Below are 56,473 nucleotides of genomic sequence, written 5' to 3' on the forward strand. Positions count from 1 at the left end.
CTACACAGCAGAACTGGGATCCACCTACTTCCTCCCTAATCTTCCTCTAGAATAGCTTGGATTCCAAGACAACCTAACCACTGAATTGTCAATCCTAACTTCCCCCTTTAGAATCCATTTCTTCTTAGGATAATTGATGGTAAGAATATCCCCTTTGTTCAATAAAAGCCTTGGCTACAAGGCTTTGAATTTGTCCTAGAGTCTCAGTAGGAAGTGACATCAGCACACATTACTACCACCATCAAAAAAATCTCTGAAAATATGAATGATCTGTTTTAATAGCTCCACACACAGACCAGCATCATCTGGACTGAATTGCATCTGGCCAGTTCAGTTCCCTCTTCATGCGAGATGACGTCTGAGCTGCGTGTGGTTTTCACCAACATCAAGCCTTAGTTCCTGGTGACTTATGAACAACTTCTCAGATAACAGAAGCAACAAAAACGACACACACACACACACACACACACACACACACACACACACACATTCACTCCTGCAGAAAGAGTAGCAGATCATAGGCATAGTGCAGTTTACATTCAAATAGAGAAATATGACACTCTCTACAAAGGTACCCTGCTTTGACTCATCTCTCTCTGTGTGTCTCTCTCACACACATTTCAATTATTTTTTAAATATATATATTGTTTATTGATTCCAGAGAGGAAGGGAGAGAGATAGAAACATCAATGATAAGAGAGAATTATTGAGTGGCTGCCTCCTGCACACCCTGCACTAGGGATCAGGCCCACAACCCAGGCATGTGCTCTGACTAGGAATCAAACTGTGACCTCCTGGTTCACAGGTCCATGTCCAACCACTGAGCCATGCTGTCCAGGCTCACTTCAATTATTATTACACAGACTGTTTTACATCTAGAGGCGCTCCTCTTCCAGTTTCACACATTTGCTTAATATATGCATTGCCAAATGATCCCTGCTGCTGGCTTCCCCAGAACAGAGGCCTCAGGTTATGTTCAGGTCTTCACTTCCGACGGGGTTTCCACCAGTGTGATTAAGATTTTCAAAACATTGAAAGCAAATTTTAGCTAGGGCACCAAGTTACAATAAATATGTCTTCTATTTTGACAGATCAGCACCAGTCACTAGTAAAAATATCAAGATTTTACTGGCCCTAAAAAGAAGGACAAATCTCAGTTCCTAGTCACTTATGAACAAGATGTTATAAAGATAAATGCATTTAGTTTAAGAATACTCCTTTATTCCTTGATTATATCCTTACTACCTCTTTTTTTTTCTGCTAATAAATTATTCTTTCATTAATTCATGATAAACTCATATGTTGTTTTTTAAATTCCTCGTTTGGCAAAATAAAAGTTTAAAACCATAAGTCAGACACCTAGAGCTGTTTTGTGGGTTTGCTGTTGTTGTTTGCTATGGGCTGCTTTTGTTCCCCCAACATTTGTATGTTGAAGTCCTAACCACCAATACCACAGAATGTGACTGTGTTTGGAGAGAGGGTCTTTAAATAGGTAATTAAGTTAAAATGCGGTCATGAGCCTGGACCCTAACCCAATATGACTGGTGTCCTTATAAGAAGGGGAATTAGGGCACAGACACACACAGAGGGAAGACCATGTGAAGACACAGGGAGAAGATGGCCAAGGAGAGAGGCCTCCTAAGAAACCAAGCCCGCCCTAACTGGTTTGGTTCAATGGATAGAGCGTCGGCCTGCAGTCTGAAGGGTCCTGGGTTTGATACTGGTTTAAGGCACGTGCCCGGGTTGTGGGATTGATCCCCAGTGGGGTCCGTGCAGGAGGCAGCCAATCGGTGATTCTCTCTGATCATTGTTGTTTCTATCTCTCTCTTCCTCTCCCTTCCTCTCTGAAATCAATAAAAATATATTTAAAAAAAAGAAACCAACCCTGCTGACAGTTTGATCCTGAACCGCTAGCCTCCAGAATTGTGAGAAAGTCAATTTCTGTTGTTGAAGACACCCAGTCTCTGGTGCTTTGTATGGCAGCCCTAGCAAACTGACATACTGTTGTTTGTATCGTTTTTGTAATTTTTCTCTTCCATGAAATCCCAACATTTTAGGAATCTCATCTCAGTTTAACATGGGTTCATTTTGTCTTGCAAATGGTAAGCAGTTTGGCCTTGGAAAGGGGTGTCAATACTTCTTTCGTATCTCCTAGCACAGAGTAAACATTTAATATTTGTTGAAAGCTTGTGATTTAAAAAAAAAAATTACCCAAAAGATCACAGGGGAAATTAATTACTTAAGAAAATGCTTCAACACACACCCAGCAGACACCCAGCTACCTTACCATCAATAGTAAACCCAAATTTGAAAACCAAGATTAATTTGACAGAATTTGCTTCACAAGGACCATTCGCCAGGAAACACTTCCTCTCTCTCTTTTTTTCATTCTTCCTTTCACCCTTGTGACTATCATTGTCCCACTCCAGGGGATTTTTCCGTCAGACTCCTTCATGAGGTGAAGTTACTTCACAGATAATTTCTAGGAAGCACCTGTCTTCCTTGCCACCCAGGCAAGGAATCCCATTTGCAACCAAGTCCTGGTCAAGGGCATGAAAACCTACGTCCTCTCTGTGCCTGTAAAACCCACTTCCTGGTTTCAGTGCCTGTTTTTGAAACACCTGTGAGTGTACGGAGAGACCGATTCCCCAATTTCTCCAGCTCAGACCGGAGCGCCTCTCTCTGGGCACCATGAGCCTCACCCACAGAGTTTCATCATCCCACGCTGTTGATGGTGATGAAGGGCTGCACAATCCTGAGTTTCCCAGCAGGGTTCCAAATACAGTGTCCTCCACGCTCATCATTATTACTAGTTCATAGGTTTAAAACAGAAAGAGTAAGTAAGCTCTGCCGGCAGTTGAGCATCAGCCTATGAACCAGGAGGTCACGGTTCTATTCCCAGTGAGGGCACATGCCTGAGTTGCGGGCTCAATCTCCAATAGGGGGTGTGCAGGAGGCAGCCAATCAATGATTCTCTCTCATCACTGATGTTTCTATCTCTCTCTTCCTTTCCCTTCCTCTCTGAAATCAATAAAAATATATTTAAAAAAATAAGAAAACAGCCCTAACTGGTTTGGCTCAGTCGATAGAGCGTCAACCTGCGGACTGAAGGGTCCCAGGTTCGATTCTGGTCAAGGGCATGTACATTGGTTGCGGGCACATCCCCATTGGGGTGTGTGCAGGAGGCAGCTGATGGATGTTTCTCTCTCATCGATGTTTCTAACTCTCTATCCCTCTCCCTTCCTCTCTGTAAAAAAGCAATAAAATATATTTTTTAAAAAATTAGAAAACAGAAACAATAATTCTTAGCGGATGTGTTGAGTTCCAGCTTGGTTGCAAATGGGATTCCTTGATTAGGTGGCGTTAGTACCAATGACATCTCACATTGACCTGAATAGCCTTCATCTTTGCCTAAACCTTTTCTTCACTGAGGGTATCCAGTACCTTGCTATAGAATATTGAATTTTAAACAGGGTGTGACCTACTTTTGGGCAGAACAACAACAAAGAATAGTCTAGTCATTTTTTTAAAAGAAGGATAAAATGCAACTTACCATCTTAACCAGGAAAATGGCCTTTCACATCAAGTGTGACAACGGGGAAAGGGTCTGAAAGGAGGTTCTCAAATCCTGGTCCCGTGGAGGCAGGTCTCCTAACAGAAAACCTTTGTGTAACTCAGCGCCAGCACTTCGCACTTGTGAACATCACAATATGCTCTGTGGGGAGTGTTAATGGGTACATCTGCTTGCCTCCCAGCACAGCTGAATAACATCTGAAAACATGTTTCCCCTTTCAGAACAATCCCCAGTAAATGCCTGTTGACAAGCAGGGTTTAGTTACCAGGTGCCTTCACCTTGCCACGTAAACTAACACGAAAAAATAGAATCCTTAAACAGCCACTAAAATGCAAGGACGTTATTTACTTTGGAGCCATAAAGTGCCCTGGCATTTTTTTTCTCCAATTTCTGTTCATGTGCACTCACTCTGAACCATGACCACTTCTTTTAATACAAAACGTGGTCTTCTGTGGGCTGCCTTCCTCATGATTTCCTGCAGGGAGAGAGCCAGCACACAGCCCATTGCCGCAAATACAACCTGAAGATGTCGATTTACTGCTTGTGCAGAAGCAAGACTACAGGCTGTAAAAAGCTACCTCCGTGCACCATGGCAGCTCAGAGCGTGGGAGGATTTACCTGCTGTGTCATTGCAAAGAGCAGCAATATCAGCAACTTCCACATTCAGTATAGGTTGTTTATTTGTTTGCTGACTCATGTTGAGCAGATAAATGCATTCACTCAGCCCTTCTGATTGCCAGAATGAATTCAGATGTTTTGCCCTGTTCCCCACCCTTAGTTCAGCAGCATCTCCCAAAATATATGCTTCTTGATTCAGCCGAGTTATGAGATGGATATCTTCCCCCCTCTCTTGCTTTAGGCCAGATGTTTAAGATACCTTTGCCATAGTGACATCAACTGGAAAAAGTGGGAACTGGAACCTCTAAGCATCACAGAGACCCCCAAACTCATATTTTTCGACATTACTTACAAGTACTGCGCAAATAATCCTTGGATAAGTACCAAAACAGTCATCCCAGCTGCATTTGAAAAGGGAGCTTTCGAATTGCTATATAAGTAATAAAAACAATTTTTATTATTATAAAAATAACCAAGAGAACTAAGAGATCTAATTAGTCCATATTTTTTGACTCGTACTTGGAAAACATCCTGGCACAATAATGATATGAGTGATTCTTCACTTGTCATTCACATTAAAAAAAGTAATGGATTTCAAAATAAATTTACAGTATTATAAAATTAATGGGCAATTCATATTACTACTTATGGATAAGCTTTATTGGAATAGTCATTCATTTATTAGGCAGATATATATTTTAAAATCAGATACATAAGGCATCAACAATGGAAGTTGGACTACAAATATGCATGAACCATGGGTGTTTTCTGTCTCCTGGGAATTTACAATACTACTAAACCTTTTACATACATTTGGATAAAACCTATGAAATATAGACTGTGTTCATGGCCGTAAAGAATGCGACAAGATGCCCTAACCGGTTTTGCTCAGTGGTTAGAGCGTCGGCCTGCAGACTCAAGGGTCCCAGGTTCGATTCCGGCCAAGGGCATGTGCCTTGGTTGCAGGCACATACCCAGTAGGGTGTGTGCAGGAGGCAGCTGATCGATGTTTCTCTCATCGATGTTTCTAACTCTCTATCCCTCTCCCTTCCTCTCTGTAAAAAATCAATAAAATATATTAAAAAAAAAAAAAAGAATGCGACAAGAATTTAAAGAGAGAAAATCAGTTGGCATTTTAATTGGAATTCAAAGAATAAGTAAGATTTTTAAAAAATAATACAAATAAGCAATACTTTACTGTTTTTTTTTTATTCCTACAGGTAATCTTAAGCTTTGTTCTGGAACTAGGCTTGATTTTTGAGCTTAGCTAGTCTTCTTTGAACTCAATACCTCATCCTCATGAATGACAAGATTTTCCTCTCTGTCTGGTAGGAGCATAACTATTCCTGGCCCCGTGTGAGCTCCAAGCATTTCTCCTCCTGCTCCTGGCAGGTGGGTCTTTCTTGTCTCTGCTGAGCACTTCCAGGGCCCCCCTCAGGTCTCCCAGACTCTCTGTGCAGCCCTCTTCTTTCTGTGACTGCCCTGCAAACGCTGGCTGCCTCAGCTCCCCAGTCCTCGCCCCCTAAATCCCTTTGTCCCATTCTGCATGCTGGAGTCTCAGACCACACAGGGAGCTGGGACATCGCAGGCTCCCTCCTTGGCTTCCCCCTCTTAGGGTCCCAGGCCTGTGCTACCTGATGTCCAATATCCAAAATATGTCGTTACTTTTTTTTCTTCTTGTTTTACATTTGTTTAAGGAGGGAAAATATATCCCGTCCCTGTCTTAGCCTGTTCTGGCTGCCTTAGCAAAATATCACTGATTTCTCACAGTTCTGGAGGCAGGAAGCCCAAGATCAGGGTTGAGGTGGCAGCATGGTCAGGCGGAGGCCTTCCAGGTTGCGTGCTTCTAGGGGGTTCACATGGTGGAAGGGGCGAGAGAGCTCTCTCAGGCCTCCTTTCTAAGGACCATAATCTCATTCATGAGAGAGAAACCCTCAAGACCTAATCACCTCTCTAAGGCCCCACTTCCTAATACCATCACACTGGGCATTAGGATTTCAATGTATGAATTTGGAGGGGAGGGGTGAACACGCACATGCAGACCATAGCACCCCCTTCCTCCCACTTGACCATAAGTAGCAGTGTGACTACAGCAATATATTTTTATTATGGAGAATTTAGAATATACAAATTTGTGTGTGTGGGGGGGGGGGGGGTTGTTTTTGTTTTTGACAGAATTTTTTTAATGGAGTCTTATTATAGACTAGTGGCCCTTTGCACGCAATAGGCCTTCCTTCCCCTGGCTGCCGGCACGCGGGACCCAGGGCTTTGGTCCGGCCGCAGCAGCAAGGCTTGGCTTCTCCACTCCAGCTGCTCCCAGCCCCTCCTCTTTTTTTTTTTCCATCTCCTTGAGTGGAGCCCAGGCCTCCAGCCCCTCCTTGAGCAGAGCCCAGGGCAGGATGGAGGCCTGGGTTGCCCCCAGGGACTTAGGCCCCCAGCCCCTCCCTGAGCGGAGCCCAGGGCCGGCGGAAAGCTTGGCTTCCTCTGTCGCTGGGAGCAACCCAAGCCTCCTGCTCGCTCCAGCTCCGTGGCTGCCGCCATCTTCAGTTGTCTTCAGTCTTCGCTCTGTGCCTGTGCATGCAAATTAACCGCCATCTTTGTTGGGTTAATTTGCATAGTCGCTCTGATTGGCTGGTGGGTGTAGCAGAGTGACGGAGTGATGGTTAATTTGCATGTTTCTCTGTTATTAGTGTAGATTTACTAGTAGCCCTGCACACGAATCCATGTGCCAGTAGCTAGCCAGTAGCTCGCTGCCAACCTCCAGTAGCTATCTGCCTGCTGCCCGGCCCTCCTCTAGCTCCCACCCCCCCACCACCCTCCCACCCCCCACCCATAGCTTGCTGCCCTGCTCCCTCCTGCTGATCCATGATCCGGTCGTTTCGCAGTTGGTCATAACACTTCATGGCATAACGACCATTGGCATATTACATCTTTATTATATAGGATAAATAATAATACATTAAGTCAATAGTTTAAACTTGCACATAACACAGCAAATGTATATAAAAAAACATTAATGCTTGGCGTTTCATTACATCTAAAATATTAGCATGCCATAGCCAAGGCTGCTTTTTAAAATAGAACATGATTAATGTTCTCAATTAAAGGCACACGCTGGCTGTTTTCATCCTCTCTCCTCTTTTCTGTTTTCTCTCTTTACTTGCCTATCCAACATAGTCCTTCCTTTATACTGGGCTCCTTCTGCGTTTAATGCTATGTCATGGACCCTTCTACACCCGATATCTATTTAAAGAACCCCCTCAACTTATCAGTCTTAACTGAGATCTGTCTTTACATGGAGTACATTGCCAGAACTTTAGAGTCCTATACACCTGGCAGCTACGGGAAATTAGAAGACACACCCTGGGGGTACACGTAGCTCCCTTGGGGACACCCTGGACAGGACTGGTGCTTTTACGGAACCCCTTCATCTGGGATAACAAAGTCCTGTGACTTAGTGTAGCAAGTGGACTCTGGACTCAGTTTCAGCCTCTTTGCTACTGCACAGCTGCAGTCCTGATATACGGTTTTGTTTGCAATTCTTAGAGTGGATATTAACTCATTTCCTCATAATATTGGTATCATAGGACTAGGAGTCTGCAGATGAGTGTCAGTCCGTGAACTGTTTTGTGATCTGTCTCCACAAGGACACAAGGACAGATACTGAAGCAATTATAGCAATTTGACAGAGAAATTTTATGTCTGCGGAACCTACTAATTTTTTAAAAGTGGGTATTTTTTATCTTTCTTCATTTCATTTCTCTAGTAATTCAACTTTAACTCTATTGTAATTTACATAGCCACGTGGCCCCACTTGAAGTGTCCATTTAAACAAGTGTTGGCAAATGGTCCGCCTGTGTAACACAGAGCAAAATGTAGGATACGCTCATCAACTCTCACATTTTTCTTGTGCTCCGCCTTGGTTTTTGCTGAGTGGTACTTCCACCGTGGATTCTGCATTTGTTTATTCAGTCACCTGTTGAAAGACATTTGTTTACATTTGGGGCCATCACGAATAAAACTACTATAAGTATTAGTGTTCAGGTCTTGCAGTGGATTTATGTTTTATTTCTCTTAGGTCAATGCCTAGGATTAGAACTGCTAGGTTGTGACAAAAACATGTTAAACTACTTCAAAGTAGTGTGCTATTTTACATTTTCACCAACTATTTGCCTGATGTTCATTTGTCACCACCAACACTTGGCGTGGTGAGACTTTTAGCTTTCAGCAGTTATAATGGGTAGTGATACTGAATTGTGATTTTATTTCCTGATGACTAATAATGCTGAAGATTTTATATGCTCATTGGCTATTTTTATATATTTTTGGAAGTGTCTGTTCAAATCTTTTGGCCATGTTATTGCATTTTCTTGTTAAGAAAAGGGTTCCATATATATTTTGTCTATTTACCTCCCATTTGCCCTCTCTTTCACTTCCACCCGATGCCCCTGCCACAATTACACTATTGTGTACATCCATGAGTTTTTTTCTTGTATTTTTAAAGAACTTTGCAAAACATATGCATTGCAAGTATTTTTTCCAAAACCACTTTAAAGTTTCAAAAAACAAAGGTTTTTAAAAATGCTATAGTGTATTTTACTGCTATCTCTGGACTTAGCTTTTTTGTCTTATCTAAAAAAAAAACTTTGCTACCCGACACTCATGAAAATGTTCTTGTTTTACTTCTGTAAGTTTTTTTTTATATATATATTTTTTATTGATTAAGATATTACATGTGTCCTTGTCCCCATGTTACCCTCTACCCCCCCCACCCCCGCGCTCATGCCCTCACCCCCCCATTGTCCGTGTCCATTGGTTAGGCCTATATGCTTGCATATAAGTCCTTTGGTTGATCTTTCCCCCTTACCCCCACCCTCCCCTACCTTCCCTCCAAGGCCCGACAGTCCAATCAATGCCTCTCCGTCTCTGGATCAGTCCTTGTTCATCAGTTTATGTTGTTCATTATATTCCACAAATGAGTGAGATCCTGTGGTATTTATCCGCTCTCCAGTTCCATCCATGCTGTGGCAAATGGTAAGAGTTCCTTTTTCTTCTTCCTCTTCTTAAAGAATACCTTTCAGCATTTCATATAATGCTGGTTTGGTGGTGATGAACTCCTTTAGCTTTTTCTTATCCATGAAGCTCTTTATCTGACCTTCTATTCTGAATGATAGCTTTGCTGGATAAAGTAATCTTGGTTGTAGGTTCTTGCTATTCATCACTTTGAATATTTCTTGCCACTCTCTTCTGGCCTGCATGGTTTCTGTTGAGAAATCAGCTGACAGTCATATGGGTACTCCCTTGTAGGTAACTGACTGTCTTTCTCTTGCTGCTTTTAAGATTCTCTCTTTATCTTTTGCTCTTGGCATTTTAATTATGATGTGTCTTGGTGTGGTCCTCTTTGGATTCCTTTTGTTTGGGGTTCTCTGCGCTTCCTGGACTTGTAAGTCCATTTCTTTCACCAGGTAGGGGAAGTTTTCTGTCATTATTTCTTTAAAAAGGTTTTCAATATCTTGCCCTCTCTCTCCTTCTGGTACCCCTAAAATTCTGATGTTGGTACGCTTGAAGTTGTCCCAGAGGTTCCTTACACTATCTTCATATTTTTTGAATCTCTTTTCTTTTTTCTTTTTCGGTTGGGTATTTTTTGTTTCTTTGTATTTCAAATCTTTGACTTGATTCTTGGGATCCTCTTGTCTGCTGTTGGATCTCTGTAAATTATTCTTTATTTCAGTCAGTGTATGCTTAATTTCTAGTTGGTCCTTTTTCATGTCCTCCATGGTCTCACTATACTTATTGAGGGATTCATTAAATTTATCGGCGGTTTCCATAAAATTCTTGAAAAACCTTATAAACGTGGCCTTGAACTCTATATCCAGTCGTTTGCTTTCCTCCATTTCTGCCATTTGTGACCTGTTTCTTTGTCTCCGCATTTTGGCTGCTTCCCTGTGTTGATAGAGTGGCCCTGCGCTCCAGGTGTCCTGTAGGGCCCAGTGGCTCAGCCTCCCCAGTTACCTGAGGTGGACACTCTTGGTGCACTCTTGGTACCTTGGTTGTTGTAGGATCACTGGGAGGAATTGACCTCCAGGCCAATTGGCTGTGAGAATCAGCTGTGTCTGAAGTGGGAGAACTTCTGTGCTGAAGACACCCTTCTGGGGCAAGACTTGCTTCAGTGGGGCTTTGGTGCTCACTGAGTCTGCTCCCTGAGTGTGTCCCTTATGGATCTGAGGAGTTGCAATCTGGATGGTCCCCCTCTGACCACTGGGTACAGTGGCTCCTGGATTTAAGGAGGTGCTAATTCAGCCTCTGCCTGAGGCCACACAGCAGGAGCCATGAAGAGGCTCAGCTGTGAAGCAATGCAAGCCGCTGCGGGGCCTTGGGCCTTCTCTTGGAAGTTCCAGGTCTGCCTGGCTCGGCTGCAGTTAGGTACATTCACATGATAAAGCCTCTGCCACAGCCTGGGTGGGGCGGGGTCTCAGGGAGTCAAAGGGCGGAGAAAGCAGCTATGGTGATTCTCCTAAGGAGTCGCGCGTCTCAGTGTCCCGGTAACGGCTGCAAGCACCTCTGAGGGAAAGCCGCACTCAAGTTTGCCTGCTGCCCGACAGTCCAGCTTCTCCCCGTATGAGTCCTGGGTCCCCAGAGACTTCCTGGAACCAGAGTTTAGAGCAGTCGGGAGCTTGTGATTCAAAAAAAACAGCGGCATCCTCAGGTGCCACCCCCTTTCCGCGCGCACACGAGCCGCCGTACCTCTGCACTCAGCCTCCGCAGCTCCTCTGGCTCTCAGTGTGCTTTTCTTTCCTTCTAGTTGTAGAATTTACACTCAGCCAGCCCCCCTGTAGTTCTGGATGATGTCTGCTCTGTCCTTTGCGGTATTTTTCAATTGTTGTGGGAGGCGGCAATTTCCCGGTGTTTATCTATGCCGCCATCTTAGTTTCCTTCTGTAAGTTTTAGAGTTTTTCCTTTTTAAGTTGATGATCCATTTTTTTATCCATCTTATTTTTATACTAGAGGCCCGGTGCACAAAAATTTGTGCACGGGGGGGAGGGAGGTCCCTCAGCCCGGTCTGTGCCCTCTCGCAGTCTGGGACCCCTCGGGAGATAACGACCTGCTGGCTTAGGCCTGCTCCCGGGTGGCAGAGGGCAGGCCCAATCCCTAGGTGCAGCCCCTGGTCGGGCTCAGAGCAGGGCCGATTGGGGACTTGGGGCGCCGCCCCCTGTCATGCACAGAGCAGGGCAGATAGGGAGGTTGTGATGCCACCCTCAGTCACGCTCAGGGTAGGGCTGATTGGGGGGTTGGGGCACCGTCCCCTGTCACACTCAAGGCAGGGTCGATGGGGAGGTTGCGGCGCCACCCCCTGTCACGCACAGAGCAGGGCCAATCAGGGGGTTGGGGCACTTCCCCGTCACTCACAGAGCAGGACCCATCAGGGGGTTGGGGCGCCGCCCTCTGTCACGCACAGAGCAGGGCCCATCAGGGGGTTGGGGCGCCGCCCTCTATCACCCACAGAGCAGGGCTGATCAGGGGGTTGGGGCGCCGCCACTCTCACACTCAGGGCAGGACCGATGCGGAGGTTATGGCTCTACCCCATCACACACAGAGCAGGGCCCGTGGGGGGGGGGGGGTTGGGGCGCCGCATCCTGTCACACACAGAGCCGCAGGGCGATCAGGGGGTTGGGGAGCTCCCCCCTATCAGGCACAGAGCAGGGCTGATCACAGGGTTGGGGCGCCTTCCCCTGTCACGAACAGAGCAGGGTGGATAGGGAGGTTGTGGCCCCGCCCCCTGTCACGCACAGAGCCGCAGGGAGATCAGGGGGTTTGGGCGCTGCCCCGTCACGCTGATCCCAGTGCCGGGAGGCCTCGCAGCTCCGCTGATCCCGGTGCTGGGAGGCATATTCCCTTTTACTATATAGGATAGAGGCCTGGTGCACGGGTGGGTACCGGCTGGTTTGCCCTGAAGGGGGTCCTGGATCAGGGTGGGGGTCCCCACTGGGGTGCCTGGCCAGCCTGGGTGAGGGGATGATGGCTGTTTGCAGCTGGTCACACCCCCTTCAGGGTGGGGGTCCCCACTGGGGTGCCTGGCCAGTCTGGGTGAGGGGCTGAGGGCTGTTTTCAGGCTGGGGGTGACTGAAGCTCCCAACCACTCCTTTTTTTCTTTTTTATTCTGGACCAGCTTTAGCTTTGAGGCTTGGCTCCAGCTCTTAGGCCTCAGCTGCTGAAAGTAGGTTTCTGGCCTTTGCTTACAATGTTGCGATCCTGCTAGCTGAAGCCCGGACTAAAGCAGGTTTCTGGGGTTTTGTTTAGCTTCTATATTTGTTACATAGTTGCTTAGAGTTGCAGCTCAGAGGCCTGCAGCGGCAGGCAGGGAACACTGGAGTCCTCTGTCACTGAAGCAAGCAAGCCTCATGTTAGTTTCAAGCTGCCTGGCTGCCGGCCGCCATCTTGGCTGGCCGTTAATTTGCATATTGCCCTGATTAGCCAATGGGAAGGGTAGCGGTCGTACGCTAATTACCATGATTCTCTTTTATTAGATAGGATGTCATATGAGGTTAAGGATTGAGGTTCATTTTTCTCCATAAATATATCCAGTTGTTCTAACATTTAAGACTATCCTTTAGCCCTGGCCAGTTTGGCGCGGTGGATAGAGCGTCAGCCTGCAGACTGAAGCGTCTCGGGTTTGATTCTGGTCAAGGGCACGTGCCTGGGTTGCGGGCTTGGTCCCCAGTGGGGGCCATGCAGAAGGCACCCAATCAGTGACTCTCTCATCACTGATGTTTCTATCTCTTCCTCCCTCTCCCTTCCTCTCTTAAATCAATAAAGAAATTTATTTTTTTTTTAAAAGACTATCCTTTAAACTATTGAATTGTCTACCTTTATTTCAATACCACATCTTAGTTACTTTAGCTTTAAATAGCAAAGCTTTATATAGTGTAAATTCTCTAATTTTTCTTTTCCAAATTGTTTTGGCTATTCTGGGTCACTTGAATTTACACATAAATTTGACACATAAATTTTGTTTACAAGAAAGACTGCCAGAATTTTTACTTGAATTCCATTATTTATACATCAACTTAGGGATAATTAACATTTATAAAAATGAGTCTTCCAATTTGCAATTATGGGATATCTCCATCCACTTAGATTTTCTTTCATTTCTTACCAATTTCTGTGGTTTTTATTGTACAAGTCTTGTACAAATTTTGTTTGTCCCTAAGTATTTCATGTTTTCTAATTCTACTGTGATAGCTTTTACATTTCAATTACCAATTATATGTTGCTAGCATGTAGAAATAAAACTGAATTGTGTCTATTGACCATGGACCTTACCTTACTCACTTATCAATTCTAGTAGTTTATCTATTTTTTAGGATTTTCAATGTTTGTCTCCTGCAAAGAGTTTAATTTCTTACAGTATGCATACTTTTTCTACTTATTTCATAGGTTGGATCTTCAGTACAGTATTAAAAAGATATCTTGTTGCCTTCACCAAATCTTAGGAGAAAAACAAACCATTATGTACAATGTTAACTGTAGGTTTTTCAGATACTCCCTGTCAAGGTCCCTTCTAATTCTGGTTTGCTCAGTTTTTATCATAAATGGATACTGAATTTTATTTTACACATTTTCTGCACCTATTCAGATGAATGACCATGTCTCCCCACCCCATGTTGTTAATTTGGTGAATTACATTTTTTTTTAAATTCTAGTGATTCATATTTAAAAACAAATTTGTGGTAAAATACACATAACATACAATTACCATTTTAGCCATGCTTATGTGTACCTACCCATTCGTATCATTAAGTACATTTATTACTGTGCAACCAATCTCCACAACCTTTTCATCTTCCATAATTGAAACTCTGTATCCATTAAACAACTCCCCATTTCCTTCTGCCCCTTCTAATTCAATTTTTTTAAAATATATATTTTTATTGACTTCAGAGAGGAGGACAGAGGAATAGATAGAAACATCAATGATGAGAGAGAATCATTGATCAGCTGCCTCCTGCAGAGCCCTACTAGGTAGGGATTGAGCCCGCAACCGGAGCATGTGCCCTTGACCAGAATTGAACCCAGGACTCTTCAGTCCGCAGACTGACACTCTCCACTGAGCCAACCCAGTTAGGGCTCATTTTTTTTTTATTTTACGAAAATTTCAGTCTGTGACCATTTGGAAATAAAAAGGTTGTCCTTCACCTCAGAAAGTTTTATATGCCATATTCTAAGTCAGGCAGCTTACTAGTAATAAAAAGAAAACATCTTTTTATTTTAAATCTTTATTGTTGAAAATATTACATATGTCCCCTTTTTCCCATTGACCCCTTATAGCCCACCCCACCCCCCTGCCCAGGCCTTCATCACACTATTGTCTGTGTTTATGGGTTATGCATACAAGTTCTTTGGTAAAAGAAAGCATTTTAAACATGTTCTTGACTTACAAATTCAGGTTTAAAGTCCCACCAAAAATATATATATTTATATATATTATCAGTGTTTGGGGAGAACAAATATACATCACTTCAAACCAGGTAAAATTAGACTGTGTTTTTAAAGCAACTTATTATTTCACTCAGACTGATTTCTTTTTCAGGTATGCCAAAGTTTGACGACTGCTTGACCATAATCAAGAGCACAAGCCATTTGCTCCTGTCCTCTTTGATTCCTCTACACTTCAGTCCTGGCTGAAGCATCCTGCTGTCACTCAGCCAACATGGATAAGTGATTTTTTTTTAATAAAAAAAGAAATAGACTTCACTAAGAATTTCTAGTTTAATAATCATTGGCTTGTCTTTTGACACACTCAGTCCTAACATTTCTTCAGTTACTCTACAACGGTTTGGCTTTGTGGATGGGGTTTCATTCATTCATGCATGCATGCATTCATGCATTCATTAATTCATTTTAAAGACTAAACTCTATCACTCAATTTTAGTTCATGACATCTGTTCTTCACAAATTGAGGGTTTTAAAGTATGTGGGAATGATATATACATCAGGTGTGAACTGTCATATTTTCATCCAACCAAATATCCCTATAACTTGAGACTGTTTGCAGGAATAAAACTTCTAACACAGAAATATAATGTATAATAGTTTTATTTTTCTCATTTTACTATTTTTACATTTTATGCACAAATATTTTTATCTGAGTAAAAATAGAAAATAACTGTTTTATGTAAAATTACAAAAAAAATAAAAACCACAAAGAAATACATTATTGTTATTATGACAGCATAAGTGTCTTTATTTAAAGAGTAAAAATGTATGCAAAAATCCTCCTCCCTTTTACAAAAAATTGAGAATTTTTTTTTCTGGCAACAAGTGAAATATCACTAAATATCAATATTTTTATACTTCCTAGATATGAAGACATTTAGTCAGTCACAGGTTGTTTTGCAATTATGAATTTAAAAACATTTTTGTGCTATTTCAAAGATACACTAGTTCTTTTTTAAAGGCAGTAGCATAAAATGATGAATATGGAAAATAGCAGACCTTGCTGCAAATATCTGGAGGTACAAATCTTTAAAGAAATATCATACTTGAGTTTCACCATTCATCAGGGGAGAAAAACAACTAAACAAATTTTCCTAATTAACTGACATAGACTGATACAAAATGAATATAATTAGTTGATTCATGTGAAGATCAACCAAGCAGAGCAATTCTGCCTAATTTGATTTTCTGAAGCCAACACAAATCTCTAACCTTCAGGCTAGTTCTATACCTATAAAGGTGGCTCAGTGAGAACCTCATGTGGAAAACAAGTTTTAAAACGAAAGTGAACATTTCATTATTCTTGTACTTAAGGTATAAAAGATGACCAATAATTTTATCTTTCTTCCTTTAAATATTTTGTAAATTCTCCTATGAAAAATTCATACATAAAAACATAACGAAGAATGAATAGTGTGAATTATATTTTCTTGCATAATCTTTCAATATGGGAAAAGACTACCTGACTTTCTGATAACTGTAACCTCAATAAGGACAGTGAAAATCGTTTACCGTAACCTGACACAAAGTAACAGAAATTTCTTGAATCAAATGGGGGAACTACCTATGTTATGGTGCATAAAATGATAAGAGGCAACGGAGAAAAAAGAAAAGGGTGTGATCATGTATGAGAAATGTCTCTGTTCAAATTATAATGAGCAATAAAAACTTAGAGAAAACAATGGAGAATGTGTTATTGTTTTTAAGCATCTGAGAAATGCTACAGAAGAAATAATAATTTGACTTTGGGCTCTCAAAGAAATGTGAGTGTTCCTTGCTTTAAAAAAAATAAAAAAATGTATACACACACACCTATAACTGAGATATAAAGGAAGTCTGCCATCCTGGCTAAAAGGTTAACATAATGTCACCTTAAAAGCATTTCAAAAGTCAAGTATTTTAAGCTCTTGAAAATATATCAGAATAGTGTAATTTTTTTAGAACTATAAGTGATTTGTCAATTCCCTAGGTTAGTGGTTGGCAAACTCATTAGTCAACAGAGCCAAATATCAACAGTACAATGATTGACATTTCTTTTGAGAGCCAAATTTTTTAAACTTAAACTACATAGGTAGGTACACTGTTATTAACTTAATTAGGGTACTCCTAAGGCTTGGGAAGAGCCACACTCAAGGGGCCAAAGAGCCGCAGTTTGCCAACCACGACCCTAGGCCATAAGTGGATGATATGAAACCTTATTTTTAGCTATTGGTTATCTGAAAGTAGAGCTTTTGTTATTATTTCTTATTGCTAGTCTACTCAGATATTCTTGCAACCACTGCACCCAATATATATTAATAATCTGTCAGTCTATTTTGTGTGTGTTTATAAAATGGTAACAGTGGGATGTTACAAACTTTATTCTTTTTTAGGTGTGTCCTGCAGAGTCTTAAAGGACTTAATACATCATATAAATGGACCGACATTATACTTTGTAGCCCTATAGCACAGCACTGAAATTATGATTTGAGGTTATCAGACAAGGAGATCACAGACCTCTCCTCTCCTTGCTCCTAAGAGCCCTGTCTCCTGCGGTCCATTCCAAACGCTACTTAGTACACTGATGGCAGCAACTGCTAGCAATGCCACGCTGCCTGTCTTACCAGGGCCCTTTCCTCCTGGTTAGTCAAAAGCACTCACCAACCCTTATAAAGCTGTTTAGAGGAAGGAATTTAAAGTAAATGATGAGGGAGAATGTGCATAAAGTAATATTTGAGAATAAATCTTCTGCTATAAGAGGATTAGAAGTTATTTGCCAGTATCTCACATCAGGATTTATACATAATACCTTAAAACAAACAACAAAACAAAAGATAGAAAGGAGAGCGAGCAAGCAAACAAAAAAGATACATATTTCTAGCCACTTCTGCTTAGTGTTAGCTTGTGGTAAGCAAAGAGTTTCATATATAAAAGAATTAATTAATTTTTTAGGATTAAAAAAGTGAGTTATTACCTTTTGAAATATCTTTCCTTCTGAATATTATGTCTTCATATATGTGTATACCTGTATTTATAGGAAATGGTAAAGTGGACATGTATGCAGATATCTGTGTACTCAGATATATAAATATTCAAAAGGAGAAAATTAAATAAATGGACAATTTTGCTTTAAGAGAAAACTGCCTGTACTGGAGGTAAAATTTTCTTTTTAAACTATTTGCAAATAATTTCCTAATATCTTGAAAGGTGAAGTACTGATGACTGATTTAAAGTCTTCATTTCATCAGAAACACAATGACCATGTAAGTAAGCTGTTTTGCATAATAAACCAGCATGAAAGGGTAATTAAAGAGAGAGAGAGAGAGAGAGAGAGAGAGAGAGAGAGAGAGAGAGAGAGAGAGAAGCCAAACCAATTTTCTGGCTGAGGTATACCTTCTCAGTTTTTTAGATCTCTGACAGGAAAAACAGAGATCATTTCAAAATTTTTGTAATAGTTGGTTTATTAGATTCAATGCCTCTCTTAGAATTTAAATTCTTGACCTAACATTATGAATCTATACAGAAACCTGAGCCAGATTTAAACCTGGGTCTCCCTCTTCAGCACTGCTCTTCTGCCAGTTGACTTCTTTGTCCTTTGCTTGCAAATATATAAATTACTTTAATAACTTGATACTATTAGTTTAGTAATTTATTAATATTATACTTTTATTTGATATGACTATTTTAGCTCTGCCTGATTAGATGAAACAGGCACACATGCTTTAGCTGTTAAAGTCCCATTTTCTGGTTTTATGTAAAGTAACATCTAAAGCAGCAGAGAGGGTAAACAGTTATACTTTCAAAAATAGTTAAGCCAGACTGTTTCCTGAAGATACTTCATTTATTTTTCATCCTCAGATGCTGCTGGCTATTTTTGGTAGGGCTAGACATTAATACTGACCAGTTTAGCTTTCCTGACTGTTAACAAACTACCCACAATGAACCTGCCTTCATACTGAAGCCATTGTGGTGATCCTGTAACATACTTATATTCTAAAATATATGCTCAAAGTAAAAAGATCCAAATTCACAAGAGTATGAAATATTTATAAAAAAAATCATGCATTAGACTGTACAGTTTAGAAATAAAGGAAGATTCAAATTCAGTAATAAAGGTGAGAGCAATGCGTGCTCTCAGAGTTAAGAAAGACCTTGAAATCCCAGCAGATCCTGGGATCAGTTATCCTTTTCTGCTTGCAGAGAAGCTGCAGCCAGGGCGACTGCTGTGACAGGCTGGGCGATTCCATGGAGCTGCATCTTTGCAAGTTTCTTCTGTTCACACTCTGTGACCAAACGGTTCAACTCTGCTGCACTGTATCCAATAAGAGTCTTCAAGTCACAGACAAACTTGTACACAAATCTCTTGCCCTGAACTTTACAAATCATGTCTCCATCATAATAATACCTTTAAAAAGAGAAAAACACATCAGTACTGTATAAAAAAGAGAGTTTGGGCTTCGCACAGTATTTCATACTCTTCCAGACGCAGAAGACTAAGAGAATACTGCATCTATCACAACAGAACTTAACATGAAGTCATACAGAAATATTAAATGTTACTACGCAAGGAAACTTCAAAACATTACTTACTAAAATTTCAATGCTCAGCACTCCAAAACTTTACATACTACATTTTCAAAGCATGTTTTCCACAATTAGGATAAAACACTGATTTAAAAGGAAATATTTTTAAATAAAACAAAAAACTTTGGGAGCAGCAACAGAACCTATGGACAGGGGCTTAGAACCAGAATGCTGAGATTTGAAATCTAGCATCTTTACTTATAATTTCCTTTGTGACCAGAAGAAAGCCACATTTTCTCTAAGCTTTTATTCCACTTCTATAAAATAAGATTTAACAGTACTTACCCTCATAGAACTGTTGAGGATTAAAAGGATTACCTTTGCAAAGTGCCTAAACATACAATAACTAGCACATAATCCTCTATAAAATATAAGCTATGTTAACAATTAAGAATCCATATAATGCAAAGAAAATTTTAATATATCCTATGGATTGCTGGAATGTCCACACTTCTTTTCTGTCTTGTACAAAACCCTATATTGTGTAACCATGCCTTCAGTTAATATGTAAAGACTTTCCTTTCTGAGAAATTCACCAAACCCAATAGGGAACCTCAAAAGAATAAAAAAAAAAAAAAAAGTATAAGTAAACAGGGTAGAAGAAACAACACAGAAAAACGGGAAGTACATCATTAAGAAACAATGCTTCTAAGCCTTGGGGAAATCACTCCAGAACAGTGATTTTCAATCCTTTTCATCTCATGGAACACATAAATTACTAAAATTCTGAGGCACACCAAAAAGTATGTTTTACCATTCTGACAAAAAAAAGTTATAATTTTGATTCAGTCACACCAAACGGCTATTGTGTTGGCTGTTGTCATTTTTTATTTGACAATCTAAGGGAAAAGAGGTCAGTGCCCCTGACTAAATAGGTATAGCATAAAAATTCTTGCGGCACACTGGTTGAAAACCACTGCTCTAGAAGTCTAGTTTATTGCTGCTTTCTATGGAGATGGAAATAGAACAGAATTTATATCTAACTCGGAAAACAGACTTTATTTACCACTATGCCCTGCCAATTCCAACTCCAATAAAGGGGGGGGGGGGGGGGGGCGGGGGCTTCCTAAGTGAATACTTCTGGGCCGGCAGACTGTGAAGCCTTTGTGTTAAAATTGCACTGCCTATTTGCACCCATTTGACAAAAGTTGTTAGTAACTTATTACAAAAGGAACATTTGAAAAAGTACCAATGGTATAAACTACCATATTTAGCAGGATTTTATTATAAAAGTCACTCCATTTAATTGAGTGCATTAATGAAATGACTGACCTAAACACAGGAAATCATGTCATCTTTCCCTAAATGCAGAAAAGCAAACCCAGAATAGTCATGTTCACTTCCTCCCAGTAAGATATATAACATTGGCTATAATCTTGTTTTCCCTTTTGTGTCAATTATGTTAATACATAATTTAGATCTCAGTCTACAAACCACCAAATGCTTGGCATCCAGTTTAAAATGCTATTGGCATTTCAATTTCTTAAGGAAATCCTATATAATAAAAGCATAGTATGCAAATTGTCCCCTCGACCAGGAGGTCATCCGAAAGTTCAACCAGGGGATGGGGCCGGCCGGGGGAAGGGAGGGAGTACCCAGCTGGCAGTTGGCAGCCGCTAGGGACCCTGCCAGTGTACGAATTTTGTGCACTAGGCCTCTAGTTTCTACATAATATGTAAGGCCGTACAAGCAGACACCATAGAAAAAAGGAAAATGAAGAAGGGAAGTGGTTTTATATTTCAAAGAGAAAAATTAAGTTGGTACAGTCTTAAGTTTCTTGGCAAGAGGTGATAAAAAATTTATACACATAAGTTTTAATTTTACTTAATACTTCCTTCAATCTAGTAGATAAATTACACAACCACCACCAATTCATTGCATTTGTCCCCTCTCTAAAATGAGGAAAGTTGAAAGGTACATAGTACCTGAATTTTCATGGTCATGATTTATTTCCTCCCTCTTTAAAAAAAAAATACTTTTTTAACCTTTTAAATTGTGAAATATACTACATAAACAAAAAGGACAAAAAAGTGAACTCAGTGATTACAAATTGCACTTTCACCTGTTAAATATGACTCAGGTCAGGAAACAACACTGCCAGCACCCCAGAATCCCCTCCATGGCTCCTCCCAATCATCACTTCCCCCACCCCAAAGGTAAACACAATCCTGTTTCATGATAGTAATCTCAGTGCTTTTATTTATAGTCTTACCACTCAAAAATGTGATTGGGAATCGAACCATGATCCTGGTTCACAGGTCGACATTTAAACATTGAGCCATGCCGACTGGGCCAAAAATGCATCCTAAATGCTGTAACTTAGTTTTTCTGCTTTTTGCACTTTACTATTTAAATGCATTCATAGAGGATATGAACGGGTCTGGATTTGGGGGGGGGGGGGGTCTGAATTCTTTCACTGAAGATTGTATTACGAGGTTTAGTACCAGTGCTTGTAGCAACAACAGTTCATTTTCATGGGTACACAGTATATTCTCTTGTATACCATAATTTATTTATTCACTCTACTGTTGACAAATACAGGCATCATGATCATAATCTCTCACTATGAAACTCATACACAATATCCAAGGGAAATGTGAATTAGCAACATAAATGATATTTAGAAATACAGAAGTAAATTGCAGAACTACTTTACTACATTCACTCTTCAAAAATAATTTTTTTAAAAATATTTTTAAAAAAATAATATCATAAAAGAATTCTATGATATTCCTATATATACTACTTCCCAGATACTTAAAAACACACACTGAATTTCTATCATTGTAACAAATATAATTTCTTATAGCAATTACATCAAAAAAATTTTATACTACTTAGGGGAAATTATAAGTACTTTTATTCCATTTCAATTCTATCAATGTAAAGGTTGGATATTCAGATTTAGGCAGATTGTAGGGGGAGAAAAAAACAGGAAAACTGGCCACCATTTTGCATCCAATTATAAAAAGACAACATTTTGCATATTTGCTCAATGCACCTATGCAAATGACAGCATCTTTATCTGTTATGTAAATAATAGAAACCTCAAAGATTAAATATGTTGGTTTTAAACAGAGTAGTATATGCTTTTAAATCAGATAAAAACAAATAACTTTCCCCATCAGGCTATCAGCAGATTACGGGACAGGCCTGGAGTGGAATGACACTCAAAATATTGAAAGGTAAGAATTGCCAGCCAAGAATAATCTATTTCACAGTTAACCTTCAGATATAAAGAAGAAATCAAGGCATTCCCTGATAAACAAAAGCAAATAACCTTAGAATAATCTATAAAAAAAACTTTTATGTACCTCAAAATTATTACTAAAAATCTTTTTAAGAAGCCATTTTTAAAATACCACATGATCTCACTCATTCATGGATAATAGAGACCATTATAAACTTTTGAACAATAATAGATACAGAAGCAGAGCTGCCTCAAACAGATTGTCAAACTGCAGCAGGAAGGCCAGGGAGGGTTGGGGGGCAGGAGGGAGGTGGGTAAGAGATCAACCGAAGGACTTGTATGCATGCATATAAGCATAACCAATGGACATTAGACACTGGGGGGTAGGGGAGGCCAGGGGATTGTCAAGGGCGGGGGGAAAAAAAGGACACATATGTAATACCCTTTGTAATACTTTAAGCAATAAAAAATAAATAAATAAAAAAATAAAGAAGCCATTTTTAACGTAAGTATGAAAATTTTTAGCATATATATAAAACATCTTGTGAACAAGTCAAGGATTTTAACACCATTACATCACAGTGTTCACACCTAGAGGAAGGAGCCATTTTTTAGAAAAGCTTGATATTTAAAAAGTAATAAATCTTACCTTAATGCACGACTGAGTTTCTCATAGTTCATTGTAGGTTTATTTTTACGTTGTCCCCATTTTTGTGCAACCAGTTCAGGCTGATTTAGTTTAAACTCGCCTTCATCACCAACCCAAGAAATGCAGTCTCGAGCATCCTTGTCAGTAAGAAGTTCTAGCAAAAACTGCCACAGCTGAATCTGGCCATTGTTTCCTAAATTGACAGGGACAAGCATTGACCAAAGTGCTATGAATTAAAAGAGGGCAAAAGGCAACCAACAGGCTCCCTGGTTTTTAGCTCAACCACGCTAAAAGCACAGTTTTTCCAAAAACTGTCTAAGCACTGCCAGAGAAATAGGCCATACTCAGATGTTCACATCCGATAGAATAAAACCGTAATATGCTAAGTGTCCGACCACCCGTTTGATCGGTCACTATGCTATGCACTGACCACCAGGGGGCAGAAGCTCCGACAGGTAGGTTAGCTTGCTGCTGGGGTAGAGCCGATCGCCCTGGAGCCCTTCCACGGTCCCTCCCCCGCCCCAATCGTGCACTAGAGGGGTCCCTCGGCCTGGCCTGTGCCCTCTTGCAATCCGGGGCCCCTTGAGAGATGTCAGAGAGCCGGTTTCTACCCGATCCCTGCAGGCCAGGCTGAGGGGCCCCATGGGTGCACAAATCCGTGCAGCGGGCCTCTAATAGTGAAATAAAACAAAACATACATAATTTGATAAATATTATAAATACCAGATAAGAATGCAAAAATACCTGTTCTGTTCCCAGGTGAACTTCTATCTTCTCCTGAAATCCTTGGAGCTCTTTGTACTTTAGCTGCCTTTGCACTGCTGTTTATACCTTTAATGGTAGTTGGTGTTGCAGACTGAACTGATGCTGGAATAATTTGGACAGCTGCAAATAAAGACAAGGGAAAAAACTGTTTCCACTTCTAATACAAGCAGGAAAAAAACTACTGAAAGACATAAAATGCAATTAAGTTTAACGAATGCCCTTCTAATTACATCAACAAAAGGCCTCATTTCAAAAAGCTTTAATCCATAAGTTTTAAACAAAATTACAAAAAAAGTTCCAAGGATAAGGTATGATGTTTGTTTGCATTACGGTTCATGAATCTCAACTTAGTAAGAGTTGGTCTTATTTTTTAAATAACTTAGTGATGTATATACAGTCTTAAAATATTTGTTCATTAAAAATGGTTTATCGCCCTAACTGGTTTGGCTCAGTGGATAGAGCATCGGCCTGTGGACTGAAAGGTCCCAGGTTCGATTCCGGTCAAGGGCATGTACCTTGGTTGAGGGCACATCCCCAGTTTGGGATGTGCAGGAGGCAGCTGATCGATGTTTCTCTCTCATCGATGTTTCTAACTATCTCTCTCCCTTCCTCTCTGTAAAAAATCAATAAAATATTTAAAAAAAAATGATTTAAAAAAAAATGGTTTATCAGATGCTGGAGAAAATGTGGACAAATGAGTACTCACATTCCACTACTGATGAGAGTATAAACTTATAACACCACTTTGAGGAAAAAACTGGTAATACCTAGTAAGGTTGAAAAGGTAGAAACTTGATGATATTACAATCAGAGAATCTCATGTATATTCTGACAAATGCTTATTCAGTGATGTTGACAAAGTTGAATATACAACAGTGAAAATGAATAAAATTGAGCAGTAAGTATCAACATGGCTAAGTCTCATACCTTTACCCAAAAAGTTTAAATGTGCAAAACAATGCTATAAAGTATTTATGGTTACATAATTGGTAAAAATCTACATAGAACGATAAACATCCACTTCAGGATAGTCATTTAAAATGGGATCTACAACTGGTAAAGTTTAGATTTTACATATAAAGATTTAGTTTTTAATAGGTATGGTGTTATGGTATATATGTGGTGGTTATCGTTTATTTTTTCTTTGTATATCTAAAATACTTCATAAATATTTAGTTTGTTCTTTTTTTTTACTACCTCACAGTACTGAATAAAGGAAACATTTCTTATTGACAAATGGGCCGTATATTATGGGCATGAATACTCACGTTGATCAATAGTAACTATCTCGTTCATCTGTTGTTCCTGGCTTGCCAATACATCTGAAGAACACACATAATTTGTTTTCCTTTAAAACCAGAATGTAAACCCCAATCCAGTAAAATTGAACTTAATAAATTTGATCCTTTTATAAGAAAGTCCACAATTACAAGCAAAACCAAACAAACAAAAAAGCAAAACATTAAACAATTGAAACTTACTGGAATGATAACTTTAAAAAATATTTGATAATCACTTTATAACGAACAGATATTTTTAAGAGAAGTAGCAGGGACAGCTGCAATTTCTTTTAGAGTTCATTATTCAGAGAGTAATTTCTAATGTAAATATCTATATCTAAATCTATTTATCTATCTATATAAAACCATGTAAAACACGAAAATCTTCATTATCAGATCAGAAAAGAGACTATATACCACATTGAAATTATTTATATATACTCTTCAAAAAGGCTCCCTCAACATGATCTGAGAAATCTTCATAATTTAATAATTTGTTCTAATATCCACTTTTTAGTAACACTGCTTTAATTTGATAAAGCTTTAAAGACAGATACATTTTCAATAAAACTGTAAATGTCCTAAATGTCACAACTACACTAGATAATTTAACATGTCTACAAATATAGCTCCCAACATAAGAGTACATCGTAAACGGCCCTAACGTAACCCATTAGAGAACCATTCGTTACTCATCTATTGCTATTCCTTACTCAGATGCTATTCTTTACCTTTCCAACAAGAGGAATGCTTCCCAGTCTCTATTACTTTAGCCTATTTACTGCCCATTATTGTTCCGAAGCTTCTGTCTTGAAATTGAATTGTACCCACCAGCAATCATATGTGTACTGACAGTGAGTTCTGAGACCTGGGCTCCCAACACAGTTCTACTTAAGGTACCATGCCAGGACCCAGTTCCAGACACACAGAGCTGGAAAGGGCTGGGGGACTAAAAAGAAGTCTGAATCCCACCTGTCAGATCGAAGTTTTCTTTGGGGGTCCTGAGTTCGGGAGTTTAAACAACGACATGGAACTAGCCTAGGAGAGATCTGGATTCTGATCTGAGCACTCACTTACTGGATGTGTGACTTTGGTTAAGTTATTCAACTAACTTGAACATTAATTCATGTTTAAATGAGATATCCTCAACCTACCACCTCCTCATGAGGTTGTCCTGAGGATTAAAAGCAAATATTTTCAGGAACACAGTGCCTGAAACATAATTAATTTTTCCGTAAACTGAAGATGCTATCGTTTTATCCAGATTCCTAGTTTTGAGTATTTTCCCCAAGAACTGCTGTCTGCCTTGAAGAAAAATCCATGCCTTATGTTTGTGGCAGATCTCCCCCTCACTCCCAAATTTTATAAAAGTACCTTGAAGAGGTAAAAGGTGCTACTGAAATGGAAACTGTTCTATTTGTGACTATAAATGAACAAAGGTGCCCTAGCCTAAAAAGGCAAAAGAGAGAGTCACCATTACATAGCACAGGCATGACCAACCGGTAAGATTAGCCTCTAAGCCCTAATTCTCAGAAAGAGTTTCATCTTTTTCCTGGGATCTCTCAAAGCCGAAGGCACAACATGGACAGAGAGAGGTTTTTGAAAGCTTATAATAAGACCATATAGGCACTCTGTGATTTGCAGCCTTAATACGGAGATTAAATAAGATAATACATATAAAACTCTTACCACAGCCTTATCCAGTTAATAAATGTTAAGTATTATTGCTATTATCAATAAAATAAGCAATTACAATAACAAAGGTAAAAATGTAAAATTAAACCTAAGTTACAATGTAAATAGGTAATAACTCCAATTCATACATTTTCGAAGAAGCTCCAGATGACTCCAGAGAATTTCTCCCCGAGGGACCCGCTGAAAAAAATCTTCTTGGTTGAGACTACATAATTCTCGTCCTGAAATGTTGAGTGTGCTGAGGTCTATATCAGTCATGCTGAATTCCTTCATGACCCAAACTACCCAATGTAAGACTTGGTCTGTAGACCACTGTATAGGATCTAAAAAGAAAAAATATTACCATTAGCCTAGTTCAGGGGTGGTCAAACTTTTTGACTCGAGGGCCACAATGGGTTCTTAAACTGGACCGGAGGGCAGGAACAAAAGCATGGATGGAGTGTTTGTGTGAACTAATATAAATTCAAAGTAAACATCATTATATAAAAGGGTACGGTCTTTTTTTTTTTTAGTTTTATTCATTTCAAACGGGCCGTAGTTTGCCCACGGCTGGCCTAGTTTCATCTTAGATATTATATACATTTACAGTTAACTTGTCAATACACATACACATACACACACACACACACACACACAATCCAAACAGCCTTTTTCTCCCAAGTAAGTAAATAAACAATATATAAAGTAAAAAGATTTTTATGCTACATTTTCTTGGTAGCTATTTTTCAATTTCTTAATCTAAATTTTTGATGGATTCCCATGGTTATACATCAGTTAGTCTGAAATTTTATCAAGAAAAACAAAATGCTAAATTGCTCTCCAGTGGGCCAACTGGAATAATATATGTGATTATGGAGTAAGATATCCAAGTTTAAAAAATTGTCCTATAGCAGTGTAGGATCTGGTGCACTAAAAAAAAGGGGGTGGGGGGGGAGGAGGTGTTTCTAAGGAGCTAACTTATCCAAAATGTGAACCAAGTACTCATTCCTCCCATCCATTTCTTGTAAAAAGCTGTCAGCTCTGCATTTTCCCTTATGGTGGCACTTACCATATAACATGCTAACTGCCTCTTTACTTAGCTTTCTTCACCTATAATTCATTAAGGTCTTAAATACAAGGACTGTGTCATGTAAACCATTCTATCTTCAAAACTTACAGTGCCTTGTGCATACATTTGTTGAATTTACAAAAGGTGAATCCAAGTAATTTCATGTCCTCATCACTTTTTACTGATTAAATTCACAAATGAAAAAATGGCCAACACATATAAATATTTCATTGTTGTATCCTGGGACCTAACAGCATTCTACCCAGAGGTTTAATAAATACTAGCTGAATTAATTTTGGTATAGGTATTGATGCATGGAGATGATCAATCCAAATGATAGTGGTTATATGCCATCAAGATGCATGCTATTCAATATGAAAATAAGTGATAAAAATAACATTTAGGTACTTATCAAGAGCCAATTTATAGTAAAATGAACATAATCAATATAAGAATACAGGACTAATAACCACAGAATTGATTATTTTGATTTTTCACAAAAAGTTAAGGAAGGAGGATTCTGAGAAGATAGCAGCAGTTTTAAATTTCTCTGAATTAAAAAAAAAAAATAATCACTAAAAGCAACTAGAGCCCTAACCGGTTTGGCTCAGTGTATACAGCGTTGGCCTGCGGACTGAAAGGTCCCAGGTTCGATTCCAGCCAAGGACATGTACCTTGGTTGCGGGCACATCCCCAGTAGGAGATGTGCAGGAGGCAGCTGATTGATGTTCCTCTCTCATCAATGTTTCTAACTCTCAATCTCTCTCCCTTCCTCTCTGTGAAAAATCAATAAAATATATTTTAAAAATAAATAAATAAAAATAAAAGCAACTAGAGAGCAAAACAAAAAATCCATTAATATTTACAATAAAACCAGGAGATAAGTTATCCCATGGACCCCAAAATACATGCAAGGTGAAGGCAAAGCAGTAGTAGCCACAAGCCCTCCATAGTACCAGCATCTGTGCAGGGGAATGCACCGGGAGAAGCAAAGAGACATCTCACATTATCCATTGTGCGTGCAGGAAAACCTAACACAGTCAGGAAGTATTCCTTAAAAGCACAACAGGCCAAGGTGAAAGCAGCAACTCAAAGTAGTTTTGCGCAGTCCCACAGCAGCAAATACCAAGGTCTGTGGTAAGGTTTACGGGGCTAGGGCAGTGTAACACCTGTGACGTTTTCAAACTGAGCCAAAGTCACTTCTAGAGAGTGGACCACAAAGAGGAGAAACTGGTGGGAGAGGCATTCAAACTGAGTACAAGAAAAAGGAAAGAGCAAGACCAGGTAATAAAAGTGGAGTAAGGACACAGGAATTGAGAAACAAGTGGCTCTATATTTGAATACTGCTTAAAAATAAGAGAGGAGGGGGTGCAGATGGTTAGAAAAACTATGCTAGACCATTCTTCTCTTTAAGAGAGCACCCCAGCTAATTTGGCTCAGTGGATAGAGTGTCGGCCCATGGGCTGAAGGGTCCCGGGTTTGATTCCAGTCAAGGACATATACCTTGGTTGCAGGTTCAATCCCTAGCCGTGGTTGGGGTGTGCAGAAGGCAACCAATTGATGTGTCTCTCTCACACTGATGTTTCTCTCTCTGTCTCTCCCCCTCCCTCCCACTCTCTCTTAAAAAAAAAAAATCAATGGAAAAATATACTCAGGTGAAGATTAACAAAAGTCTATGAAAGCTCATTTTGGATAAAAGGAAACAAAAAAAGTACCAAGATCTAAAAAGTTAGGAGAAAACAGAAATAGTTACAAATAGTCTGATTTGTTTTCTGAAATAACTAGAGGCCTTGTGCACAAAATTCGTGCAACGAGGGGGGAGGGGGACGGCGGGGATTCCCTCAGCCCAGCCTGTGCCCTTTCACAGTCTGGGAGCCCTTGGGAGATGTCCGACTGTGGAGAGCAGGCCTAAGCTGCAGTCGGACATTCTTAGTGTTACTGCAGAGGCGGGCTGCTGTACTCAGTAGCCATCAGCCCGGCTTGTGGCTGAGCGGTGCTCCCCCTGTGGGAGCACACTGTTCACCAGGGAGCAGCTCCTGCATTGAGCGTCTGTCCCCTGGTGGTCAATGCGTAGCATAGAGATCAGTCGTTCTGTCATTCGGTCAATTTGCATACTACCCTTTTATTATATAGGATACCAGTACTTCTGGTTTGACATTACTAATTGGCTATGCTTGCTTCTTTTCTCAAAGACTCCTATAAATGACAGTAAAGGACTTTTTAAGAGATGAAAACTCAAAGGAATATAGCTGAGAAATGATTTGGGAGATTTCCACAAATTTTTTGAAGACAATAAGCAGAGTGAAAAGCCAGCAAAGTAGGAAAAGCTATAACCTAAAAGATCTATCAAGGAGAATACCAATTATGTGTAAGTATTCCTGCCTACAGAACCCCTACTGGCTCAGGTCATGGTGGTTCCAATTGGCAGGAGAGGTTTAAGTGAAACATGTGGAGACTGATTTAAAGTATGTGGTATGTTTAGTACCTGCAGGGCCTCTCCTTCATTCTCAGGAGCCAACTGAATGGAAGCATCCCCACACATGTGAAAACAAGGGAGAGAGACAAAGCACAGACTGAGAAAACTGAACTCAGTAAAAAAAAGTCTAAAAACTGAGGAGTGAGTCCTAGCCAATTTGGCTCAGTGGATAGATAGAGTGTCAGCCTACAGACTGAAGGGTCCTGGGTTCGATTCTGGTCAACGGCATATGCCCAGGAGGCCCAATCCCCAGTAGAGAGCATGTAGGAGGCAGCAGATGGATGATTCTCTTTCATCGTTATTTCTGTCTCTCTCCTTTCCTCTCTGAAATCAATAAAAATCTATCCTATATAATAAAAGCACAGTATGCAAATTGTCCCCTCAACAAGAGTTCGACCAGGGGGTGGGAGAAAGGGCTGGGCCAGTTGGGGAAAGGGAGGGAGGCCTCGGCCAGCAGTTGCTAGGGACCCTACCAGTGCACAAATTTCATGCACTGGGCCTTTAGTTTTAAATAAAATAAAATCTAAAAAAACTGAGGAGTGATACCCTCTCTACCTCCCTACCTTCCATGTCCCTTTCCACTTCCAGAATGAAGCATTCACATCCATATTAACCCTAATTCCTCATGCCAACCTTCTATTCCTGAGAGATTTTTGGCCAATTCTTCAGAGAAGTTTAAGAGACCCAAGAAACAAATCTATACATAATGACACTTGAGAATCTTTTTTTTTTTAAATCCTCACCTAATATGCTTTTACTGATTTTTAGAGAAAGGAAGGAAGGAAAAGAAGGAGGGAGGTAGGAAGAATGCAAGAGAGAGGGGGGGGGGGGAGGAAGGGAAACATCAATGTAAGTGAGAAACATCAGTTGCCTCCCACACACACTTCAACTGGGGTTTTATAAGGCTACAAAACAATTTCTTATCCACTACATCTCCTCACTACTCATGCATACTCCCACTTCCCAGTTTTCCACATACTTTTCCTGTCAGGAATGTCCTTCTCTATCCAATAATTTGTCTAGAATAAATCCCACTATGACCTGTTTGAGATGCTAATAGCATGTAACAGCTTAAAAACACATTATCATTATGGAAATTACCTTTTTTCATCTACCTTCTCTCACTGCAACTACACTGTTTATACCCTAAGGGTATACGTTTTTTTATATACAATCATGTGCTGCATAACGATGCTTCAGTCAACAATGGACCACATTTATGACAGTATACCATCCTATCTAATAAAAGAGAAACATGGTAATTAGCCGTACCTCCGCTATCCTTCCCATTGGCTAATCAGGGCGATATGCAAATTAACTTCCAACCAAGATGGCAGCCGGCAGCCAGGCAGCTTGAAGCAAACAGGAGGCTTGCTTGCTTCAGTGACGGGGGAAGCTAATGTTCCCCGCCTGCCTTGCCGGCCTCTGAGCTTGCAGTCTGAAACATTGTTACAAATATAGAAGCTAAACAAAACCCCAGAAACCTGCTTTCAGCCAGCGGGGATCTCAGAGCTGGAGTTGAAACAGTGTTTCAATTATAGAACCCAAACAAACCAGATACCTGCTTTCAGCAGCCAAAGCCTCAGAGCTGGAGCCAAGCCTCAGAGCTAAAGCTGGCCCAGAATAAAAAAAAAACAAAAAAAAACAAAAGGAGCAGTTGGGAGCTTCAGTCACCCGCCAACCTGAAAACAGCCCTCAGCCCCTCACCCAGACTGGCCAGGCACCCCAGTGGGGACCCCCACCCTGAAGGGTGTGTGACCAGCTGCAAACAGCCATCATCCCCTCATCCAGGCTGGCCAGGCATCCCAGTGGGGACCCCCACCCTGATCCAGGACCCCCTTCAGGGCAAACCAGCCGGCCCCCACCCATGCACCAGGCCTCTATCCTATATAGTAAAAGGGTAACATGCCTCCCAGCACCGGGATCAGCGGAGCCACGAGGCCTCCCGGCACCGGGATCAGCGTGACAGGGGGCAGCACCCAAAGCCCCTGATCGCCCTGCGGCTCTGTGTGTGACAGGGGGCAGGGCCACAACCTCCCTATCCGCCCTGCTCTGTTCGTGACAGGGAAAGGCGCCCCAACCCCGTGATCAGCCCAGCTCTGTGCCTGATAGGGGGGAGCTCCCCAACCCCCTGATCGCCCTGTGGCTCTGTGTGTGACAGGGTGCAGCGCCCCAACCCCGATGGGCCCCTGCTCTGTGAGTGACAGGGTATGGCGCCGCAACCTCCCCATCGACCCTGCCTTGAGTATGACGGGGCAGTGCCCCAACCTCCCAATCGGCACTACCCTAAGCGTGACTGAGGGTGGCATCACAACCTCCCGATCCGCCCTGCTCTGTTCATGACGGGGCAGTGCCCCAACTCCCCAATCAGCCCTGCTCTGAGCCTGACCAGGGGCTGCACCTAGGGATTGGGCCTGCCCTCTGCCACCCGGGAGCAGGCCTAAGCCAGCAGGTCGTTATCTCCTGAGGGGGTCCCAGACTGCGAGCAGGCACAGGCCGGGCTGAGGGACCCCTCCCTCCCCCCCCGAGTGCACAAATTTTTGTGCACTGGCCTCTAGTAAGATTATAACAGTACCTGAAAAATTCCTATCACCTAGTGACACTGTAATGATTCTAACATTGTGTGGTACAAAAGTTGCAAAAGCCAACAGCTGTGGTTGAGATGGCAAACGCCTTAACCTGGGTGTGGAAGAGGAGGACACTGAAGAGCTCCTAGAGGTGGTTTCCGAGGAACTGACTAATGAGAAGTTGTTGGATCTGGCACAGGAACGCATAGCTAAAGAAGAAGAGAAAAGGAAACTGCAGAAGAAAAAGAAACCCCAAAAAAACTGACAGTGAAGGGTTTAGAAGCTTTTGCAGACCTTAACAAGCTCCTTAAAAACTTTGAAAACATGAACCTCAACACTGAAAGGTTTCCATTAACAGAGAGGAATGTTCATTATCTGTTTAGAAATAAACTTATGATAAAAATTTTTTTAAAAAGCAAACCACGATAGATATATTTCTAAAAAGAGTGACACCTCCTCAATAAACACCGCAGGCAGGTCCTTCGGATGTACTCCAGAAGAAGGCATTGCTATTATGGGAGATGACAGCACCATGGAAGTTATTTATTGTCCCTGAAGACCAATCAGTAGAACGGACGAAATGTAGAGGTAGAAGACAGTGATTATGATGATTCTGACTCTGTGCAGGCCTTGGGTAATGCATGTGTTTGTCTTAGTTCTTAACAAAAAAAGTTTAAAAAGTTAAAATAAAATAAAAAATTTAAAAAGCTTATAGAAGGATCTAAAGAAAATATTTTTGTTCAGCTGTAAAATGTGTACTTTAAGCTACGTGCTATTACAAAAGAGCTGAAAAGTTTAAAAAAATTAAAAGTAATAAAGATACAGGAAGCTAAGATTAATTTATTGGTGAAATAAGCTCTTTTGGTGAATTACGGGTAAAGAGATTACGTCTATAATAGTGTATAGTAACTCCCTAGGCCAGCCGTGGGCAAACTACGGCCCGCGGGCCGGATCCGGCCCATTCAGCTGTTCTATCCGGAGCCGAAAGAGCGGAGGGTTCTCTTGCTCTCCCCTCCGCTCCTTCACCAGCAGCAATGTTAACATGTATTAGTTCACACAAACACTCCATCCATGCTTTTGTTCCGGCCCTCTGGTCCAGTTTAAGAACCCATTGTGGCCCTCGAGTCAAAAAGTTTGCCCACCCCTGCCCTAGGCCTTCACAGTCACTCACCACTTATTCACTGACTCCCAACGAGCAACTTGCAGTCCTGCAAACTCCACTCATGTGTATCATTTCTATCTTCTGTACCATATTTTCACTGTACCTTTACTATGCTTAGATACACAAATACTTGCCATTATGTTACAATTGCAACCGGTGTTCAGTACAGTCACATGATACATTATAGGTCTACAGCCTAGGAGCAATACAGTATTCCAGACAGTCTACGTGTGTGACAGGCTATAGGCCAGTGATGGCGAACCTATGACACACCTGTCTGAGGTGACACGCAAACTCATTTTTTGGTTGATTTTTCTTTGTTAAATGGCATTTAAATATATAAAATAAATATCAAAAATATAAGTCTTTGTTTTACTATGGTTGCAAATATCAAAAAATTTCTATATGTGACACGGCACCAGAGTTAAATTAGGGTTTTTCAAAATGCTGACACGCCGAGCTCAAAAGGTTCACCACCACTGCTATAGCCTGTATGCTTGTACATGTGCGCTCTGTGTTTGCACAATGACAAAATTGCCTAATGGTGCATTTCTAAGAATGTACCCCCATTGTTAAGTGAAGACGGATTGTATTTCTTTGTATTCTTAGCACCCAGGACAGTATTTGTCCATCATGTGTTATAGTCCAAAAAGAGGAGAAATACAGAAAATCAATATTCTCCCTAAAAATTCTACATTTAAAACAAATTATAGCTTACCCTAGTATCTTCTATGACAAGCTTAATTCTTATTATTCACCCTAACACGTGATTGTGTATTTCCTTACCGTACGGTATCCCAAGGCGCTCTTGCTCTTTCCTGTAACCTTCTAGGGCGGCAGCCCATCTGGTCACTTGTTCCGAGGTTTCATCTGAAATGGTTGTGATGTGTTTTGTGCCATCAAGAGTTATCACTTGAGCTTCCTCAACAAGATGTGCTTCTGCTTCAGCATGATGAGCATCTGGATCAATGACTACTTCAACTGTTTCCGCAGGTTTAACAATTTCAAGGATGTTGAGCTTTGGTTCCATTCCTTTAACAGTGAATTAAAAAATATCCAGATGAAAACATGAAATTCACTAACAAAATTTAGTTGAGTTGTATGTTCTAAAATGGTAGAGCAAAACTCCATTTTAAATGTTTAGCAATCTGTCTAGAGAATTTAACAGAGTCCTTTTAAATGATAAAAACAACAATTCAATACAACTTTGGAAATATATATATATAAAAGGCTAATATGCAAAGTGTCCCCTCGGGAGTTCAACCAGGAGAACAGGAGTTCGATCGCACACTATGATGTGCACTGACCACAAGGAGGTGGCACGGAACATGGCGGATGACCAGCAGTGGTGGCAGGGCGCTGAGGGAGCAAGGGAAGGAGGTGGCGGGGAGGCAGGGGGAACCGCGCAGTGGTGGCACATGGGCTGCGAGAGAAGGAGGCAAGGAGGAGACAGGGAGGTGGGGAACCTGATTGGCCCTGATCTCTGGCCAGGCCTAGGGGCCCTACCCATGCATGAACCGGGCCTCTACTCCTAAAGTGCTTAAAATTTTAAGTGTCTGGTCGTCTGTTCAACCAATCAAAGCATAATATGCTGATAATATGCTAAGGCCACTCAACCACTCGTTATGACATGCACTGACCACCAGGGACAGACAACTGACTGGTTGACCAGTCGCTATGACATCACTGACCAGCAGGGAGCAGACGCTCCGACCAGTAGGTTTGCTGCTGGGGTCCAGCCAACTGGGACTAAGCAAGACGGGCCAGACATGCCCTGGAGCCCTCCCGTGTCCCTCCCAGTCCCTGTTGTGCACCAGTGGGGTCCCACGGCCTGGCCTGCGCCCTCTCACCATCTGGGACCCTTCAAGGGATGTAGGAAAGCTGGTTTCTGTCCGATCCCACAGGCCACGCTGAGCGACCCCACCAGTGCACAAATTCATGCACCGGGCCTCTAGTATTATGTAACAGTGTTGTGTCAATTCATATTTCCTGATTTTGAGCATTGTACTGTGGTCATGTAAAAGAATTCCTTATTTTTAGAAAATGCATATATTTAGGAATAGAAGGGAAACATGCCTGCAACTTATTAGTAAATAGGTTAAAAAAAAATGTGGGGGTGAGGAAGAGAATAAAGCAACTTCCTTTGCATAATTTCTCTTTTTGTGCTAAACTGCAGAGTCTAGATCACCTTGCAGCAAGGGTACCCAATGTGACTTAGGCTCTAGAACAGGGGTAGGCAAACTTTTTGACTCGAGGGCCACAATGGGTTCTTAAACTGGACCAGAGGGCCGGAACAAAAGCATGGATGGAGTGTTTGTGTGAACTAATATAAATTCAAAGTAAACATCATTACATAAAAGGGTACGGTCTTTTTTTTTTTTTTTAGTTTTATTCATTTCAAACGGGCCGGATCCGGCCCACGGGCCGTAGTTTGCCCACGGCTGCTTTGAACCACTGGCATGAGCCTTCTATTGAGAAATGAGTTAAGAGGGGATAAGCAGGCACATGGCATCCATTTTTTGGCTTCTGTGGAGCACTGAAAAGGAAGCATGGTTCTAGCTTATGGTAGGCAGGGCAATTGTCAGTCCCACACTGCAATGTGGCTGAGTCATCTTAGAAAGCCAACTAGAACCTGTTCTTCCAGCCCTCTCTGTGATCCTGTGACTTACTACCCTAACTTGCTGATTAAACCAGGTAAAATGTGTGATACTATCTGCTTAACCTTGACAGATAAAATAATTAATTCAAAAGCCTTAATATTTGGTTATATCACATTAAGTAATTTAGACAACCATCTAAAACACCCAAAACTTATAAAATTGAATTCTCATATTAGAAAAACATGAGTGCAGTTTTAAATAACTACACAAAAATTAACTTACCTTGGTAAGCCATTACCTGTACACTAAGTTGTACAGTTCCATCTGTCTTTACTCCTTGGTCAAATAAACTTCGTTCTGGATCCAGCTAAATATGGGTAAAAGGACTAAGATCATTTTCACATAATCATCTGGTTTAATAAAAATGGATATATCAAACTATACTTAATCACTAAAGTATACTAATTAAATTATAAGAACACATGTAATTCTTTGCCAAAATTTAAAATATTTTAACCACTGTGTTAGTAATTAAGGACAACATAAAGAACAGAATTTATTTTAAATTACAGTTTTCTCTAGCTCTAGAGTCTAGTTTAGGATTTTAAATAATGCCAAAAAGCAACTGTTTATTCCGTAAAAGTATTTAAAGTAGAAAACAATGTAATTTATCTGTCATTAAAAAGCAAGAATATTTATTTAGTGGGGACAATTTAAATAAATTTATTTATATAACTAGAGGCATGGTGCACGAAATTCATGCATGGGGGAGGGGGATTTAGTCCCTCAGCCTGGCCTGCGTCCTCTCACAATCCGGCACCCCTCAGGGGATATCAGGCCAAAACTGGCAGTCGGGCATCCCTCTTGCAATCCAGGAAACTGCATGCACCAGTGACCATACTTTTCACACAGGTGAAAGGCATTTTGCTGTTGTATGGGCAACTACATTTTTTTTTTGCCCTGATTATAAAAAGTAGTACATAACATGATCCTTCTGAGGCAGTAGTACCATTTTCCCCATGTTATGTGTGGAAAAACTGAAGCAGAGAGAAGTTAAGTAATTGGCTTTGTCACACAGTTATAAGTGTCAGAATCAGGGCTGACCACAAAATGTGCCAGCCAGAGTCCATGTATGTCATCGCTGCATCATCCTGCTTTTTCAGTGTTAGAGTAGTCTTGCCAGGTTTTAATTTTTAAATCTAAGAGACTATTCACAATATATAGGGTAGGGTCCCTAGGCCTGGCCAGAGATCAAGGCCATCTGTGGGGCAATTGGGGGCCCTGCTGACACCCGCCTTGGCTGGCGTCCTGGCACCACCCACTGGCCGGCCCGCCCCCGGACCGGATTGCTGCTGCCCGTCGGCTCCCTCAGTTGGGGGCAGCTCCTGAGTTGAGCATCTGCCCTTGGCGGTCAGTGCACGTCATAGCAACTGGTTGTTCCTGCCGGCTGTTCTGCGGTTTGGTCAATTTGCTTATTAGGGTTTTATTATATAGGATACTTGCTGTTATCTCTCTTGTAACCAATTATACACATTTAAGGTCAGGGTTAATGCTAAATCTCTGATTACAAAATTTATTAAGGAACTTATGACTTTACTACCTGACCTAGATATGAATACCTTTACTCATAATTCTTTATCCTTTAAGTATGAGTGCTTTTTTCCCTCATATCACCTCATAGTGAATGCATTTCACACAATGACAAATTGATGACAAAAAGTAATTCTGACTTTCAGATATGTACTTAAATACTAAGATATATATTTAATAAAAAGATTACCTGGATTTCTTGTAGACAAATTTCATGAGCATCCAAAGAACACTGTAGTCTTGGTTCTAGTAGTTTCTTTAAATTGCCTATTGGCTCATGGATGTCTATGGCCTGGCTTACACATTCACCTGTGTAGGTCTGTTCTACAATGCTAAATATTAAATAATTTAATGGTTAAAAATTACATTTTTACCCTGAAAATTAAAGTAACAATACACTCAAACCAAAACTGAATATCAAAACACATTTCTTGTCTTTGAAACTCATGTCTGCATAGACACCATTCACAGTGGTAGACTTATCACCAACTAGTGCTGCCAAAAGACTAAGTCCGAAGTGATATAGTGCTTCTTAAATTAGGCTATGTAAAACAACACTGCAGCTCCCCATCTTGGTGAGCATGCTCTCTCTCAGGCCATCTGCCACATCATGAGCAGCCCTACAGAGAAGCCCATGCGGTCAGGAAGTGAACAGTCATATCACCAACCTCATGAGTGATCCGGTAAACAGACATGCTAGCCCCAGTCAATTCTTCAGATGACTATAGCCAGACTGACAGCTTAACTGCAAACACATGAAATACCCTGAAGCCAGAACCAAGTTCTGAGGTAATTTGTTGAATAAAAGAGACATGTAGTCTCTACTGTTTCTTCTGTTAGAGAAAATAGCATAGTGAAACATGTTAAAATTCTCTATCAAACAAATTAAGGCCTCTTGGGCAGTCATGACCTTTTCTGTCAGGAAAATGTTCCTGTGCCAGGGTATGGTGGCAAAGGATATGACCGAGGACAGCTAACGTGGGGTTTTCCTAAGACCTAGAGCCAGGAGGTGGTAGACCTAGGAGGTGGTATGAGTGACCACAGCCAGCTGGCAGAAAATAGGGAGAGTTGCTAAACAACTAGTATAAATCTCAATTATGCCAGATGAATAAATTCGAGAGATCTGTGTAGAACATGGTTCTTATAGTTAAATACACAGTGTTGTACATTGAAAATCTGTTGAGGGTAGATCTCATGTTAAGCGTTTTTACCACAATAAAACAATTTTATTTAAAACCTAAGGTCTAAAATCTTAGCTGTACTCTAAACACTCAACATCCTATTCACTCTTATTTGGTCCATTCTCACTGCAGTTATTCTAAACTTTTACTATAAAGAAGTTCTCTACTACTCTTTAGTCCTTTTTACTTTCAGTGTATTATCTCTTCTCCTGCTTCACAGAATAAAGCAGGACCATTAGCCCTAACTCTAGCCTTCTTCTTAACTCCCAAATCTCTATTTTTACCCATATTCTCCCTTTGGATTCTGAAGTTACAACCACTGCCCTTCTTCCTTAATAGAGTAATATTCTATTACTATCCCAAGAACTAACACCCTTCACTGCTCTATATGCTTAGTACTGCGCACATAATTACTCATAAACCTGTATACCTTCTCAAACACAATGTGGCCTCTACAAGGGCAGGTTACTGTCTCATATAGACTCCTGACAGTTCACAGTAGTTACGTTTAGATATTTGTTGCATTAGTTCAGATTGGGAATTAAACTCTATAGGAAATCAAAATAACCAGCACAAATGAAAGAAAAAATAATCAAACAGTGCCCTGAGGGATAAAAACCATCACAATCAATTGCTTGATAACTAGCTATGCATATTACTATCTTTTTTAAAAATATATATTTTTATTGATTTTGAAGAAGGGAGAGATAGAAACATCGATGATGAGAGAGAATCATTGATCGGCTGCCTCCTGCACGCCCCCTACTGGGATTGAGCCCACAACCCAGGCATGTGCCCTTGACCCAAAACAAAACCAGGACCCTTCAGTCTGTAGGCCAATGCTCTATCCACTGAGCCAAACCGGCTAGGGCATATTAGTATCTTTTAAAACTATCTTTCCCTCCCAGCTACAAGTTCTTTAAGTCAGAGGAAAAAGCAATACATTATCCCCCAAAATGCTAATGTCAGCTGGAAAAAAATAGGCCCCAAAAGAACTCTGGCTTGATTCTTAATTTTAATGCATGTGGGTAATATATAAATTCAGATAATACCAACCTTTCTTCTGTGCATTCTGTTTTCTCTGTTCCATCAATTTCAATTTCTATCAGCTCCTCTGCTTCTCTTTTCGTCATGGTTGAAGTACTTCAAAAGCTCAGCCCTGTAAGAGTTAAATTTTAAGACATTTTAAAATTATCTGCACAAATAGAAATGCTACACAAGAAGTAGAGACCCAATTCAAATAAAAGCAGAGAGTAAGTACAACAAGAGGAAGTAATCTTCACACATAAAAGAAAATCCACATGATACTGATAAACTAGTTTTGGTTTACATGGTGTTTATTAGCCTGACATGAATTCTTCATCGTTCTGTTGGATTTATTGGGATTTGTTCAGCCCAATCTCAGTCAATAAATTAACTCAAGTTACTTCAAAATCAAATGAAAGGTATGTCAACTATATAATAGCAACGTCAGTCTCAATAACAGTTTCAAACCTGCAGCTTAAAAATCAACATAGAGCCCTGACAGGTTTGGCTCAGTGGATAGAGCGTCGGCCTGCGGACTAAAGGGTCCCAGGTTCAATTCCAGTCAAGGGCATGTACCTGGGTTGCGGGCACATTCCCAGTAGGGGGTGTGCAGGATGCAGCCATTCGATATTTCTCTCTCATCGATGTTTCTAACTCTCTATCCCTCTCCCTTCCTCTCTGTAAAAAATCAATAAAATATATATATATTTTTTAAAAAAATCAACATAGAGATGAACCATTAGTGTTTACCTAAAAGCTGTACTGTATTAGCAGGATGAAGAATGTACTTTATTAGCATTGTACTGATAGAGTGATATAAAATTAAAGTTAATCCTAGCTATGATTTGTTATAAATTACATATCTTGTGCCAGAATAACATTCTAAAACAGCAAAATCAAGTAACAAAACAGTTACCAACATGTCTACTGTATTACATTGAGCTACTCCATTACTGTAGGACTAGGAAAGTCTTCTTTTCCACTTCAGAAAGGGCTATACCTCTCCTCAGGCCTATAATTAGCTGGCACCCAAATCGAGAATGCCTGGTATAAAAACGGTCTTATTTTCCCCACATTATTAAGGTTGCTCCCACATCCTCTTATAGGAAGACCAGTAAGAGGCTGAGGTTCTCCAGCAGAATAAATACATATAATGAATGCACCTCTAGCAGACTGCCTAGGCCAGTGATGGCGAACCTTTTGAGCTCGGCATGTCAACATTTTGAAAAACCCTAACTTAACTCTGGTGCAGTGTCACAGATAGAAATTTTTTGATATTTGCAACCATAGTAAAACAAAGACTTATATTTTTGGTATTTATTTTATATATTTAAATGCCATTTAACAAAGAAAAATCAACCAAAAATATGAGTTTGCGTGTCACCTCTGACACGCGTGTCATAGGTTTGCCATCACTGGCCTAGGCTCTAGCCAACTTTTGCTTTCTTTTGTTCTGACCCTAGCTTAGCAGAACTTCCCTTTCCCTAATAAAGTCTATTCCTTAACACACTATTTGTAAAATTATGTTATTTATCTTGCGCACTAGATCAAAACAGGTGGTGACCCGGTGGGACAACATAACCTCCACCTGGTTTGAAGGGATATTAGTATGTTTACAGATGTATACAAAATACTTTGAACAGTACTTCACTCTTAGTAGGCACTCTATTAAAAAAAATGTTTTAGAAACTATCATCCTATATAATAAATGCCTAATATGCTAAGTGTCCAGTCGACTGGTCGTTATGATATGCTAATGATATGCTAAGGCTGTTCAACTGCTTGCTGATGTGCACTGACCACCAGGGGGCAGACAGTCGACTGGTCGACTAGTTGCTATGACATGCACTGACCACCAGGGGGCAGACACTCCAACCAGCAGGTTAGCTTGCTGCTGGGGTCCAGCTGATTAGACTGAGTGAGACTGGCCGGACATGCCCTGGAGCCCTCCCGCAGTCCATCCCCAGCTGGCCAACCTCCCATGTCTCTCCCTGGCCCCAATCGTGCACCAGTGGGGTCCCTTGGCCTGGCCTCCGCCCTCTTGCAATCTGGGACCCCTTGGGGGATGTCAGAGAGCTGGTTTCGGCCGATCCCGCAGACCAGGCCAAGGGACCACACTGGTGCACAAATTCATGCACTGGGCCTCTAGTCGCCCATATAAAATTGACTCCAGGTCCCCTAAAGCAGCGGTTCTCAACCTGTGGGTCGCGACCCCTTTGGCAGTCGAACGACCCTTTCACAGGGGTTGCCTAAGACCATCGGAAAACACATATATAATTACATATTATTTTTGTGATTAATCACTAGGCTTTAATTATGTTCAATTTGTAACAATGAAATTGGGGGTCACCACAACATGAGGAACTGTATAAAAGGGTCATGGCATTAGGAAGGTTGAGAACCACTGCCCTAAAGGCTTAAATGTGAAAGACACAACTATAAAGCTAATAGAAGAAAATAGTGGGGATTTTTTTTATGGTTTAAGAATAAAAAATAATTTGTTAACATTCCAAAAATTAAACCATAAGAAAAAAACTAATGTATTTGATTATATAAAAATTAAGATTTATGTTCAATAGACAGGATAACGACTAAGAAAAGATATTTTCGATATCCAAAGGTGACAAGGGAATAACTGGAATAGACAGCAAATTCCTGCAAATTGGTAACAATCCCCCAAAAGTCAGGACAAATTAGAAAAGCAGGTAAAGTATAGGAAAAGGGAAGTAACAGAGAAAACCAAAATGGTTAAGGATATAAAGAAATGTTCAAACTCAAATCATTCAAAAATGCAACTTAAAACAAAAACTTTATACCTTGAGTGTGTGTGTGAAAAATGTAGTGTTGACTACTGAAAAGGATAAGCAGGGATGTGGAGCCATAAGAATCCTCTGCTTCTGTTGAAGTACAGACAGGTCCAGCTAATCTGGAGAAAAATCTAGATTCTAGCAGCACTTACTCAAAGCAAGTATGCTAATACCTGTGGCCCAGCACGTGCCCTTAGATAAGCATTCCAGAGATACTGACTGATAAGGATGTTCAGAGTAGCTTTGTTGGGGATAGCTGGAAGCTGGAGCCAATAAAAGTATCCATGGTGCCTTAGCCGGTTTGGCTCCGTGGATAGAGCTACGGACTGAAGGGTCCAGGGTTCGATTCCGGTCAAGGGCACATGCCTGGGTTGTGGGCTCGGTCCCCAGTGTGGGGCATGCGGGAGGTAGCCAATGGGTGATTCTCTCATCATTGATGTTTCTGTCTCTCTCTCTCCCTTCCTCTATGAAATCAGTAAGCATATATTAAAAAAAACAAACCAATATCCATGGTAAGAAAGTACTGAGATATAAGAAAATGTGAAAGGAGCAGACACCATGAAACTTCAGTAGCAGTTAAAAACAAGGAAATAATGTACGCGCACAGAATCAGAGTGGGCCCTCTCCCTAGGGAGCCCATGCCTTGCCTTGCCTTTCCCCTCCCCCTCTTGGCCCCGGGCAGGTTACCATTAACTTCCTCATTCCCAAGCTCCTGGGGCCCTTCCTTCACTTCTGTAACTTGTTTCCTAAGCCCATTACTTCTGAGAATTACAGTTTCTATCTCTGTAATATACCCAATAAATGTTCTCTTACCAAAAAAAGAAGAAAAAAATTATAAAAAGTGTTGTGTACGGAAAAAGTGAGAAATAGTAAGGTTGATAGCAGAACAGAACTTTTAAAAGATATTTTTGTTTTATTTTCAGGGCCTATAAAGAGGTCCACTCCTCTCTCCACAACCAATTTTATTTTTTAAAAGGTTAGGAAACAATTGAATTTTCCCAGAACTTTGGGAAAAATAAAAAAGTATATGAAAAAGTAACCAGAGGCCGAGACATGGCCCTAAATTAGGGCTTATCAGCAGGGTTACCTGTGTTCCCCATAATATAAGCACTAAAACAGGGACTTGTTAAAAAGAAATTTATCCTGTGATCTTCCAAAAAAGTTAGAGATCAGTCCCTAGAAGGTGCCCCCCCCCCCAAAAAAAACCCATATACTCTAGAAAAAAATGCCCAGTCTCTAAATTGATCCTTTTCTCTTTCTCAGGTCTCTAAATTTAGCCTTGACAGTAAGAGATTAGGAAATGGTCCAAAATGCTGATGTCACTACTTGAGTGGGTCTTAGCTCTTTTTCTGGAACCAGGATTCTTTTACAAAACTTACAGTGGAGAAGAGAACATCACTTGGAGCCTTTCCACCTAAGGGCTGCCCTGGTTTCACCCAGATTAAATCTCACCTGGGGTTCAGAACCCTTCACAAAATGGAAATAAACTAAAAAGTCCAGAAAAGGCTAGTATTCTTTAAATACAGTTACATTTAATATTCTCCCTTGCAGCTACAGATAAACTTGAGAATTAGCCTGGCTGGTTTGGCTCAGTGGATAGAGCATCGGCCTGCGGACTGAAGGGTCCCGGCTCGATTCCATCAGGGGCACACGCCAGGTTGCAGGCTGGATCCCCAGTGTGGGGCGCTGCAGGAGGCAGCCGATCAAGGATTCTCTCTCATCACTGATGTTTCAATCTTTCTCTCCCTCTCCCTTCCTCTCTGAAATCAATTAAAATATATTAAAAAAGCAAAACTTGAGAATTAGTCTTCTTCACTGGAAAACATTATTAGTTTGGGACAACTCTTCCCAGTAAGGGCAATACTTATATGTAATATTTACCTATATTTAACATACAACATGTATTAAAAATACACAAAATGTGCATTTAACATATATAAATGTAATCTAAGAGTACCTACCTGATTAACTGAACATTTTCTCAAACTAAAAAATATTGTTAAATACCCGAATAAAAAGTTTTTGTTTTTAAAAATAAAGTCAACAGCCCGGCCAGTGTGGCTCGTTGAAGCCCATGCAACAGGAGGCCACAGGCTCCATCCCAGGCAGCGCCCCTGCCAGGGTTCCCGCTCCAACCCCACGGTGGGACTGGAGGCAAGGGCTTGTCCAAGGGTGATGTTTCTCCCTCTCCCCGTCTCCCTTCCCTTCTCCAAAATCAATAAAAAATATATATTTTAGCCGAAACCGGTTTGGCTCAGTGGATAGGGCGTCGGCCTGCGGACTGAAAGGTCCCAGGTTCGAATCCGGTCAAGGGCATGTACCTGGGTTGCGGGCACATCCCCAGTGGGGGGTGTGCAGGAGGCAGCTGATCGATGTTTCTCTCTCATCGATGTTTCTAACTCTCTATCTCTCTCCCTTCTGTCTGTAAAAAATCAATAAAATATATTAAAATATATATATATTTTAAAAATAAAATTAAAAGTTAGGGAAAAAAGTAAAACGTGTATTTGTGTGTGTTTGCAGAGCGAGGGAAAGCTGACTAAGGCTTGCTGACTTCCCCCCACCAGGTGAAGGCGTTCACTGTGTAATTTCATTGTATAATTTTTCAAGTTTCCCGTAGAGCTGAAATTTTCTAAACAAAACTGGAGAAAAATGAAAGAGGTTTAATTTCGTATTCAGCCCCACATCCTCTTATGAACAGCCCCGATTCAGCATCCAGCTCGGTATCTACCCTCCTCCTCCAAGACCATCCGCCCCTCGGGACACGCAGTCCCGTCCACCCTGCGGCCCAGGCGGACGACCTCAGCCCGCCTCGTCCGAACACCCATCCGGCTGCAACGTCCGGACCAGACCCCGACCAGGGGCCGATCCCGTACAGCGGTTCGGGAGGAGCGGATCCGCTTCTCCTGAAGTTTCGGACCACACGGCGCTGGCAGGACCAGCACCGCCCGGCGCCTCGCTCTGCGCGAGGGAGTCCCCCATCTCTGCTCCTCCCGCGGGCGGGCTGCCGGGTGACGGACCCTCACCCCCGGCCATGCACGGCCTTCCCGCCGTCACCCCGTAAACCGGGGCCCCACTACGGACGGACGAGGCTCCCGCACGGCACTCCCGAAGTTGGCAAACTACACGGACCCAGCGTTTCCCCGCGTCTTCCTGCCACTTCCTCCAAGAGGCCCCACGGACAACATGAGCGTGAACAAGGGGCTCGGATGCCACGACCGGACAGTTCGAGCAAGACAACGGGACCGGGAGGAGAGCCCATCGCCGAGGCGGCGACACTCGTTTCGCTTCTTCCTGTGAAACCCCGGGAGCCAGGATCCCGTTCCGATCGCGGAGACTGCGGACCGTGGCCACGCCAGGCGGCGGACGAGCCGAGCGAGCGGCGGCGGAGCGGAGCGCGAAGCCGGGGACCCGGACCGCCAGGGCCCGGGGCGCGCGGCTCCCCCGCCCGGCGCCGCGCGCCCCCCGCCCCTCCCTCCGCTCCCCGCACAGCTCCCGCCCCTCCCCACCCGGCTCCCTCAAGTCTCCACGAACGGAAATGGGAGTCACAGCGCCGGGGACCAGCGGAAACAAAACACAGAGGCGGCCGCGGGGGGGCCGCTCTGGGGGAGCAGGCCCCGGAACGAAGCCGGCCCGCGGGGGCCCGTGCTCCCCTCCCCTCCCGCGGCCGCACTCACCCGCTCCGGAACCAACCGGGTCGCCCCCGCCCGCGCTCCACAGCCGGCGGAGAACAGCGGCGGCGCGCGCTCCACGTGCGGCGTCTCTCCCGGCAAAACCTGCAGCTCCCGCGACTCCAAGTGTGAGGCCCCTGGGCCCTTCCCGCGGAATCGGCGCTGAGAAACTCCAATCCCCCTCCCGCCTCCCAGGCACCCCCGGGCTCGGGACTACAAGTCCCAGCAGGTGGCGCGAAACGAACGCCCCGAGGCAACGGAGGCTCACGAGGCACAAAGGAGCACAACGCCCCCGCCCGCTTTGTGTTATTACACTGGCACTTTGTCGGGACGTTCATACACTTCAACAACCCAAGGAGCAGGACTGCTGGCTGAGTCGGGGCGGGAAGGACTGAACTCAGGGACAGGCCGGGCCAAGTGCGCATGCGTACATAGGAAGGTTTCCAGAAGGGAAAGAGGGAGCAGATCAAGTTAGGAGGAGGAAAGATGGCGGAAGAGCCGCTAGGGGACCCGGAAGCACTTACCCTCCACTTCCTCCCGTTTGCCTTCTGCCTCACCTAGAGCCGTCCGGTCGCAGACTGTCTCTGAGACGCTTCCTGTCCGGTGAGTGCCGACCGACTGAAACGGCAGCCCACAATGCACTGCGATAGCGTGTCGGCGGGAGGGGGCGGAGCCAAGGCCGGAAGTAGGACGGTGGCGGCGGCGGCGGCGGCTCTGGCAGCTCGGGACTGAGTACAAGGTGACTGGGAGGGTAGCTGGCCTGGCTGGGCCTCTTGGGACTCCGATGCTGAGTGTTTCTCCGGGGACTGGGCTGCCTGTTGCCTTTGCCCTGCATGAGAGAGCAGCTTTTGGGGCCCGGAGACCTTCAGGCCGGTCCCGAGGTCATACAGACGCCGGAGCCTTTCGGCCTTGGAGTTTGCCAAGTGGGCTCCATGGATCGCCCGGATGATAATGCCCGCTCCGAGGCCAGGCCGGGGTGGTGCGGGCTGCAGGGCCGCGAGGGGTTCCCGGCTGGGGCAGCCCAAGGTCATGCTCGCGGGGCAGGTCTTCGGCCAGGCCGGCCCAAGCTGGGCTCGCGGGAGGTTGTTCTGAACTGTTTAGGGCAGATCATGGTGATCCTCATCTTAAAGCTTTGCAGCCCTCCTAGAAGTATAAGTGGTGCTAAGACTGTGTTAGGCGGCCGTGTTTGCACTCTTCTGCACAGTCCGACACCTCAGCCACCGGGGACAGGACGCGGCCGGGATGGGGGCGGGGGGGGGGGGGCTGGTGCTTGAACCCGGGGACAGGCCAGAGTGCGCGCGCGAACACCGCGGGGTTTCCCGGAGGCAAGAGGCGGTCCCGACGGGCGGATTGCGAGTTGACTTTGAGAATCAGCTTCGAGGGGCGCTGGCCGGGCAGCCCGGCTGGTCAGAGCGTCTTCCCCACACACCGGGGTCGAAGGTCGAGGCACATGCAGGAGTCACCCAATGCATGCGCAAATGGGTGGAACAACAAAGGCGATGATCTCCCTCTCCCGTTATCCCTCTGCAATCAACAGATAAAAAAGAAAAAGTATCGATCTGTAAAGGATATATATGCGTGAAGAGGCGGCGGAAGGACTGCCCTCCGGCTGGTCGGCATCCCTGTCAACAGGAGAGCCGTGCTCCTTCTGCACGTGCTGGTCCCTTTCCTGCTGCCCCCCCCCCCCCAGTCTTTTCCTGACGGTGTCACGGCCTCCCGCGGCCCCTCCTGGCTCTCATCCCGGTGTCTTGCTCCAGTAGGAAACATCACGGCTGATATTTCACACCTGCTTGTGTAATAGCTCGTGCCTCCCGCGGGCCGGGGGACAGTCCACACTCACTGTGTGTTTAAACACAGATGAGATTATGTGTTCCATTTTTTTTGGACAAGATGAATTTGAGGGCCCTAAAGGACTTAGGAAGGGACGTGAGCTGTTGAATGTACGGAGTTCAGGGAAAAACAAACTTAGAGACGTGATTTCGGAATCATCAGTACTCAGGAATCGAAGAAAAAAAATGGATTTCAGCCCTGACCGGTTTGGCTCAGTGGATAGAGCGTCGGCCTGCGGACTGAAGGGTCCCAGGTTCGATTCCGGTCAAGGGCATGTACCTGGGTTGCGGGCACATCCCCAGGAGGGGGTGTGCAGGAGACAGCTGATCGATATTTCTCTCTCATCGATGTTTCTAACTGTCCCTCTCCCTTCCTCTCTGTAAATAAATCAATAAAAAATATAATTAAAAAAATAGATTTTACTCATGTTGCAGTAGGAATAGCATGATTTTTGCAGTCAGAGCAAATTAACTGTGGGAATATGAGCAATTTAATAGCCTTCTTAGACATAGTTTTATTACCTGTAAAGCAGAGATAAGAACACCTTGTAATGTTTAACAGGAGTGCCCCACGGGTGCAAGGAGAGAATGTATATGGGACTACTTTTCGAAATATCTAGGGCTGAACAAACATTAGATAACCTTATTGCTGAGTGTTAAACATGAATAAGCTGCCAGAAAGGAATATATATATATATGTAATTGCACAATTTTTATTTTTTTAATATATTTTATTGATTTTTTACAGAGAGAAAGGGAGAGGGATAGAGAGTTAGAAACATCGATGAGAGAGAAACATCAATCAGCTGCCTCCTGCACACCCCCTACTGAGGATGTGCCTGCAACCAAGGTACATGCCCTTGACCGGAATCGAACCTGGGACCTTTCAGTCCACAGACCGACGCTCTATCCACTGAGCCAAACCAGTTAGGGCGAATTGCACAATTTTTAAAATATGCTTGTGTCCAGTAAGAATCTACTGTGTAATCTTAGACCAGGTACTTGCCTCTAAACCTCGGTTTCTGTGTGTGTAAAATGGGATTCGAAATATGTAGCAGCTTAAGGTCATTTGTTTGCTTAAAGTCTTTTCCCAAGTATTTTTCACTCATGGGATATAAGAATGGTATATGATGGATTCTTTAATTCCTTCATATAGTTTGCTTTCACCCTGGCAGGTGAAGGGTATTTTGTTGATTGTGTAATGTCTTTTGGTAATTTTTATGTGCTCTTCCAGGGCTTCTCAACCTTGGCACTGTTGACATTTTGGACCAGATAAGTCTTTGTTGTGGGAAGTCCATTATTGTTATGGGATGTTTGGCAGCATCCCTGGCCTTTACCCACTAGAAGCCAGTGACACTCACCCTTCTAGGGACAGCCAAAAATGTCTTTAGACATTGCCAACTATCTCCTAGAGTGTACCCCCACTCCTATTCCAGAACTGTGCTACTCTACTGTCCTTTAGCTTAGTGCTTCTCTAACTCTCTGTGGTAAAAGGCTTTCTACCTCCCCCCAACGTTTGTGGATATTTTTGAAGAATACAATAAAAATGAATTCCTAGGAAAATTATATGAAAGACAAAATGAAGACACACAAAATACAAACTCTAATACTTTATTAAGTTCAGCAGACATCCTTTCTATATAATAAAAGCCTAATATGCTAAGTGTCCGGTCGGTCGTTCAACCAGTCAAAGCATAATATGCTAATGAATGCTAAGGCTGCTCACTATGATGAGCACTGACCACCAGGGGGCAGACAGTCGACTGGTTGACCAGTTGCTATGACATGCACTGACCACCAGGGGGCAGGCGCTCCAACCAGTAGATTACCTTGCTGCTGGGGTCCAGATGATTGTGACTGAGCAAGACGGATGGGACACATCCTGGTCCCTCCCTGGCCCCAATCGTGCACCAGGCCAAGGGACCCCACAGGTGTATGAATCCGTGCACCGGGCCTGTACTATGTTGATATACCAAATTGCTTAGAAGTTTCTAAATGCTCATTTCCAATTTTTGTATTGCTATAGACCAGTGACACAATCTGTATGCTGCCACTGGTCTACAGACCATACCTTGAGCAGTAGTAATATAACTTAATAGGGTCCGGTATCAGTATGATTATGATGATTATTATTAGTTAATTTGTGGGGGTGGAGGGATCATGTTAGCGTTAACATGTCAGGTTTTTACTTCATCTTTAAGGTTCAGAAACTGTACCAGGCTATATTGAGTTGTGACTCTTTTGTCATTCCAATAAGAGTTTGGTAAGCCCTTTACTAGACTCAGTCTTTTTTTAATTTAACGGAAGTTTTTTCTACTTATTTATGGTCTCCTTATCTATTCCTTGTCTTCTGGAATTCCTGTTTGCATATATTTGTTGTAATTTGGATTTTTTGCATTTGGTCTTTCAAGACACTAAATGAGATCTCAACTGAGATCAGTTTGTCTCCTGAAATTTTTAGTTAGAAAAGCATGTCCTTTAGCTCTAAGGATTTGGAAGTCCTTATTTTTAAAAATCAGAATTTGATCTCCTTTACATATTCTAAGTCACTGATTAGGTTGTACCACATGATTTCCCCTCTTTTGTTGGTGCGTTTCCTTGGCCTGTTGCTATTTCCCCTTGCTGGTTGTGTTGGACTTAGGTTTGTAGTTGTAACAGGACTTAGATTTGCAGTTGTAACAGGCAGGCTCCCTCTGTGCGTCTTCCAAGTAGAAACTTCCAGGCTATCAGAATCCTCGCACATTCTTTTGGAGGTCAGGATTGTTCTTTTCCTCTGGGGGTGGGTAGCTTTCCAACATCCTAGTTTGACTATTTTCCCTGATCCAAGACTAAGTTCATGGAGAGGAAACACCCCATCCCATATTCTGTGCTTTCTTTCTGCATGTAACCCTAGTGGGGCCACACAGAGGCCTGAGTTCCTGACTGCTCCTGGGACCCAGGTCTTCGGGTTAAGAAGTAAAAACTTGCAGTGGGCAGAGGAGAGGGGAATGGAGTTGGGATCGGGTGACTGTCCTCAGCATTCACTGAGTTCTGGTATGCTTTAAGTCCTGTACAATTAAGAGAATTAGAGGCATTTTACAATTATATGTATATTAACATATATTAACCTTGTGTTGCCTCCCCCCCCCCCCCCCCCCCCCCCCCCCAGTAACAGTCACCATGATTCTTCAGAGGCTCTTCAGGTTCTCTTCTGTCATCCGGTCTGCAGTCTCAGTCCATTTGCGGAGGAATATCGGAGTTACAGCAGTGGCATTTAATAAGGAACTTGATCCTTTACAGAAACTCTTCGTGGACAAGATTAGAGAATACAAAACTAAGCGACAGTAAGTGGGTGGATAATCGACCATGTGTAAATATAAGTATTTAAAGTATGTAAGTTTTGAGGTGGTAATAAAATTACTTGGTGTTTGAAAGTGTCTAAGACCTTTACTGAGCTGATCCCTTGCATAGAGGTTCATTATCTCTGGATTATTTTAAGTCCTGAATTTTATCTTTTTTTATATGTGTTTCCAGGAAGAGTTCCATTAAATCTTTTGTTATTTTGGACATATCCTTATAGCTAAAGGATATATCATCATTCTACCTTAAAAAAAAAGTGAAGCCCTAATCGGTTTTAGATAGAGCATCAGCCTGCGGACTGAAGGGTCCCAGGTTCGATTCTGGTCAAGGGCATGTACCTTGGTTGCGGGCACATCCCCAGAAGAGGGTGTGCAGGAGGCAGCTGATCGATGTTTCTCTCTCATCGAATTTTCTAACTCTCTATCCCTCTCCCTCCCTCCCTGTAAAAAAATCAATAAATTATATATTTTTTTAAAAAGTGAAGACTTTACTCACATAATTTTGTTTATAGCTTGAAAGAGTTCTCAAAACCATAGAACGCCATTAATAGACATACCCAGGGTCTGCCTCAGGTTACAAACAATTGGTGTGAAGATAAATGGAGGTGGGAAGAGGATATCTTTTAGGAGGAAAGAATAGTGTGAGCTAAGGCATGAAAACTGGAAAGCACATTTGGGAAGTTGTATAATACTATTTTCCAAGACTATAGAATACATAAAGAATGTAGAGAGCAGTAAAGGATAGAATTGGGTTAGAATGAGGAATTATGGAAGGCCTTGATTACAGACTGGACAATTAAGATATATGAAAGCATATATGAGAAATATTTTTGAGTAGGATGGTGAGGTGGAACAATATTGCTGTGTATTAGGATGACAATTTTGATCACAGTGTACTAGGAAATTTGGTATGAAAAAAGAGGAGGTAGATGATTTATGAAGAGGGAGCTTTTTATGCTTAACCAGATATGGTAAATCAGATGTGAATGCATTCAAGTCTTAACAGCTATCACCTATCAGTAACTAGTACATTGATGAGACTGACTGGATCTTTTCAAAGCAGTTTCTAAAGCTTGTGGATCCCAGAGCTGGAAGACAGACATAAAGAATCTGGTTGAAAGTTCTTTCAAGAACTGCATTTTGGCCCAGTCAGTGTGGTTCAGTGGTTGAACATTGACCTATGAACCAGGAAGTCTCTGTTGGATTTCTAGTCAGGGCACATGCTGGGGTTGCAGGCTCGATCCCCATTGTGAGCCGTGCAGGAGGCAGCCAACCAATGATTCTCATCATTGATGTTTCTATCTCTCCCTCTTCCTTCCTCTCTGAAATCATTAAAAATATAGTTAAAAATAAAAAAAGAACTGCGTGTATATGTACTTCAGTAGCTGTTATTCACATGTGACTATTCAAATTCTAGTTAATTACAATTAAGTTTAAGTAAAAATTCAGTTTCTCAGTCACTTTAACCACATTTCTAGTGCTCAATAGGCAGATGTAGCTAGTGGCTACCATATTAGCACAGATATAGAGAGCATGTCTGTCATCACAGAAAATTTTATTACACATGCTGATCTAGAAAAAAATTGGGTCCAAACAAGAAATACCATTAATAAGTTCTTAAATTAGAGCTGTCTCTATAGTTTGTGAAAATTCTGTAACATAAATATTACCCTGTGCCTATATCATAGATATGTGTGAAAATATTATTACCCTAGATGGAATTTTCACTTGTAAATATTTTGTTTATTGTGCATTGATAGACAGGCGGTAACATTATGACAAGCCAAAGAATTTGTGCAAAGGATTAAGTAAATCTAATTGGTCTGGTTGTTATATTTATTTCCCAAAGCAACTCTGGTATGTCATTTTATTGCTTTGCAAATAAAATACAAACTCCCAGGCTTAACATTTCAGGCTTCCCACGATCTGGATCCTGCTGGTTTTTTCATCTAAACTGCTTAATATTCCCTCAAAGCCAATGCTTTATCTCCTCCATCTCTCTGCTTTTTCGGTCTTAGGTCTCAAATTCTGACCCAATTTTTTTTTTTTAATCTAATGCAAATGCATGATTTGTCACAAATGCCATTTTTTTTTTTTTAATCCTCACACAAGGATATATTTTTATTTGAGAGAGAGAGAGAGAGATGTGGGAGAGAAACTGATCAGTTGCCTCCTGTAAGTGCCCCAACTGGGGATGGAGCCCTCAACCTAGGTATGTGCCTAGGTTGGAATCAACCCAGGTACTCTGGACGATGCCCCAGCCAACTGAACCACTCAGCCAGGGCACACAAATGCCATTTTTTTTAATGAAGTTTTTTCTGATTAGCTCAGCAAAAGTGCCCTCTCAACTGAGTAGCTTTTTGTTAAACCATGTCTTTGAAGCATATCATATGACTCCCTTATGGCATAAATGTTTATAAACATATTTTTTTCTTTTTTTCTTTTTTTTTTTAAATATATTTTATTGATTTTTTACAGAGAGGAAGGGAGAGAGATAGAGAGTCAGAAACATCGATGAGAGAGAATCATCGATCAGCTGCCTCCTGCACATCTCCCACTGGGGATATGCCCGCAACCCAGGTATATGCCCTTGACCGGAACCGAACCTGGGACCTCTCAGTCCGCAGGCCGACGCCCTATCCACTGAGCCAAACCAGTTTCGGCAACATATTTTTTTCTTCTAAATGGCAAAGCCGCTGAGAATAGGGAATAATTTTGGTTTTGTAACCAGCACCTAAACTGGTTTTTACTTGCTCATTTACACACAGGTCATCTGGAGGACCTGTGGATGCTGGCCCAGAGTATCAGCAAGACATGGAGAAGGAGCTTTTTAAGCTTAAGCAGATGTATGGTAAAGCAGACATGAATACGTTCCCAGACTTCAAATTTGAAGGTAAATCTCTAATCAGATTCTTCCTTGTGGGAGATCACTTTAAAAGGAAAATATGTATACCTATTTATATTTAGTTCTTTAGAGGATAAATGTCAATTACATGTAGATTTATTAGGGCAGTGGTGTGTGCATGGGAAGCTCTGGGATAAACATTTGCCATTGGTATCGGTCACAGGTGGCGAACCGTTTTTCTGCCAAAGGCCACTTGGATATTTATAACATCATTCTCGGGCCATACAAAATTATCAACTTACAAATTAGCTTGCTATATTTGGTCAAACACTTATTTAACTCACCCCTAATGCCTTGGCAGGCCAGACCAAATGATTTCAAGGGCCTTATACAGCCTGTAGGCTGGACGTTCCCCACCCCTCGTATAGGAGATCACAACATAGAGTTTTTAAAATAATGGGGATCTATATAAGGATCAACATAATTTGATGAACAAGAATAGATCCAGAGACAAGTGGTAGGGGAGGGGGGTTAGAGAGCAACCAAAGGACTTGTATGCATGCCTATTAGCATAACCAATGGACACAGACACTGGGGCGGTGGGGGCCTGCCCGGGGTGGAAATGGGGGGGGGGGGGGGCGGGGAGTGTCAATTGGGGAAAAAGGAGACATACGTAAAACTTTAGACAATAAAATATATACATATATGTGTGTATATATATGGAAATAAAAAAAATAATGGGGATCTGAAATCAAACTCCCAGATCTTGAATCCTCTGACAATATCACTTACGAACTGTGTAGTCTTAGATAGTTAACTGATACCTGTTTCCCATCTGACATTTGGAGAGAATTATACCTTCCTCATGTGGTGGTTTTAGTTAAATGATATATGTAGAGTCAGTTAATAGCCTGGCTCATGATAGTGCTGAATAAATCTTCAGCAATTGTTATATTTCCATGTAGATGTTTAGAAACAGTAGATATTTACTAAAAAAACAAATCAGAAGATTGACGAGTTAAATATTGAAGCCTTCTCAATAAGGCATTTTATTGCACTAGACTAAGCTTTAACCTTTTTTTCCTCCCCTTAGATCCCAAATTTGAAGTCGTGGAAAAACCCCAGTCCTGAAGAAATGTAAAATGTATCTGGTCGTGTGTCTTAGATCAGTTGTATTACTGATCAGAAGTATCAGAAGAAACATACATTTCAACAACTGTCAAATGTTCTTTCATTCTGATTCCAAATAAATTATTTGGTGATTTTGCGTGTATGCTTGAGTGTATTGAATTCTGTGTTTTAGCATTACTTTTCAGTCGTCCCGTCTGGTGATAAGGAAGCATGTGGAGAACTGGATAAATTGGGTACAGCTTGCCTGTAACCTGCCGGACTCTTCTCATGTGCTGGGCATCCTTTTCATTCTGGAGACCTGCAGCCCGAGGGGAGCCACCGACCTCAGGAATGTTTGCTGCAGAGGGATGCTCCACCACGACTTGAAGAAACAG

At 41.9% G+C, this 56,473-nt stretch overlaps 2 protein-coding genes across 5 annotated transcripts; one reads left to right on the forward strand and one right to left on the reverse strand.

Moving 5' to 3' along the window:
- Window positions 1-18,691: 18,691 nt before the first annotated feature.
- GABPA (GA binding protein transcription factor subunit alpha) lies at window positions 18,692-47,165 on the reverse strand. Of its 3 annotated transcripts, none has more exons than XM_081086577.1 (10): window positions 46,963-47,165; window positions 40,509-40,611; window positions 38,462-38,603; window positions 36,964-37,048; window positions 34,868-35,113; window positions 26,957-27,151; window positions 25,122-25,175; window positions 23,833-23,973; window positions 23,089-23,281; window positions 18,692-19,070 (listed from the first exon to the last, which is right to left on the reverse strand). In XM_081086577.1, the coding sequence occupies exons 2-10, from the start codon at window positions 40,583-40,585 to the stop codon at window positions 18,842-18,844; spliced, it is 1,362 nt and encodes a 453-aa protein (XP_080942703.1). In that variant the 5' UTR covers window positions 40,586-40,611; window positions 46,963-47,165; the 3' UTR covers window positions 18,692-18,841. The 3 variants fall into 3 exon arrangements, with proteins under 3 accessions (XP_080942703.1, XP_080942704.1, XP_080942705.1); XM_081086578.1 differs by lacking the exon at window positions 46,963-47,165 and adding an exon at window positions 46,418-46,731; XM_081086579.1 differs by lacking the exon at window positions 26,957-27,151.
- ATP5PF (ATP synthase peripheral stalk subunit F6) lies at window positions 46,833-56,241 on the forward strand. Of its 2 annotated transcripts, none has more exons than XM_081086581.1 (4): window positions 46,833-47,559; window positions 51,934-52,108; window positions 54,892-55,016; window positions 56,062-56,241. In XM_081086581.1, the coding sequence occupies exons 2-4, from the start codon at window positions 51,945-51,947 to the stop codon at window positions 56,097-56,099; spliced, it is 327 nt and encodes a 108-aa protein (XP_080942707.1). In that variant the 5' UTR covers window positions 46,833-47,559; window positions 51,934-51,944; the 3' UTR covers window positions 56,100-56,241. The 2 variants fall into 2 exon arrangements, with proteins under 2 accessions (XP_080942707.1, XP_080942706.1); XM_081086580.1 differs by having other exon boundaries at window positions 47,530-47,695.
- The last annotated feature ends 232 nt before the right edge of the window (window positions 56,242-56,473 follow it).

The sequence above is a fragment of the Myotis nattereri genome (assembly GCF_964212035.1).
Source record: "Myotis nattereri genome assembly, chromosome: 3".
Lineage (NCBI taxonomy): Eukaryota > Metazoa > Chordata > Mammalia > Chiroptera > Vespertilionidae > Myotis > Myotis nattereri.

Coding starts and splice junctions, on each gene's coding strand:
- GABPA (XM_081086577.1), bottom strand. CDS start 40,585: ATGACGAAAAGAGAAGCAGAGGAGCTGATAGAAATTGAAATTGATGGA. Junction 35,114..36,963: donor ACAGGTAATGGCTTACCAAG/GTAAGTTAATTT, acceptor TCACTGTTAAAG/GAATGGAACCAAAGCTCAAC. Junction 23,282..23,832: donor TTCACCTGGGAACAGAACAG/GTATTTTTGCAT, acceptor CTGTCAATTTAG/GAAACAATGGCCAGATTCAG.
- ATP5PF (XM_081086581.1), top strand. CDS start 51,945: ATGATTCTTCAGAGGCTCTTCAGGTTCTCTTCTGTCATCCGGTCTGCA. Junction 52,109..54,891: donor GAATACAAAACTAAGCGACA/GTAAGTGGGTGG, acceptor ATTTACACACAG/GTCATCTGGAGGACCTGTGG. Junction 55,017..56,061: donor CCCAGACTTCAAATTTGAAG/GTAAATCTCTAA, acceptor TCCTCCCCTTAG/ATCCCAAATTTGAAGTCGTG.